The 72089-nt window shown below is 34.7% G+C and overlaps 2 protein-coding genes across 2 annotated transcripts in view; one reads left to right on the forward strand and one right to left on the reverse strand.

Annotated features, from left to right (window-relative positions):
* Positions 1-12247: 12247 nt before the first annotated feature.
* Positions 12248-57003, forward strand: LOC145694114 (uncharacterized). Its single transcript, XM_081770233.1, has 2 exons — positions 12248-12316; positions 50972-57003. Exons 1-2 carry the CDS (start codon positions 12305-12307, stop codon positions 52148-52150), a joined length of 1191 nt encoding a protein of 396 aa, XP_081626359.1. The 5' UTR covers positions 12248-12304; the 3' UTR covers positions 52151-57003.
* Positions 57004-71325: 14322 nt separating this feature from the next.
* Positions 71326-72089, reverse strand: part of LOC145661013 (uncharacterized) — a 3477-nt gene continuing 2713 nt past the window's right edge. The window contains exon 1 of the mRNA XM_081726449.1: positions 71326-72089. This exon is cut by the window's right edge and continues 2713 nt beyond it. Within this exon, the coding sequence (XP_081582575.1) occupies positions 71326-72089 (764 nt within the window).

Consider the following 72089-nt stretch of genomic DNA (forward strand, 5'->3'; position numbering starts at 1 on the left):
ATTGGCATAGGTTTTGTTTCGAAATTGCAAGGTGGGGACTGCCGTTTCCACAGCCCCCAAGTTTAAGTCTTATAACTTTGTATTGGAAGTGGTACAAAGGAATATTTTGCGGTACATTTTGGTACAAACGTAGTACAAACGATTGGCATAGGTTTTGTTTCGAAATTCTATGGTGAGGGGGCTGCCCCCTATCTCTTATATCTTTGTATCGTAAGTGGTAAAAACTAAAATTCTTGCTGCATATTCCGGTACAAACGTAGTACAAACGATTGCCATAGGTTTTCTTTCAACATTCCAAGCTGGGAGGCTTCCATTTCCACAGCCCTCAGTTTAAAACTCTTATATCTTTGTATCGGAAGTGGCATAAACGAAAATTTTGCTGTACATTTCGGTACGAACGTAGTACGAACGATTGGCATAGGTTTTGCTTCGAAATTACAAGTTAGGGGGGGGGGTGGCGAAATATATCTCTTTTGGTCGTTTATTCTTGTCCCGTATTTTACTTGTTCTCAACAAATAGTAATTGCATAATGTTAGGAGATTTTAATGAAGAATTAATTGACTTGGTACTAAGTTTTATAATCCTCTAAGAATGTCTATGGTATGAAAGAAGCAGAAAAGGTATTAGAATTAAACAACAGTCTTCAATTGAACGAAATGAACACGTCGTATGAAAATAGGAAACATGACAGATTAATGTATCTTTTGCTCACAAATTTTGAAAATAATACAATACACCATAATGTTGTTGCATTAACGAAAGTTGATTTGTTGATCCACTATTTGTGTATACCTGAAATATAATAATAATGAAAACAATAATGACTCTAAAGGTATGGTTATACCAAAGTTTTCCTGTCATCATTTTCTTTTCAATTTTCCTAACTCGAATTATCCTTCATCCTTGATAGAACAGTGTGTTTATGCTCTGTTTAATGATCAATTTTCCTCACTCAGAGACAAATAAGGTTGGCTACGAAAACGATATATTTAACATTTAAATAATAATAATAATAATAATAATAATAATAATAATAATAATAATAATAATAATAATAATAATAATAATAATAAATGTTACAAACTGCTTCTAAAATGAAATTCTAAGAGCTTAGCACCCACCCTAGAAAAAATCTTAAATACGCCACTATCTTTACATACTGAAAGTTCCTAATCTTCTATCTAAGCACTTTCCTGTTATATCTTCTCCTGCATATTGATAATAGGTCGCAAAATTAAAAAGTAATTTTTACCTCACTTTTGTGACTTTAGGTTAGGTTAGGTTGGTTAGTAGAGTAGGGTATGTTAGGTTAGTAATGTAGGTAAGTTTAAATTAGTAAAGTATGTTAGGTAATATTAGTAGGGTACGTAAGTTTAGGTAAGTAGATTAGGTTGGTTTAGTAGAGCAGGTTAGTTGTTAATAGTGAAGGTTAGGTTAGTATAATAAGATAGGTTAGGTTGAGTTAGTGGAGTATGTTAGATTAGTTCGGTACATAAGTTTAGGATATTATAGGTTACACTGTTAGTATTGTAGGTTAGGTAAGTAGGATAGGGTAGGTTATTTTGCGTTAATAGAGTACGAAGTATTAGGTTAGTAGTGTATATTATGTTAGGCTAATAAGGTACATTAGGTTAGGTTAGTAGGATAACTTATACTAATGGTGCAGGCTATACCGGGTTCGATTCCCGGCGGGGGAAAACTCGGTCGAAAAAGTATAAAAACTTTTTCAGAGCAGCAATTCTGAGTGAGGTTTTCGTGGATTTAACTCATTCACACTAGGTAAATGCCGTGATGGCAACTAACATATTCCTTCATTCCTTCATCAGTTTTTTGTTCTTCCCGTTTCCTCGTATAGTGTACTCGCCGAAGGAGGGCCTCCCTTAAACGTGACGGGCTAGTATGGACACAGTCGTCGAAAACCCAGAAATCTAATTCCTAATTCCTAAACTTATACTAAGTTAGTAGGGTAGGTGAGGTTAAGTCAGTAGAGTAGAGCATGTGTAAAAGCGGAAGTACATGTAAGTATAAACAGATTGTAGTGGGACATGCTAGGGTGAGTTAGTGTATGTTGTATTTATAACTATCTTACAAGTATTGTGATTTTCGCAGTGATAAGAGTTTCTCTAGCACTTATAGGAACGGTTTCGTATTTGGAACGCTACATTTGTAAATATTAAAGACAACTTCCTTATCACGTGCAGAAAAAATCAGTTCTGGCAGAAAATAATATGTAATACAGTTCTCTTTCATTTGCACTCACTCCTTTAGTCGTGTTATAGCAGTTGCTATAATTTGAGAGTAGTAACTCTATATTTGTCAATATAAAACACAGCTTTACTACGTTGTGCAGAAATACTCCACTGGCGGAAATTAATGTCTAATGCAGTCCTCTTTTGCATGAAGTTACGCATTTTAAAGATAAAATAACAATTTTTATGACGACCTGTTCTCACCTGCACCTATCTTTGTTTTCAATATGTTCACCTATGTTTGCACTTACCCGACATTAACAGTTCACTGTCTATTTTCTTCAATGTGCTCCTTAGTATCGCTCTGTTGTGGTGAGTTTTACGCTGCTTATTCCATATTATGAGATAATTTTGAACCATATATATATACATATATATATATATATATATATATATATATATATATATATATATATATATATATATATATATATATATATATATATATCCAGAGTTTGATTTAGTCATGTGGAACAGTATGTAAAATGTTCATAAACAAAATAGAAAAGTTTTGTTAGGCTACTTGGTTATAAAATGAAAAATAATTATTATTCTCATTATTATGAATATTGGCTAAACTATTGGGGACTACAAAGTCTGTTTGACAGAAGAAAATTCATCGATAAATCATTAAACAGACTGATACTAGCACTACTGCAAAGTACTGTAATCAATCAACAATGGTCTCGTTAAATTCGAAATCGAGATATAGAGAGTTCTTGTAATTTTTGTTTCTCTAAAGTTTTACAATAAGTTGTGATCTGTACAGAATTTTTACTAGTTACATAATCAAAACAAGTCAGCTGTACTGAACGTTTTTAAAGGGTGCGGGCGATGAACCTAGTAGCTGAAATAATTATCAGTTAATTACCTGATGCAGTAAGTGTGGCAATATTTGAGCATTATAAACTATTAGAGAAGAGATATAGAATAAAAGGTGTTAAATTCAAGTTCTTAATCTATATTAACTGTACGAACCCCCGATCTTCCTTAAATTGTAGATTCTCGCCTCTTTTTTGACCCCTGCTGTGGAAACGAATACCAAAAAAAAAAAAAAAAATAAAATAAAATAAATAAACAAGGGAACAGCTTAATTACACTCAAGCACAGAATGAAATGCAAACAAGAGAAATTTATTATAATACCGGACGTGACTAGAAGGTAATATTTTAACCATGTAGAAGAAAAAAGAAAATAAAAGTAACGAAGAAAGAAAAATACAAAAAAGGTAAACTGAGTTTGTACTTTTATTTACTATTGAAACAACTACTTAGTAATAACATTATGTTTATTACCGCTTTCATACTTCAGATGGTGGTTTCAATTGTTAAAGTCTCATAAACCATAATATATTTAACTTTCCCTCCTTTTCTCTCTTGTCCCTGTTGACATTCGCATATTACTTATATTATTAAAAACTCCGCTAATCAAATATAATTTGCGAAACGAATGTTGAGGATAATTATAACAAAATGTTAACAAATGAAATAATATTCAGATACGACTAATTAGACGAATATTTATAATGGAATTTTAACGTATAAAAATGCAATTGATCCATTTAAGTTTTGACAGTTTAAATTAAGAGCTAAAGTAAAGTAGCTTTTCCTTACTTTATTCTTGTACAGCTGCGAGCTAAATACAGAATATATATTGATATTAAAGGACTGAGTATCAGGCCGGTAGCCAGCCCAAAAATATAGGGAGGCCCGATCCAACCATATTTTAATTTATCACCATATTATAGTTCATTTGCAAGCCTACCGTGAAAATTTTAAGGGGGCAGCAAAAATTAAGGGGGGAGGCCCCAGACCCCCTGGATACGGGCCTGCTGAGGACCTGTAAAACATACTTATGTTACCGATTTTGGTTTCAGTTTACACATAATAAAGGATTTCCGTATATAATTACTGTTAACATATTTTATATATCGAAAAATTACAAGAGCAGATTTCATGATATTGTGATTTACAAAATTTGTAACCTGTTACAGTAAATTTAACACCCAGGCTAACACAGTAACAAAATACAAATTTTCATAGACGATGATGATAACAGGATGAATTAGACGATGAACTAACAGTTCTAATGGAATAAGTTAAAAGACAAGTTGGTTCATATTTATATTTCTAACATTGAGTATTCTAAATTTCATGGAATAATATTTTTCACACTATGAATAACGCTGTCAATTCATTCGCCACAACAACAGATGAAAAAAAGAGGCAGAAGGAAAAGGAGAATCCCTATTCCGGAAACGCAACACTAAATATCGGATACGATTGGCTACTGCTTATTTTGCTTCTCATCTGAAAAGAGCTGTAGATAAATCTCTCTCCGCATCTATATTTCGAATGGATCTTTGTCTTACCTGAAATAGCAGTTACTCTCCTCCTCGTTGATGGTAATGCACTTCTCGTATTCTTTCAGGACGACTGTACAAGTTCTGAAAACTCCTGGCATACTCGTCTTTAAGGATGGCCCTCAGCTGGGTCGTAACATTACGTTGAATGTCCTAAATGTCTGAATACTCTGGCCCATCAGGGCTGATTTCAATTTGAAAACATGAAAAAGTCCGGGGAGACAAGTCTGGGAAGTATGATGTGTGATTAAGTGACAACTCTGCTTTTGGGTGCACCAGAAAGCCAGTGTGTGGCCGGACATTATCGTGGAGCAGGATCCAGTCGCCTTGCTTGACGTGCTAGGGGGAAGGGGTATCCGCTTGATCCATTAGAGCAGGTGTTTCAGTATTTCCACGTACCTACTCGTATTTAAGGTGATGCCCTCAGCGAAGGTTTCTTTGTAGGTGAGACCCTCAGATTCGAAGAATACCATGAGCACTGTCCTGATGCGGAATCTTTCACTTTGCACCTTCTTGCTTTTCGGCGACCCTAGACCCTCACTTCATATTTTGACGCTTATCTTGGGGATCGTACCTAAGGTACTAGGTCTCGTCGCCAGTGACGTTGTTTTTCAGAAAATTTGGGTCTCGATCTGCCATGTTGATGAGATCTCCACAGGTGTAAAGCCGAAGTTGCATTTCCTCCGGCTTCGAAGTGTGGGGCACGTTTCGGGACCAAAGCTTGCGTTTACCCAAATCCTAGGTCAGTATCAGGTGGACCGTTCCATGACCAATTTCCACTTCCTTCGCTATCATTGGCACTGTCACACGACGATCCTGGACCAAAAGTTCCTTCAGTTTCCGGGCGTCGTCTGGAGTGTGCGCAGTTGCAGGCCGTTCAGTTCAGGGAATGTCTTCCACTTTATCCAGTCCATCTTGGAATCGTTTAAAGCACTCATAAACACCTCAGGCGATAGCACGTTCTACCTAAACTGTTGTCCGCATTTCATGAGTCTCTTTCGAAACAGAACAATAGATTCGCTTGCTGCTTCATTTTCATATCCACTTTTGGTTTCGACCGCGCACACTACACCTTCATTCTATAATGTGCTGTTGACACACCATAAGCACACTGACAGCGTCGCCACTCGGAACCTGTTCCGATATGTCTTGACCTGTCTGGCGCAATATGCAGCGGTTGCACATTCTTCTGACAGTGAACAGTATGACATAATTCATCAAATTTTATAAACAGAGGATATATATACATCTACATTTGTATTTTTCTATTGATTATTTTGATTTTCTATTTTATCGTTGTCGCACGGTAGAGCAGGACGTATTTCTTGTTCTTGCTTCTTTTTCTTAGTGCTTTCTCTCTAGAGGTTAAAATGTTTGGCAGAAACTTGTCCAAGCGTATTAGACTATCCCTATTTTTGTATTTAGCTCAATTTTATGCGTTTACCTCCTACTTTTCCCGCTTTTCTGAATTTAAAAAAATCTTGTCTGATTTTCTGTATTTCTGCACTAAAATAGGATGAGTTCTTCGTTGTGGAATGAAGAAAGTGGGAGGAAACGGGACAGCCGTGAGAAAACCTCCGCACAAGGCATTTGTGAACCTCAAAGCCTACTAGGCGCGAATTACGTAATTAAAAGGGGTTTTCATGATTGAAAAACACCAATATCTGATATTAAATTAAACTAAGAAGATGTAGTTAAATTAAGAATATCAAACTTTTCATATCATACGAGTATAGATGTTTAATCTTTCTGAAATGTTACTTGAAAATTTATCTTCAATTTACCTATAAAATTCATAAATTTTTATTCTTTCTGGAATTACGCGCAATTTCGAAGAGGTACTTAAGATACTACAATCAGAATATTTCGGGCTTCAATCAGAATTACCTACATGTAGAATAAGAATCTCAGTTCCCTCTGTCCCGAATCCTATCGATATATTTGCTAGTTTCCATATTGGGATCTATAATTATAAGTACCTTTTATGTCACATTGGTTGAAAATACTTTCACAGCGGAGATGTAGCAATTGTTGCTGCGTTCTACAAATTAAACTATTATCTCTCCAATCTTTCTCCGAACAATCACTTTAAACCTCAAAGTTCTAGCGTTCCCCTGACAGAATACAGAAAACAAAATCAAAATCAGGATCTAATTATTTAATACAAGGGCACTTTCAAAAGTTTTCAGCCTAACGCTAATGTCAAGCCCTTGGTATTAAGAAGCGTTCATGCTTACAGCTCCATCTATGGAAGAAATAATGTTGTTAGTTTCAAATGTCTAGCAGTCCCAGGTCGTTAAAGGTAGTAATTTTAATTAATCTCTATGCGTTTGGCTTACATACCAAATGCCAATTCTCCAGTCCACACAGCTATTGTTAGGAAGGCCGATATGTTAAATCTGGGCTTTAGGACGGGTGCTGAATCTCCTCGAAGTCACAGTCGTTGACTGTATCCTTGGCAACAACAGTTGTGTGGGCTGGAGCATTGCCATGCAGTATGCGAGCTCAATGCACATTAACTGATTCAAATGTATCTTTCCAACGAACTGAAACAGCGAGACAGTTGAAATTGATACACCATTTCTTCAATATATAACAATTTATGCTATGAACAGTTTATTAGCAGTGTCACTATATCTCAGTGTCAGGGCGAGAAAGTTTGGAAATACTCTCGTACTTAAACAGATTTGAAGTTAGATGTAAGTATATAAACTCTCCCAGAACATCATGGAAGTAGTGCAAGCGCCACTCTCTTAGAGTAAACAGAATAATGCATTAAAATAAATTAGTTCAATAATGATTAGTTCAATAATGTATTAAATACAAAAGCTTTCCATGAGTATAAAATCATATCGTGCTACTGAATTACATGTTAAAGATTACAATTTCCTTGATAAAATTCTTACTTTTTAGGAAACTGTTTACAGAATAAAATTAATAAAATAGTTTTGCTTAAATGTTAACCAGAAAATCCTAATCTTAATCAGATAGTTAAGAAAAAATGTAAACAATGAAATTTTATAATAAGCTTCCTTTTCTAACTACTCACCTAATAAATTCCAACAAATCTATTTCTTACATTAATACCGATAGGTGCAGAGAAGACCAATCTTATACGGCCTGTACCATTTCTGATGGAAATTATATTTTCTTTGTTTTAAAGCATTTAATTAACAATTTCATGTATTTCTTCTTATACTTTCATAAGAAGAAATAACTAACATTAAACTAACTTCTTTTTATAGTAAATAATACACACAATCGTACTATTATTTTCTGCTTTTCAGTGATTTTTGTAGTTACTTATTTTTCTTTTAAGCATGTTTAATATTTTCCCCGTTGTCCAAGATGCTTTTCGCAGTGGACAACCAGTCACCTAAAAAAGTGAGTGAACTTCTGGCAAAACAAGACCGGCATGGAAACAGTTATAGGATCGCCAATGACCTAAACGTCTGTCACTAAAGTTAAACTATTTGGAGAAAGCTAGCCACAAGATGTTCGCAGTTCCTTACCTATATGTAACCCACCTTACATTGGTCAATATTTGGTTGCGGCGTATTTTAGGATATGCTTTTTTCATCAGACTGCAAGAATTAATTGATTTCTTAAAAACTAAGTTATAATATTAATTACTAAATTTGTACCAAATATTTTATGTTAAGAGCTTAACTTGGAAATAACTTTATTCCATTAGTGATTATCGAATCCAAATAAAACCAGTGGTTCCTTATATATACACGAATATACAAGTAGATGTAGATCCAACTGAGAAACTCTTTAAAAATAACCGGTTTTAAAACGTGTTAAGCTTCTTTCATAAAACGAAAACTGTTTTACATAAATAATGGAAATCAAAATATGTCTTTTGACCGAAAATTTCAAGTTACTGAATGCAACATTTAAAAAATTCAGATATCCTATAAAAATGTCGGGTACATACACTATATTGTCTGTAAAACAACTAGTGATGTGCAAACCGAAGGAGACAAAACGAATATAGTTTCCTTAATTGAAGATCATACGTAAAAGGAGAAAAGAAGGTGAAGAAAAAAGAGGTATGTGGCATTGAGTTGGAAGAAGAGCGAATGCTAAGGACTTTTCAAGTTGCTGTCAAAAGCTTAAACGAATTGCGATTGTCTTATGGCAAAATGACTCTCACATGGTTAGCGTTGTTCTCAGGTTAAAGTGTTCTTTCTTGGACTAAAGTGTTTGTAAACATTCGAGTACTAAAGCAGCAATGTGTACAAAAAATCCTTCTTGACTATTGGGGAAAAAAGTAAGTTAATGTGTGTATAGTATTCCTTTTTCTGTTCGTTGTAAGTTTTGTGAATTAATTCGTAGGAGAAATAAATGTTGTAATTGAATAAGGTACGTATAACATTATATTTTATCGCAGTATTTCCATTAAATTCATGTATATGGTTTAAATATTTTTTCATAGGCCTATCTTTGTTAACCGGAAAACTACCTTTAACTGATTTTTTTTTTTTTTTTGCGAGCCCTGTTCGATTCCGCTAAAGACAGGTTTTTCTGTAATAATTTCTGGGAGATCATCGTCACGGGCTAGGAGCTTTCGTGCACTGTGGTTGTGTTAATGTCTTAGTTTTAAGTTAAATATTTTCATCTCTAATATCGTTTACTAATTATAGTAATCTTGTTCTTCCCCCTCTCTTATCTTCTACCATTTATTTTGTACTGTCCCATTCGCGTAGAAAAGACGGGGGGTCCAGTGGGTCCGGACCCCCCTTGCAAACCAGTAATGAAAAAATTAAGGAAGGATTAAACAAAAAGAAACGAGGAAAAGAAGAATCAGCGTTAAAAATAAAACGCAACAGCAAGCTTTTGGATACTCTTTCTTATAAGGAGATTTGTATTACTTCCTATGCATGCTGGCGAATGAGCGGGATATCCTGGAAAAGTCAGGGAATTTCAAATTTCTAGAAAAGTTACGGAATTCTCAGAATTCCTGCTACTAGTTAGGAAAGTTTCAAGCTTTCGGAAGCATAATGCTGTTCTGCAACAGTGTGGACATTTTTTATCATAATTTTTCGTCGTCGCTTGCCTGCAGTATCAAATGTTAATTTCAGAAACAGTTTTCTATTGCTCTTTTAACCTATCATTTGGAACAGACAGTAGTTGATGGAATAATGAAAACAAAAAAAAAAAATATGTAGAAAGAAAGTTCTGTTAACATTTGATTCAATACAGTGTTTCAAGTGGAAAAAAGTAGAGGTGGTATGTTTTATTACAATTTTGACTCGACATACCGGCTAACTAAATATTGAAATACAGTCAGGCTATGTTGCCTAAAATATTATATTTCTATTTACATAATGAGCTTCTCCATAGTTACGGGGAAAGGGAGCAAGGAGAGTCCTTGCTCTCCGTCCCTTCTGGGGAAAATAAAAAAATATGCCCTTATGTTATAGAAAATTATACACGAAAATACTCAAAAACCGAGTTTTTATATGAACATTCTTAAAATAGTTTCTCGTGGAAAAATTCCTGAACCCGAGTCGACTAAGGGGTATTCCAGCCCCTCGGAAGGAAATTCCCCCCATTGTGCTCTAGTAAGGCCTCCCATTGTGCTCTAGTAAGATAATCAGGAAATGCAGCTAAATTTATGTTATGAAGATTAACTTCCTGATAAATGAATTTATGGGGAAAGCATGTAAGGAAAGGAAAAAATGTCACCTTCTCTTGGAGAAACATTGAGCCTGAAGTACTATAATGTTAAACTAAATTATGTCTCTATTTCGTCCCATACAAAAATCGGAACTTTCCTTGTTCTTTCTCTCTTTTCGGTTGGTGACGAACCAAGCTAACCAATTTCTTATCTGCTTTTTTTTTTTTTTTTTAAGTGTTTTAACATATATTTATTTAAACAAACAACTGAAATTTTCAGAAACACTGAAACCATGGCCACATTCCATCTACGGACCGGGGGCAAGGTGGTTCAATGATAGAGCCAGGTCCGTAGCTAGCCCTAAAATTTAGGGGGGGCGGTCGAAATTTGGGGGGCCCGATCCAACCCATCATAGTTCATCAGCATATTATAGTTCACTTGTAAGCCTACAATGAAAAGTTTAGAAGGGGCCAGAAAAATTTAGGGGGAGCGGCCCTCCTAGACCCCCCTGGATACCTGCCTGGATAGAGCGTTTACCTATGATGCGTGGGGTTCCTGGTTTGATCCCCGTCCAAGTAAGTTTGTGGTGGACAACATCGTGCTCATGAGTTTTTTCGTTGTACTCGTTTCCTCCCACTTTCTTATTCCACCAATTCATCCGTTATCATTCACTTGCTTTAATCATCGTCTCCCTTAGCCGAAAGAACATAATCATGGGATATTAAACTGAAATATTTCATTTCATTTTTTGTTTTTTCTATTATGGACATTCATTCTGATGGATATTTTCAGTGGTTTTCATTTCACTAAGAAGATAATATAATTACGGATTTATCGCTTTTCAGTCTGCGAGATTGCCGTTTTCGGACATTGGGATCAAACTTTTTATGGTGGTAGACCCCATCTTGTTATACAAGATTGCGAGATATTATGGTACGGAGGTGTTCGGGTACTATGTAATACGTAGAGTGAAAATCAAATGAAGTTTGATTTTTTATACAGTTATACGCAATCTTTTTTTCCTTGAAAAAAATACAAATACACCCATATACAAATGACTACAATTTAATAACAAAACAATTTTCTTCTTAATTGCTACCGTTCTGTTAAACTCAAACAAAACTACTATATTTGAAACACGAAAGTTATTTTGAGTTCTCAGAAAAGAAGCGTTGCAGGCAAATGTGATATCAACCATTCCTTTCTGTAGTTTTCCTTTTTTTAAACTCATCCTTGTTAGAACTAAAGCAATGACGGTACAATTTTCCAGTACAGACAGAAACACAGTGCATCACGTACAGTACATGGAAAGTGGAAGAGGGAGGAAAAAGTCATGCAAAATGCAGCAAATGAAAGTGCAAGGAAAATGACACAAAATATGGTCAGGCATGCATTTTTTTTTCTCTTAGCAGTAAAGTAATGGTACCTCCTATATTAAAAAAAAAAAGAAAAAATAGAGAGCAATTTAATAAACACAAGATGGAACAGAGTTAAAAGCATAGAGGAAAGAGGGTTGACCATGAATTAAGTTATAATATGAATGGTCACGGTCGCCACAATCCTTTGAAGTATAATAGAAGAGCACGTCTTTCTGTTTTTATATGCCAAATTACGGAAGAGGACAGTCACTTGAAAAAAAAAAAAGTTTTATATGATACAATTTGATGTGGCCTTTCTCGTCAGTAAAGTGAAGAGACTGCTTTTTGGGCTAGAAGTGGGACAGGAGAAGGACAGCTATCCATTTGGCGTCATGGGTCATCTGCTTTTGCTCTCAAGACGAACTTCTTACTAGCTCTTAAAGGTGTTTATGACTGTCTTAACAATAAGAATATATGGGAAAGGGAGGGGGAGCACAGAAATATATTGTGCATTTCGTTAGATAGAAAGAAGGTGGCTAACAAAAGCAAAGCGAGAAGCGACAGATGGAAGATTGAAAACGAAAGTTCTATCCTAGATTTAAGGAATCTTATAAATGAAAGTTTTCGCCTTTAGTCATAATCATTTCATCAGGGACATTACCGTTGTGTTGTTGCTGGTAAAACCCGTTCTAGCGACTTCTGGAGAAGATGAGAATCATTGTAAGTAGATGTCTGTGCTGTCTTCAATCTACTGTGTTCCTTCGTTTAATTTTCTTTTAGTTATTTCAAATGTTAGGCAACCAGTGTCTATCACACCTTAGTTGGTAAACGTATTTTTCTAGTTTAAAAAACTGAGAAAAAGGTCTTTTAAGTCCTATGATGATATTTAAAGGAAGATCAAATTTAAGATTTTTGCAAAATTCTTTTTATTTAAAGTACAATTAGCAGAAACACATTTCTTTACTTATTTATTGTATCATTTGCTATCGAACAATAAATAGCAGATTTCCTGTTAAAGTGTATAGGTGAGATAAGGGGAAATTTATAATATTTTTCTGTTAAATCATATTCCGTTATTGATAAATGTAATTGGTTGTTGTTTCTTTAAAATTTACTCTCCCTCTTCAGCGCTGAGGCTATGTGAGACCTGGACCTACAGTTTAAAGTTAAATCCGAACTTCAGTAATGGATTCGATGCTCTCAACGGGAATTGAACCCGGAGTTCCGTTCACCAAAGACATGACCATTAGGCACTACACCAGCGGTAAGAGCTAAATGTATTGGTATAACATTGTAGTTATACAGTATGTGTACTATAGCTTTTAACAAGATGATATTAAAATATTAACTTAAAATAACCAATAATCAATGCAGTTATTTCATATACCAGGTGCGAAATCCTAAGAATATTGGGAATTTCCCCCAACTTAGTATTTATTTGGAATAGAATTCCCTCTCTTAACAACTTAATAGGGTAAATATAATGAAAATGCTCCAGAAGTTTGCGGTTACTCACATTAATCGATAGCATGTAAATTTGTATAGCATGAAAGTGACAGGTGAACTAGTGGTTAACGATATCCATAAAAATGTTAGATGTTCAAATATGTGAAATTTCTATGTTGAAGCATTTCAGTGCAAAGAGAGTTTTCACCTTTTTGTGTCGCCCCCCGACTTACCCATTTTGACTATGGGACATTTACTTATATCTAGAATGAACTATTTATCTCGATATGCCTTTATAACTTTTATATTAATAGTTAAGTAACGCTGAAATTTCGAACTATTCAAATATAGACAAGGGGGACATTGTTTGACATATTTATCAATATCCTACACAAGCAATGTTGCCAGCCTAATATAAAGTTATATTTATTCTAAAACCAATATTACATATTTCGAATTTACATGTTTTTGTTAAATACCATACCTATTATTCAATGTTGCAAACTAAGGGCTCTGCAGTATAACGAACATTCAAACATTAGAAGCCCCCTGCAGTAAAACTAATACAAGTAGAATGGATAGAACTATAGAACTATGAACAACCAAAGTACTATACTACAGGCCCGTATCCACGGGGGACAAGGGGGCCGCCCCCCTAAACTTTGGCTTGCCTCCATAAAATTTCACGGTAGGCTTACAAATGAACTATAATATGATGATGAAGTATAATATGATTGGGTCGAGCCCCCCCTGAATTTTTGGGCTGGCTACTATGATACTATGATAGTATCATTATCATACTATGATCATGGGTTAAAATTTACATGGGTTTGAAACTTTGACATTTTCAAAAGGTTTTATATCCAAAAGCGCCTAGATAAGTACTACATCCAATTTTAGAAATGGTTTTCAGTAGATGTAAAAATCATTACTTCGTTTATAGCAATTTGATATCTCAAATCATTCCGAAGATATGGTAAACATGGGAAAGTTTGGAAATCTGCTTAAAATTCTGTAATCCCAGAAACTTGTAATTATAACCACTAAAACTATTTTTGTAAGTGGAAGAATAGGAGATCAACAATTGTTGTAAATCTTCCCAAAAATAGGCAATTTAAGTAATATATTAATCTTTAGAAATGATTTTCATATCTCTGGAACAGTTTATGAAACCAAATTGCTGAAAACGTCATTAGAATCCTTATATCAATTGAAAACCATCTGTATGATTCGACGTGATACTTTACCAGACACTTTTTTCTAAATAAAGTTCTTTGAAAAAGCTATATTTTCCAGTTCTTTCATACTGTCAGGATGATCAGATGCCTCGTTTATAACGAGTGTCTCCCTTTTTTCCCCAGAAAGTTAGACGTTGTACTGAGAAAAATGCAAATGGGGTGCAAAATGTTCTGCTTTTGGGCTCGTAGTTATATAGCATATATAGTTTCTTGTATGGACTTCAACTATGTTATTTTCAGAGAGGAATTCATTCTATAAGAAATTCAGCTATCAAAATAATATGGATTCAAAATCTTAAAAGATAATATAAACATTATTGAAATAAGCTTAAATGAATATAAAAAAGCTGCTAATTTTGAAAAGATAGAGATTTCTTTCCCACTGCCATGAATAAAGACAATACAGTGACTATATCTAGGTGGACTGTTAAATTGTGCCAGTTTGCCGAGTGTCTTTTTTTTTCTAAATCTTAAACTGGGCTAAACTTATTCAAAATAACGTCATATCATGATCGTGACATTCGACGCAAGGTACTTTGGGTGTGCATTGTCTCGTTCGTATCACTTGTTGTAAAAAGCCTCCAAAGTTTGGTAGCTTCTCGATGCTTGTGATACTGTACAGTAGTTAGTTTGAAAAATGAAATGAAATGGAATCTTAGAGTTTTACGTCCTACGGTTACGCCGGTTAGGCTAAAGGAGACGGTAGTAGTTAGTTTGTAACACATTGAATAATATAAGTATGCTATTGTAAATTTTAGCATAGTCCATAAATTTTAATCAAAGTGACACAATAAAATTCCAGTTTGACATAGATGATAACTGCATTCAAAATTTTAATTTAAACTGTTCGGTCATTTTCCCAAGTTTCGATCACATATAAGATCAGTTTCATTTTTATATATTAGAGTATATAGTGTTATTTGCAATATTTCGTTTGGACAGATAACTACAAGTTACTTATAATATATACTATACTATAACATATAGTACTATATAGTACCTATAATACTATACTATACACTATCTATATGTATATAATAATGTATAGTATCTATAGTACTATACTATGCTTAGTACCATAATATCACTCTCAGTAATATATGCGTCGATGCTCGGAGTATTTCTAGATAAAAAACAATAGATACAATCTGCTAGTGCCTTTTACATATAGAGTAAATAAATAAATAATCTGTCCCGACTGTCAATTATAAACTATCAAATAAAAGGTTCAATTATTATTGGAAACAAACGACATACTATTTAGGGACATAAAAGTTGGTTTTCCTTCATTTTCTGGAAATCTACGGGTCATAATTTTACCCTCAAGTATGTCATTCTGTTCAGCTTGATCTGGTCTATCGATTGACATATAGTGTCTCATTTTTGAACAACAATGTAGTTAAATATAAGCTATAGTTTAAAAGGCAATCGTAATTTTGGGGAAAGCAGGCTGGCTGAGTGGTAGCGCACTTACCTCTGGTACCGTGGGGTCCCTGGTTCGATTTCCGGTCAAGTAAATTTGTGGTGGAGAACATCGTGTCTGTGGATTTTCTCGGGATATTCCAGTTTCCTCCCGCATTCTCATTCCATCAATTCTTCCATCATCATTCACTTGCCTTAATCATCCGTCTCCCTTAGCCAAGAGGGCATAAACGTGGGACGTTAAACTGAAAGATTTCATTTTCCTAATTTTGGACTGCAGTTTATCACATTAATCATATTTTGTATAGTTGTCTTGCTAGTATCATAATAATAAGATTCATGATTGTATATCTCAAGATTATAGTTTTTTCTTAACCTTTACAAGATTTTTTACCTCTTATACCTTAATTTGAACTTTGGGGGCCTCGCTGCCAGTCTAGCCTTCTTTACTTTCATTTTAAATGCAGGTAAATATTAAGCTATAAACAGAATTACTTCTATATACTGATGTAATTATTATAACTAAGCTTTAAAATATATTATAATATATCAGAGCCGTACCCAAAGATGGTTACCGTGTTTTAACCCCCTTTTTGTAGATAACATTAAAAGAAGATTAATATAATACCATATAAATAAAAGATGAATTAAAAAAGAAACGTGCCCTGGCTATATAGGGTTTATGTTCAAACTTACGAAACCATTAAGAACCGAGAATACGAAATCAACATATATTGTTTTAATTAATAATAAGTTTATTATTTTTATGTATAAATCCCGTTGTTGATTAAACTCTGTATACACCATTGATTGCAAACATTATTGAAGATATACACGTTTTTGATAATTTTGACAATTATTTGTTTGCCAAGAGTCGAATTTTGCAGGATAATAAAAATTAAAGTATAACATAACAACTGCACTTGTAAGCAATATAATTTTACTTTTTTAAAAACTTCCGTGCAGCAGAATCTCGATAACGAAATGAAATATGAATAATTATATTATAGAATGAGAAACAAGTCTTGTATGAAATAACTAAATTATAACAAGTGGTACGTTTTGTATAATATCACAATTTGCACTATACGGTAGTAGTTTGCTAGTGTCTCTTCCTCATCGCATTTGACTTTATAGGCTTGTTTATGCGAATTTGCATTTTACATCTTCCCAGATTTACCATTACAAGTTTCTTTTAATTAGCTCGTGCTTCTCTTTTCAGTATCGGTGGCTATAGCCTTTCATATTGCATCTCCTTGTTAAACTCCTTTCTCGCATTTCACACTTACACTTACACAAGAAAACAACAAAAGGAATTCATGGTAGCAATTACAAGACATTTTAAAAGAATGCTTGGGATAATTTCGTTGTACATTATCTTTCAAGGTTATTTCTTTACTACTTGAACTATCAAATTTATGACCCACTTGGTTTCATCATAATACCTAACAATTTTCGACATTTTAAAACTATTTTCATTAACTTGGGCAACCCAAATAAAGCCAATATTTATTTTCTGCCTATCTGTTTCTACTCTGTGTGCATTTAGGTTCCAGCTTCTCTATCATACAAAGCAAAATTCAACAGGATTTGTGTTAAAATTTCATAAGTAAGAAACAAATCCGAAACAGAAATGAATATGTAAATTTCCTATACGTGGCTCGGGAGCTATTCGTAGAATATTGTATGACTTAGTGTAGTAAATGTTTGATTCAGTGCATAATCTAATACAACGATCTTTAAAACCAAAGTTTTCGTTTTCACTCTTCGAAGTGTATTATCTTCTGCAGCGTTAGAATCTATAGGATCCTCACTGTCATCAGAATAGTTAAAATAGCAATATTATTACCCACACACGGAGCAGAGGAATCATTGTCAAAGAAATTGATTATTACATGTAGGTTCGCCCGTTTGCTAAAACTGTGAAGACTATTCATTCATACAAGATATGTGCTATCAAGAAGAGACATTCATTTGAAAATATAAATTGTTATAAAGAGTGCAAAAGTACATTAAAACCATTAAGAAGAGTAGGGCTCTGCGAGGCCCAGAAATGCAAATTCCGGAAATTTTCAATAATTTTGGTAACGAGTGAGTCGGAGATTTGTTAAACACAAATATAATGGCGAAAGAGGTAATGTTAAAAAATCTTGGAGCTAATTGAAAATATTTAGCATTTAGGAAATAAGAAATATCACATAGGGGACCCTCAAGTTCTTTTTGTTCTTTCGAGAGTTAATAGGGTTAATAATAATCCATATGGTTATCGCACAACATCAATTTTTACCCTTACAAGAAATTCGTTTTTCTTGAAAGCTGCTCACAACGATTTACACTCACCCATATCACTTTGACAAGAGACGCTTACTGCACCAAAGAGATCAGGTCAAGAATTGCCATAGCCAAAGAAGCATTGAACAAGAAAAGATTACTCTTAACTCACAGGCTCAATATTGGACTTAGGAAGAAGTTGGTCAAGTGCTATATCTGAAGCATTGGACTGTATGTGAGACTTGGACATTACGGAAGTTAGAGAAGAAATATTTTTAGAAAAAATCAAAATGTAGTATTGGAGAAAGATGGAGAAGACAAAATGGACAGAAAGAGCTACAAAGATGTTTTAAAACAGGTAAGAGAGAAGAGGTTACTTTTAGCCAGCATCCTTCGTAGGAAGGCCAATTAGATTTGACACATCTAAAGAAATTGTCTTCTTCATACCGCCATAGAAGGAAAGATGGAAGGAAAACGAGGAATAATAAGAAGAAGAACACAACTGATCGATGATTTGAGAAACAGAAGAAAATATTGGGAGTTAAAAGAGGAAGCTGAAGATCGGAAAACATGGAAGAAAACATTTCTAGGCCTAAATCTAAAATAATAATAATAATAATAATAATAATAATAATAATAATAATAATAATAATAATAATAATAATAATAATAATAATAATAATAATAATAATCAGTGGCGTATTTACGATTTTGTTTCGGGGGAGCTTTGCTAACTTTGGGAGGGGCTTTGCCTGAAAATGTCAAAATTCTGCAAGATATTTCATATACTTTACTATAGTAAGATTTCGGGGGGGGGGGGCTTAAGTCCGGAAGCCCCCCTAAATACGTCACTGATAATAGCTATTAATAATAATACTTTATTCAACTCAATCAGGTCTATCAATTGTTATATATTTATCAGCTTTTAGCTCACTACACCCATTCCATTTTATGCTACTAATATCGACGACTTCATGTTCTGGCTACACTCTTTAGACAGCCCACATGTTTTTGTAAGTCAGATTGAGTTAAAACTTATCTTTGGAACTACTTTCATTCATATGAAACCACTTCTCTTATGAATTTTCTTCTCTGTGACACTGCCACAAATCCCGGTGGATGAGGGGTACATGTCCTCCCCAATCTTGGAACTGGAGGAGACCGTTCCCCCAATAATCCGATTTGAAATGATTTTTTTGGGGGGAAGGGGGAGAAATGTGATGATTTGTGTCGGACTGCTACTTCCATAATATACAACAAGTTCACCTCAGAAATCAGATTCATCCATCGTAACATGAGTTTCATCTCCCCCCCCCCCCCCGAATAAGCCACAAGCCTCAAATCTGCTCGCCTTCTAATGTTGAAGACAACTCTGCTCCCCTGAACCTCCACAGCATTGTTTTTCAACTTCATAAATATTTGAACATCGGTTAAAAAAAGAAAAGAAAACCGGAATGGTCGTACCCGTACCCCCTCCCCCCATTGTTGAAGACAGATTTGCGCCGCTGGCCTGTGCAACAACATTTGAACTAATTTGCAAGACTGTAACTTGCAATTTCTCTTTATAGCATTGTTACGAGTAAGAAGTATACGTCTCATTCACTATTAAGCAAAGATCGTAAATATTTAATATTTAATCGAATAAAACTAAGATTTTTTCACTTAGTAACATCGAATTTCTTACGATATTAATAACACTTGTATATAAGCGATCGTAGATTCTCAAGCAAATGACACAAAATAAATCCCTTTCCTAATTAAATCATTCTTTTCGTAGAGGAAATTCTGTTAGCGTATTTGACAATAATTGGCGCTTACTTATAAGAAGATAAACGTCGTTATCATACGAAAAAGAAATGTCGCAAATAGAATGATTCAAAAACGTAGAAGAATCAGGTCATACTTTCCAATAACGTTTCACATATAAAGCAATGAAATAAAAATTAAAATGTTTAGAGTATTAAAATTCCTTATTGGTGGCGACAGCATATTTATCAAGACATCTAGAGAAGCGTCATCTAGTAAGTAAGAAATGAACTAATATTTGTTCCCTCTAAATAAACACGTTTGTAATGAGCATCGGGGAAGGCTTTCATTATTTTTCCAAGATCTCAAGAGGTAATAGTGTCGCATGTACAATACGATAAGGTGATTGATTTGTTTAACGTGATATTTCCAATTAACATTGAAACCGGAAGTTGTAGTAGATTTTTATAACTTCCGGTTTTAGTAGAGAGGCTAGAGTGTAAGCGAAATACATATATTATTGGCAGTGGCGTATTTACGATTTTGTTTCGGGAGGGGCTTTGGTAACTTTCGGTGGGGGTTTTGCCTGAAAATGTGAAAATTCTGCAAAATATTTAATATACTTTACTATAGTAAGTAAGATTTCGGGGGGGGCTTAAGCCCGGAACCCCCTTCCTAAATACGCCACTGATTATTGGTATGTTAATTTGGTCGCAGCAAACTGCTTATCACAATGTATTACCGTTTTTACTCTATAGCGATCAACTTTAAAATCAGAAGTTGTTGATTTCTGTCATCGCGAATTTTGTCGAGGAATTTGAAGCTTAAAATATATAAAACGATAATCATGCCTGTTGTTCTGCATGGTTGCGAAACATGGTCGCTTATTGTGAGGGAAGAACGTAGCTTAAAAGTATCTGAGAACAAGATCCTGAGACGAATATTCGGTTTCGGACTCAAGAGGAACGGGAATGGGGAACAGCGGAAACTTCATAACGAGAAACTACATAATTTATGCGGTTTACCAAACATTGTTAGGGTTATCAAGTCTAGGAGGCTCAGGTGGGCAGGTCAGGTAGCTAGGATGGAAGAAAGCAGGAACGCTTTCAAACTCTTAACTGGAAAACAAATCGGGAAACGACCATTAGGAAGACCTAGGTTCAGATGGGAAGACAATATTAAGATGAATCTCGCATAAATAGGAATACAAAATAGAAACTGGATCCAGTTGGCTAAGGATAGAAGTCAATGGAGAGCTTTTGTGAACGCGGCACTGAATCTCCGGAATCCATAGGCCATAGAGTTAGTTAAATTGTCGATTTCTGCTAATTCCAATTGAATAGAGAGTTAAGAGACTAGCCAGTGCTTATTCTTAGAACGCAAAATCGATTCCAGGAAACCTACTCTCGCTATCAGTTATCTCCCTGCTCTTTGTAGATCAATAATAAGACCAGATGTTCCAGTGGGTAAGTATTACTTCCAGTTTTAGTAGAGAGCTAAGGACAGAAATGAAATATATTCTTGAGACTTTTAACCGATTGCAGGAAAAAACTTTCCGCTATCTAACATTGTTTTTGACCCTATAAGTGTTCAACGTTAAAAACTGAAATGGTTTATTTTTATTATTTTCGGTTTGAGTATCACAAACCCATCAGCGAACTCGATTCTTAAGTTTTAACCCTCTACATCCTGGTCAAAATTGATAGTGATCCATCATATAGTTCCTGAATTTCTTTCGTTTCGCAGACAGACGAATGGACACACACACGGACAGACAGGGTAAATATTAGGGATGCCCAATTCCGGAATTTTTCCTTTTTGCAATCCGGAAAGTAAAATCGGATTTTGGAAAATCCGAAATTCGGAAAAATCCGGAATTTAGAAAATTTCGTAATTCAGAAAAATTCCAGATTTCGGAAAAAGTGCCGGAATATGGAAAAATTCCAGCATATTTCCGAATTCCGAATTTTTTCCCAGATCCGGAAAGTAAAATTTAGGATTTTGGATAATAAATATTCCGGAAATTTTTGGTCATCGTAAGTAAATATATGTATCAAGGAGTTTCTGTAAACCCAACTCAAAAAAAATCCTAATCCTTATTATAACTCAAACTCATTATCCTTTTAGATAAGAACATTTTTTATTGGTTTTGATTATGACTGGCTGAAAATACAGAAACAATTATTTTGAAGAAAATAATCAATTCTGTCCACTCTATCAGATTACAAACAAACAAACTAAGACTTCCAAACTATGCGAATTCAATATTCAAACTTCTTGTAATAAAGTGGTTGCTTGCTATCGCTTATTGTTTTTGTCCTATGATGATAAGGGTTGAAACCAAAAAAAAAAAAAAAAAAAAAACTTCCGCTTTGAATAGAGGACTGACGGAGAAGATAGAACGTATTCTCTGGACAGAAAACGTTCGGTTGAAAAAAGAGACACATCTTGATAACTTTTTTACCGTTTTTGTTGTGATACCTGTCGACAGATAGACGGACGGACAAAGACGTTCTGTAAGAATTCCAACACTTATGTATAGCATAGATTGTAAGTCGAAAATTTCTTGTCAAGTAACGGTTACTGAAAACCATTGTTCAACATTAGTTTCCATTTGGTTTCTCAGTTTCAAAGTTCCCTTTCTCCATATACTTCGTCAGTATGCTGTTTGTTAAAAACTTTTTTTTCTAATATGTTGTTTTTACAAAATATTATGTTGCCTTTCTTCTTTATTTGGAATGAAACGTCATTTCCTGCATGAAGGATGTATGAATCGTGGATAAACACTTCGATAATAAGTATAAACGTATGTATTTACACTGGGGATATATCCAAGGTTTCACGTACGAAAGCTAATAAACTAATAATTTAGCTCTGCCTTTTATTTTAGAGCACCAATATCAGAGAATGAAGTATGGTAATAGTGAAAAAGAAAATCGAATCGCTACAATAGGCTAATGATAATTTTCATAGCTCCTACTTGCAAAAAAAAAATGAATTTTGAATATCTGTTAGCTCTGGTATATGTGATACCAAATTTCTTCATGTTCTGCAGCAACATGAAACGTATGTTACCGTTACCCGTTAAGATTTCAACGGATTGTCTTCATTAACTATCTTGGATAAGATAACTACTCTGGCTGTCTATTGTTAAAAAAGAAAATCCAAAAATTCGTTTCCGATCAAGAATTGTCTCGTGCACTAAGGACAATCATGATTCACCGTTACTCGTTAAGATTGGACTGACTGAGATCATTAACGAACTCCGCCGAAATGATATTAAATGTAATATTTCAGTTTAACGTCCCACTCTTATGCCCATTAGGCTAAGGGAGACGATGATTAAGGCAAGTGAATAATGATGGAAGAATTGGTGGAATGAGAATAAGGGATGCAACGAGAGTACTTACTTGGCTGAGGGATCGAACCAGGCACCCCACACGTCAGAGGTCAGACCACTGTTCCCTCACGAACTCGGCCAGGATAATAACTATCTATTTACTGCGAAAAAGATTTCAATAATTCGATCCAATTCAAGAGTTATTTTGAGGAGCGACGAAAGTACAAACGGTCACACTTACATTACAATATTGTAAGACCTGCTTGCGTGACCCTAGTAATAAAGAAAAAATAGAACAAAAGGAATTGGTTAGAATTAAATATTAAGTCACTTTTGAAAATGATATCTGAGTAGCAATTACACTGGATCAGAATTCGTAAGAAATTTTGGTCGTGCTTAACTCTCACTAGTACGACGGTAGCAGGAAGTTCACTTCTCAGCAGAGGTGAATCTACTGAAGTGGCTAAGATTTGTATGAATCATTTTCTTTCGTCATTCTGAATCAATTTGTTTACATATTGAATATATAAGGTTACCAAAAATGCCCAGACTCCGGAATGGTTCTAAACTGGAAGTGTATTTCCGAAAGTGGTGAAGATTGGTGTAAATCTATTTCTTTTGTTATCCTCAATCGATTGATATGCATATTGTCTGTAGAGGATAATTACAAAGGCCCAGGCCACAGAAAGTATATTATTCCCGTGATGAATATTTTAGCGAAAGTTTTACAGCAATTTCTTAGAACCTCTCAATGACAGATAAAATGCAGCAAGTGCAGTTGGATGACGGCAAACGTGTTAAGCGGAACGGCAGAAGCACGTATGAACTTAGGAAAGAACCGAATTTGAAAGATACAAACCAAATGCCAAACTTGCGAATTGAGACCTAAGGTGGGACGTTCTTTGAGTGTCTGGATCGACATTAAGGAACTAGTAAGTGAAACTGAGATTGGCAATTCAATGAGAAGCAGCAAGGAAGATGTATATTTTTTCAAGACAGTGTCACTGTAAATACTTTTGTTTTTGAAAAATGAAATGAAATCATTAAGCTTTACGTCCCATGGTTATACCGGCTAGGCTAAAGGAGAGGGTGATGATGAGAGATGAGTGAAATGGTGGAATGAAGAAAGTGGGAGGAAACGGGAGAACCCTAAGAAAACCCACGAGCACGGTGTTTGTCCACCACAAAGTCCACACGGCGCGAGCTGGGATCGAAAAAGGGACCCTAAGCACCGAAGGTGAAAGCTCTATCACTGAGCCACCGCACTCCCACTTTTGTTTTCTAGGGGATAGGAAAATAGATATTAATTCGTTTGATTTAATCGGTACTACTGTCAAACACAGGCAAAATTTGCAAACTTTTTGAAGAAATGTGCTACTTGATCAAGGAATAGTAATACACCACTAGATTGATATGACTAAGAATGAATGATTTCGGAAAAATTAAATAATTCTGTGAAGTCCGTCCCATCGGTGGGCTAATTGAATAGCCGCAGTTTGCCACGTGCTCATGGAGTTTCATGTTATAGAAGGAAAGAATTAGGTCCTTCAGGAAAAGTAACAAATTAACTCTTTCTAATTCAATCTTCAGATTCTAAATATTTGGAGATGATTAACCATTATTTTATAAAGACATTCTTACAACGGTGTACTATAAAGTGCTCTCATAGTGGGCTGATATAAGAGTTTCAAGTATTTTATTAGTATTTTTTTTTTTTTGCTATACAATATAATAAAATTTATGTAATTATGAAACTCAGAAGGTGAAATTGCTTGCTGACCGCCCCTAATAAGTGAAAAGTATCGTCTTAGATTGTTAGAAAGCGAGCTAGTGAGCAATGTTCGATAACATATTAATTTTTACTGCCTCCCTGTGACTACTTCCTATTTCTTAAATTAGCCTTCAAACAACATAATTAGATATATCTCGATACACAACAAATGAATGGATTTTCGAACCCAAAGAGATGTTATAGAGGTCACAACAATCATGGATAGATAACACAATTTCTTTCATTGACAACAATGGAATGTACTTAGAATAAAATAGGTGAAATATTTCATTATTTTGTCTGAATTACACTTGAGTACATTTTGTGTTATTATTTTGTCGAACTGTGTGTAACCATACCAAAGACAGTGAAATGTTATCGGTAATTACACTTTCATGACATTACTAAAATGTAGAATGAAAAATGAGGGGGAAAAATTACTTTACGATTCCTTCTCAAATAAATGTTTTAAGTACACACTGTATTTACAATCTAACTAATCAACTATCTCATCAGTTACTTCCTTCTTCCTTCAAATAAACATTTAATACGTTTCTTTAAAAACAGCAATCTGAGAAACATTTAATCCAAATTTGATAGCTCATAATTCAAAAACGAAGAGCCAGCACACCATAATGTTTTATAAGCTTGTAAAGCAAGAGAATCCTATGTCTGATGGCTTGGTTAGACTCTTGTCAGTGATGCCCACCTGAATCCCATGTCGGGAGGCTGTAATTCTCATTTTGTTCTTGAATTTCCCACGCTATACTAATATCAAAATTTTCAAAACTTTGGATACAAGAACAATGAAATTAATATATATATGAGTCATTTTCTTCAATATATGAGTGAATTATCCAAACAAAATTCCGATTGTCTACGTTTATCAAACAGCTTATGAACATATAGCCATAATTGAAACAGACAATTGAAAATGATGATGAAAACAAGTTTGAGCCATGATCTTCCACTAAACGTAATAACACTAGGTAAACTTCATTCTTCAGTCTTTTGTATGGTACGTTCTGGAAGTTGGACGTTTCTCGTTTTACCTTCTTCCGTTAATTCTGTTTTTTTTTTCTTTTCTAAATACCAAACTACAATTAACATTACACTAACATGAATTTTATAGTGACAAAATTTGACAATTAAAATTATTTTCACGTTTGTTGAAGACCCATTTGTCTACTCGACCCTTGACAATTTTGTTGGCGTCAAAGGAAGAGTTATATGAAAAATGCCATAAATTCTGCCAAATTTAATAATAATAATAATAATAATAATAATAATAATAATAATAATAATAATAATAATAATAATAATAATAATAATAACACGTCAGTACACGCCCCCCAATTGTAACATGAGGACACGCCATGACGGCAATTTGCTCACGCAAGTTTTGATAGTTAATATCAGTATTCGTACATTTTTATTGAGAGTGAAAAATTTATTCTATGAAATTTTGGCTTCTTAGCTTATTATAGACACTTTCAGTACCTAAAAAGATTAACCTAAAGATTTTGAGAAAATTTTTGTTATGTTTTTACAGTTTTTGAATTTTCTATTACTACACGAGAACACGCCATGTTAGCATATTGCTGCACTCTTGGATTTACAGAGTAACGCCAGAACACGCGCTGTGAGCAAATTGCCGCATTAGCTATTTGGGCTATAGGAAATTTTCTCCGTCATATTGACACACGTTTTATTATTACAAATACAAAAAATGTACAAAAACATCATTAATGTACTAGAACAGTGATGTTATGAAACTAGTCCAATGAAATTTAGAACGTATATATACATGTCACCTTCTCCGTCCTTATCGTTTACATCTGGTTCTTGGCCACGCTGGGTGCAGTTTGTACATGATGGTCTTATGTTCCTTGCATTTCGAAGTGTTGTAGTTGATACATAAGACAATAGTTTTCCTGTTCTCTCTACGAGGGCAGATACCGCAAACTCTATTGTGACCTCGCTGATCAGGTGCTGCTTGAGGTTCTTGTCTAATTGGCTGAAGTTGGAATATTTCAACTAGCCGGTCCTTTATTGACCTTGCGATTAGATAGTTTGCAGCTATTCTTCTTTGCGCATGATCCATAATAAGCTGTCGACCAACTGATTTCAAGAAGTCTTTTCTTGCAGGCTTGTTGAATTCATTATCTCCCATGTTGTTGGCTTTCCAAATAACAAACGAATTTATTCCACCAACATTCAATTATTAAAAAAAAAAAAAAAAAAAACAAGGTTAGTGGCCAGCGATTTGATATACTCGATACGCTATGCTCTTTTTGCATGGCGTCACTGATATCTACATCACATTTGTTTTTGTTGTAGAAGGTAATTGATGGTTTGCATGCAGCACCTGTACTTTCATCAATCTCATCGTCCATGTGCCATGTGGAAAGTAATACAATATACTTGTTCTTTGCAGCTTTGTACGATACTGGTGCCATCTGTTGCTCTACTCTTCAAACAATGCGTTTAAAGAATGAGCAAACGGCCCTTAAAATACAACACTTTACACTAGAACACGCCCGTTAGCAGCCTGCTCACAACAATCTTTACGTGGTTACACGCGCCGTTAGCAATTTGCTCACGGTGACCAATACACACCCTTCGAGTATTTGCACACGTCCCCGGCAATGCCGGATCCGGCACCGACAATGCCGGAACCGGAACCGGGGCTGCTTTGCACACGCAGCCGGCAAAACCGGAGCCGGATCCGGCAATGTCGGTGCCGGCGCTGCTTTGCACACACATCCCGGTAATGCCGGTGCCGAAAGGTAGTTTGAGTTTGAACGTGAAGGAGAGAACATGAATCCGTTTTATACATTATATGAAAAGCTGCGTACATATTATTCGAAATTTTTTTATTAATTACTTTCGCATGTCTAAACAAACGTTCGATTTCTTAGTACAACGAATTAATAATCATATTCAGCGCTGTTCTGATTTTTTTTTTTTTTTTTTTTTTGCAAGATCCGTGTAATATTACAGACTGACTTGAATAAATGGAAGGGTCGTTCAATATAGGGAAATAGCTCAATGCAAAGAACAAGGTTAATTGTATTACGTCAATCAAGTGACGTAGGAGCATTAACGTCTAAGTCCCCAAATATCTTTTCTTTAGTACACAAAGGTATATTTGCTCTTTGTGTGTGTGGATGTGTGCGCACGAGGTATATGGCCTTCTTTTGGTTTCTTTCTCTTTTTTTCACTTTTGTTGCCATAATTTTAACATCTATTTAAATTTCTCAAAATTGAAACATGCTGAGATCAAGCTATTTGAAATTATAATAATAATAATAATAATAATAATAATAATAATAATAATAATAATAATAATAATAATAATAATAATAATAATAATAAGCTCTACAAAGGCAACATTGCGGCTGCCTATTCACTCAGTATACAATCGTTCTATGGAACAAATACCAGACAAGACAGAGTACATATTTTTATTACGATCTATAAGGTAAAACAGTATGCAACCACAAGAATAGAAATTTTCTTGTTCTATTTGTGCATTTTCAGTTCTTTCTGTAGCTGTGTTGTAGTTTTTATTTACTTTAATTTTATTTACAACCTTTGTTATGCTTGAAAATGCCTACTTCTACGATTATGATGGATATTTATACCGTACATACTGGGTTGCATAATTAACAGGATAAGCACTGGACAACTATCCTAGATTCATAATTTCTTCGTATCTCCATTTTGTTCATTTCCGCCAAGTTGATTTTTAAAAAATTATGACTTCATATATGCTAAGACATATTCTCTATCAAAACGAATCCAATGACCCCTTTGTTTAAATCGTTTAAGTAAGTTTCAGCTGTAGAAGATAACAAATTAATATACATACATACATGTGTGAAACTCACTTTCCGCGTTGCCGTAGTTGGATAATTCAAACAAGATCCGAATTTCCCTTGCTGAGAATTTATGTAAATAGCAAGCCACTATATCTGTGGTACCTCACAGCCATTTTTATAATTTCATTCTTCATTATATATTCATATGATGTGAAAAAAAGAAAATAACAAAAAACCTGAAGTAAACAAAAAATCCAAATACAGGAAAAGAAACAAGAATACACAACGCCTTGCCACTCACTCACTGTAGCTAGATTGAAGAAACCTATCAACAAGGCGGCTCCGTCTTTGCCGGCTGCGTGTGCATCTACGCATAATAAAACATTGCCGCCGACAAAACCGGAGCCGGAGCCGGCACCGACATGTCGGCGGCTAGTCCGGCTGCATTTGCCGGAGCCGGGAGTTCCACCGGCTCTTTGGCGGGTCGGAAAGCGTGTGCCAGCTACCATTTGATTACATTGCCTCCGACTCCATCGCCGGCATTGTCGGAACCGGATCCGGCATTGCCGGGGACGTGTGCAAACGCTGTTCCACTCCAGAACCATGCGCGTGACCGGCAAAACCGGTCAGGGTCAGGTAGAGGTGGGGTGGGTAGGGGATAACTCGGCCCCTCCGCCCCTATTGTCTTAGAATAAGGAAAGTGCAGGTGTTTTTTTCAAAACTGCGGCAATTTGCCGCGGGTGCGTGTAACGACGAGTTAATAAAGGAAAGTTGCTTGAAATAGATGGTTTTGAATCTAAAATGATATTTGCCGTTTGGGCTCCACACTTGTAAAGGGCCCTATTTTAAATGAAAAAGCAAGGTTGCCAGTTCAGCAAGTTGGTCTTTTGGGCCCTCACCATAGCAACAAACAATATTGTTGTGAATCGGATTTTAGATAGGCCTATTTAAGGTTTCCCCCCTCACATAACAAAGTGCATGTTTCTCTGTCAGTTTTACTTGGCTTTGTGTTCCGTTTGAACAGCCTGCTCAACTAAAAACGTCACTTTTTTCATTTAACATAGATCACCATATCAGAATGAAGCCCAAACGACTGAATGATTGGAAAAATTCTATTATTTGTAGATTGAGAACCACCTATTTCAAAAACCTTTACTCTCACTTCATTTTTTTTCGTATCTTTACTTTTGGCCTTCATAAAGATTTCCCATCATGCCTTTTGACCTTAATTATTTTCTAGTCGTAGCTGTTCTCAGAAGTCATGAGTCAAAGTGTAAAGGTAACGAGAAACTCTATGGCTCGATTTTAGTCAAAAAAGAAACAACAAATGTAAACAAGGTTTAAAATAATAATAATAATAATAATAATAATAATAATAATAATAATAATAATAATAATAATAATAATAATAATAATAATAATAATAATAATAATAATAATAATAAGCCCGTTAAAGATTTTTTTTAAAAAGGATTTTTCTCTCAGCTGAAGCAAAGCAATACTCCATAACAGCAAAAAATAGACTATACCTAGATATTTGATATTTTACATGAGAAGCTATATGTTTTAGACAGCCACGTGCAACAACCGACCTTCGGGCAGACCCCTGGCTCACTGCGCAATTTCATCCAGCCAGCCTGATTCTTTATTGAAAATGAATTTCTTACGAAATCTCTTAAACTAAGCAGAAAGTTTCTCGTGCTAATAGATGTGCGCCTTGAAAATATTCTCCGCGTTGTAACATTCAGTGTAGAGTGTACCATCGAACATTGGCGGACTGGTCAAGTGTTCCACTAAAATGGTAAACAAATAGATTTTTCTGCTTCCGTTTAGTAAGTAAATATTTTGGTTATTGTTACAACAATTTTTGTGTTCCCGTGATATTAGTGTACGACGAACGATTTTATAAATTGAATATGACTGTTCAATTCTTGTGATAAACGTTGTACATTGTTTCGTACGGTTCTCGACGCCCACAAGTTCTCTGTAGTTGGCTTAGTCCCTGTTCCAACTTTCACAAGCTTGTTTTAGATATTATATTTGAGATGAGAAGAAAATAATTTTTTACTCCTCTTGTTGTTTAGACTTAGTTTGTTTCCTGTTGTTTCTATGGCATCCTTACTTGCTTTGTTAATTTCTTTCAAAGATGAATATAATCTGTGGTTAGATTCCAAGTATCTGAATATTGTCAAATGGTTCTGTTGATTGTTATGTTATAGGAAGTATACTTAGAGTTTGTGTGGAGTATAAACCGAAATACTGTATACTTCTCTCTAGTTTCTGTTCATGTTATTTTATTCATGGGCGATAATGCTGCTCACGAGATGTATAACGACTTATCAAAAGATAGTCGTAAACCTGGTTCGTTTGCTGGGATAAAAATCCGAAGTGGTAGTAATTCTTTGGCATAAAAATATTAGCTTCGATATTTAAATACCATTAATCTCACCTTTTTAATAAAACTGACAACGTCTATAAACGATGTTAAACTGGTTTATTATTTGATATAACTTATAATATCCTTTTCTTAAAACTGTTAAGTACACAAACTCACTGACTAGGTAACCATAAAACATGTCCATATCATCAACTATCCCATAATAATCACTTACATATATTAAAAACATTCTTCTTTTGTTAATATGAAATGAACATTCTACTAAGCATAGTGCATATGTATGAGTACTTTCTGCCCAAGGTACAGGTAAATATTACACAAACCAAAGTATTTTGTTGTATAAAAATGTCGCTCGACAAAGGGACTGAATATAAAAGTCATGAGTAGGCTTGGCTTTTATCTTCAAGAACCACTGGTCCGTTTACATTAGTGTTCTTATATTACATATGCCCATCATATTTTAATCGCACCTTGTATATCTATTCATTATATTTCACATATGTATATAAATACATTCGTAACAATTCTTTCATTTCATCAATATTTATCTTTAATTACATTAATTATATTTATTTTATTATTATCCACTATGTTATTAATATATTTCCTTATTAAAATATCGTCGCTTATTTAATTAATCGTCGACGGGTGCGATTTCGAAAAATGTAAAGGACAAACGTGGGTTACAAATAATATTAATCTTTACGGGCGCATTAAATAACAAATAAGTCGGATGTTGCACTTAAAGGTATACATAGTAGCACTAAAATGTTATAATAAAGAAGAATTTCTTTCAAGGTAGTCGTTGGATAATTGATTTTATAGAATAGAGCTTCTTTTTAACATAATCTTTGACAATTAAGTTTTCAACACAAATCAATCTAATATAAATAATCTTTGCTTTTAATTAATTATAAATCGAATTATAATTCCTCATATTAACAAGAAAGAATAAAAATCATTTGAAAATTAATTTTCCAGTCTACCTAAAACTCTATTTAAGCATTTCAAGTATTTCTAAGAATCGTTTTCATTATTGATATTAACACATAAACTTAAAATGAAAATTTACAAGAATCTACAACTAACATGAATTTAACCTAATTTCAGTAACGGTAATCAGGTTACATTCGAACTTGCATACGGTTCTAATAAAGTACACTGTACTGCGCTATCATGATTAGGTTCTACATTGTGTTGTACATGTCTTTCATCGTGATTCTGACTTTGGTATGAAGTCCCATCTCTTGATCTCCAATTACGTCTATCCACGTAGTTCGCTGCATTTCTGGAATTTCGCTCAGTACTTCGATTATTTTTATATCTACTGCTGTTGAGTGATCTGACATCATAATTACCATGATTAGTTAGGTTAAGCGGATTCTCTACATAACCTTGCCTATTGTGCGCATTTTGATTGCTAGAGTATTCTCGGCTTAGGTTAGGTTCTGTATTATTCATACTTCGTATATTTAAATTCCGAACAGGCACCAAATGATCTGAATTATTCTTATTTTTACCCATTCCTGATTGTGGGTTCATGGCATGGTATTGAGTTTCGTAGCATTGGACAAGCATCAATAAATGGCTGAAACTCATACACTGTGTGGAAAATAAGATCTGTTGCAGTTTAAATGGAAGCAAATTTCGAATCGATGCTATTATTCTCGATTCCGATTGCAAAGGATTAACGACCTTTAATTCGTTGTAGACATTTACAACAAACTCTACAAGAGATTTGTGCAATCGAGGATTGAAGTGTTGATTTCTAAGGGTGGCATCTCTATTTGCCAGCAAAAAGTCATTTTCATAATTTGCGATCAATGCCGCTTTGAATTCCTCATAGGTACTAATGTGATCACGTATTGCCTTAAACCATAAGGAACAAGGTGGGAGTAATACATGGGGTATTAATTTCATATATTGTGATCGATCGATAGACATTATATTGCATTCGTCTTGGAATTTCTCTAAGAAAGAAGTAGCATTCTCATTACACTTACCACTGAATTTGCTCATAGCTCTAATTTCACTTATCTTAACACTTAATTTTACCTTCTTTTTCTCATTCCTTGTTCTTGTTGAGTGATAGTTCCTATCCGTGACGTGCTGTGTCATGTCACCATCTATGTTTCGCTCATCAGTGCTCTTCGGATAACTTTCTTCTAGTATAATATCCTCATCAGATCCGGGCGAAGGCGAGTTCATCTCTGATGAGTGGGGCAACTCAAAAAGATCACTACCCAAGTTATTACGGTAAATGTTGTCTTTAGCCTGTAACGTTCTAATCTCTTCCTGAATAGTAGCTAACAACTGTGTATTTACACGTATGTTATTAGAGTTGTTGCTAACCTGGATCTTTTGCTGTTTAATGGAAGATTCTATTACTTCTAAATCTTTTTTTACAGCACTAATTTCTTGGTTTTGTTGATTGTGCTTTTCTTGACAATCATCGGATATCCTTTTTAACTTTTCCTCGAACTGTGAGGAAATGTCATTCACTACCTGGACAATTGTCTGTTTCGTTTCATCTGATTTCTGTTCTATCCGTCTACTTAATTCTTCATATTGCTTGTTAGCTTCGTCAAACTTCTGTTCTATCTTATGTTCCATGGTCTTGTTAGATTCGTTAAATTTCTGTTCCATGGTCTGCTTTAATTCTTCATTTTGTTTGTTAGCTTCGTTGAACTTCTGTTCCATGGTCTGCTTTAATTCTTCATTTTGTTTGTTAGCTTCGTTAGACTTCTGCTCTATGGTCTGCTTTATCTCGGTAGACATCTGCATTATTTGTCGCTGTAAAGCTAACAAGATATCTTCCGATGCCAATCCTGGTGTTACACTAGTCTCATCGCTGTCACTAGTATTTGATTCCTGCTGCATTGTTTTGTTGTCCATTTTTCTTATGATTACTTTACCACTTCGCAATATAGTTAAGTTCGTATTCATTAACTGTAATATGAAAGTAAATTCAGCCTTACTCTTCTTCGGGAATTGAATTTACAAAGTCCCGGGTGAGGTAAACCAAATTTTTACAACGACTTATCAAAAGATAGTCGTAAACCTGGTTCGTTTGCTGGGATAAAAATCCGAAGTGGTAGTAATTCTTTGGCATAAAAATATTAGCTTCGATATTTAAATACCATTAATCTCACCTTTTTAATAAAACTGACAACGTCTATAAACGATGTTAAACTGGTTTATTATTTGATATAACTTATAATATCCTTTTCTTAAAACTGTTAAGTACACAAACTCACTGACTAGGTAACCATAAAACATGTCCATATCATCAACTATCCCATAATAATCACTTACATATATTAAAAACATTCTTCTTTTGTTAATATGAAATGAACATTCTACTAAGCATAGTGCATATGTATGAGTACTTTCTGCCCAAGGTACAGGTAAATATTACACAAACCAAAGTATTTTGTTGTAGATGAGACGAAATTTCTCGTTCTTTTTCTCGATTCTCGTCTCGAAAACGGATGAAATTCAATAGAACAAATAAGATTCCAAATTCGAGAAGTTTCAGATCTCAAAGATCGTTCTAGTGTTACATGATTCATAGTATAAAACTATTAATTGATAAAGAAATTATATGAACGTAATGGAGAGCATTTATCAACGTTTCAAGATATACAACTCATTACACAATATAATATAATTCAATAATAAATATGGTTTGAATCAGTGGCGGCTCGTGCTTTGAATTTTAGGTGGTGCACAATACAGGGTGGCCCAAAAGTAGGTATATACCCCTGCATCGATCAAGTATAACATTCTAGTTTATGGGTTTATTTGCTTCGGCTCTTCTGAGCTTAAGATATAAGTAAAATACATTAAGAACAAATAATAAAGAAACTAAGTCTATCTGATGGATAACAATAAGAAATGATATTAAATGCAATGAGCTGATCAGTACGGTACTGTATACCTACTTTTGGACCACTCATGACCTCGTATTTTTCATTATTATTAATATTATTATAAATAGATAGTAATAGACCACAGGCTATAGGTTAGTGGCGATTCATGACCCAAAGATTTAGTAATGAGAAAAGTACTAAGTATTTCTCAATTAATAAATAGAAAATTTAGTGTAAAGAAAATAAAAATATTTACCCTACTTGTAGAGAAAATCCATTCTTCTTTCTTTGCTTCTGGCAAACTTTTCAATAACTTTGTTATTAAAGTCCTTGATTCCCATAATAAAGTCTCTTTCAATTGATAGCATTGCAAGAGCAGATAACCGTTCCTGAGACATCGAATTTCTCAGAAATGTTTTCACACGTTTCAATGTGCTAAAGCAACGTTCTGCTTCTGATGTTGTCATTGGAATTGTAACGATAATTTTTAGAAGTTTTTCACATTCACTAAACGTTGATGACAAATTATTTTCGCAAATGAAATCTAATAAACAGAGAGCACCAGACATTGCTCTGAACTCTTGCATACCGTAAATTACACCAAGTTCCGTTCGAAGTTTTTTCAGATCTAAGCAAGGATACGCGTCACATGTCGCTTGCAACTGTTCGTCAGGGAAATGTGTGTTGTACTTCAAAAAGTTGTTGGGGGTAACCAGAGAGGCTGCAGTAAGGTGTCCACTGAAGCTAAATCTGTTTTTGGCCTGGCAAACAATAACATCACACACCTCTTTCGCTTCTCTTTTCCACGCGGAAATGTATTTTCTCCTTTTCTCAGGTGGTTCACATTCAACGTCACCAATATCTCTCGGACTTCCAATATCTTTCGCTCAAAAGACTGGAGAATCTCTCTGACGTAAACAGCATCAATGTCTCGTTTCTGCAATTGATTGTATAAGATGTCGACGTGAGGCATTATAGAATGAAAAAATGACAGCCAAAAGTTGAAACTTTCCCTTTGTAAAGTTTCAATATGACGGGATGCTTGGTCGATGGTACTATTATTCAAGTCTGTATTTTGGATTGTTTCGAAGCACCTAATCAGCTCTTCTCTATATTCATAAACAGTGTTCACACTCCGCAAATTAAAATTCCATCTCGTTGGAACAGATCGTGGCAACCGCTTTCTTACTATGTCGTCCAATATAGATGTCCGCTGTGGAGAATTTGAAAAGAAAGTACAAATACCCTGTAGATTTGCAAAGAAAATCTTGACATTTCTATTAGTCGACGCTGCATTTAACATAATCAAATTGAGTTGATGAGCCTGACAGTGAACGTAAGCAGCACTTGGATAATCTTTTTTCACAATAGCCTGTACACCACCAGAAGAACCACTCATTACTGCACACGCACACGCATACACGCACACACACATACACAAACACACAACACTACGAACAGATTCGACAATTCGATCTCACTAGCAGCTTCGTGAACATACTCCCGTCCGACTCTAAATAAAAGATTTTTTCCAGTGTGATTTATTTTGCGTTAAAAGAAACCATCGAAATACTCCCCCTCAAAGACCTTTTAGTAAGAGGGGTGTTAGCCCTTATTTAAGCAGCCAAAGGCGTGGGTGCTAGTAGGCGGAAGGGGGAAGTAAAAAAGGACAAGGGTTTCGTTCCGTATGTTCTACATTGTTTCTGCGAGGACATTGGTTAGTTGAGGGCTTGCAGTCCGCTTTAAAATCTCATCCCCTCCTCCAATTAACGCTCTTTTTTTGCTCTCCAAAAAATATATATATTCTGTCTATGCTGCCAAATTTCTACTCATTCAGATACAAGTGTATTAAATATTGACACCCTCAATCTATCTTCACTCTTCACGGGGTCACCTTTACTGTCTTCATAGCTGCCTTTATCTTACTTGGTTGACAGAACCAATAGTTATGATCACTTGGCAATCTCGCATTTAGGCAAGGCACAAGTTGTTTCTTTTTTTTTTTTTTTTCTCTATGCGACTTGGATGAGCGGACTATTCCCCTTCAGGCGAGAACCGTGTCAACCAATATTGCAGGGGGAGGGATGGTGGAGAATTTCCCGTTCCAAAGCGTTTCATTTTGGAAAACTTGTGTTTCTTGGTAGAATTGTTTGTAAACGATCTGCAAACATAGTAGATTCTTATGAGGCACTATAAGAATCCTTGCACCTCGCAACCCCCGCAGTAGCCAAGCTGGGGAGCTTGTCAAACTAGCAAGCTGAAGGAAAGATTATGTTGACAATAAAACGAAAAGTGATTTAGCACAAATAAAAATTGAAAATATTGGAAGGAGGTTTGTACAAACATGCAAACATTAAGAGAAACCGCCGCTGGTTTGAATATTGAAATATTACACTCTTGATGAACATCTTGTGTCGCGGAATGATTTTGATAATTTCTATATGGAATTAAGGTGGATCACCACCCGGAAGTAAGTACATATTTTAGATCATTCCCTTAACTACTGCGCAATCAAACGTTACATGTTATAAATATTGTACTATAAGATAGAGTTGTGTTTCAGCTACAACACAAGATACTGGTTCATTTGGTTTTGTCATCTGATATCGAAAAAGGTAACAAATAAAAGAAAATATTTGATTCGTTTTACAATGAGCACACAGGATGGCACTTACTGTTAGATTTTACTAGAAATGCTGTTTTATAAAATGTTTATTTGAATGTGTAAAGCACTTTAAACTAACAATCTTATTACGATATAAATATATTGTTTGACCGTTCTTAGTGTTACGTTTCACATTTTATTTAAATATTAATTTACATTTAAGGAAATATATTTTGAGAAGAAACTTGAGCAGAACGGCATAATGCGTTGTTGCCAAATTTGCACATTTACTGTAGTAGTCACAATAAGAAAATTTCTGGATTCTAGCCAGCGTTGCATTTCGAGAAGCAGAACTTAGCTGAGAGTTGCGATAGGGGTCGAAAATTAATTTCTCCAGTAAGTTTCCAAGCAGAATTCCATGATTACATCCTTTATTATCTGGCATCACTAAACACTCGATCTATCTGCAACGACGCACTATTCAACCAGCGTTTAGCATAGCACCAAGAACACCTTGTGATCCACCTTAAGAAAAATCAAACACCTGGAATCGCCACAACGTGGAATAGTTACGGAACAGATTAAAAAAAAATATTTACCAAAAATAAATATTCCAACAATGATAGAGTAGGGTGATTGTGAAAACATAAATACATAGAATTCGAGATTTCAACAAGTTTACGCGTTCCATGAATCCTACATACCAAAAAAAAAAAAAAAAAAAAAAAAAACAGATTTTTAAATATTTGTTAGTTTCGTCCTGATGTATAGATATTCGCCTTGAGGCAACATCGTTCAACACATGCGTACCAAACTTTTAAATTTATTTAAAAGATACTTACTTCATGGCGGTTTCAAATTTTCTTTCTATCCCCGAAAATAAGAGCAATTTAATGAAAAGTGAAAAAGTGCGATTTTCTCAAAAACGGCTCTAACAATATTGCTTATTTTTCATATATATCAATATTTCATTAACAATCCTATACTGTGCTGTAAGTTTTTTTTTCCGAGAAAATTCTACGAGATTTTCTCGAACGATTTTCTCAAAAACCTCTCTCTCGATTTTTGTTTATATTTCATAAGTAAATATTACATTCACAAACTGATAATATGGCATAAAATCTTGCACGTGATTTTTTTTCACGGACAATTTTATTTTGAAAACAACCCACGTGATTTAGTTCATATTTCATAAATAAATATTTCAATAATAATAACCAAATAAAATGTCATAGCTTAGTGTTTTTCAATCTGTGGCCCGCGGACTCCCAGAGGCCCCCCTATAGATTTTAAGGAGGTCCGCGGAACATTTTATTTTCATTAATATTTATCGTGGTGTTCATACTAGGACATTTGTAATCTACACTGCCAATTACCAATTCCTACAGTGCCTTGGTTTCAGCCAATTGAAAAGGATAGAATTAAAAAAAAAAAACAATTTTAAAAAATATCAACCAACAATGAAAGATGTGTAAAACACATCTCAATATCAAGAGCTTAAGCTTAACACTCAAGTAGTACCTGGTCCAACATATTCATCTGGATTATTAGACTAATTCCAGGCCGTATGTCCTTGAAGATGAAACCATTCTTGGCGAGGTAGTAAAAATTGTAAATTTTATTAGCGCTCGTCCTCTTAACAACCTTTTATTTTCTCCTCGTTGTAATGAAAGGGTAAGTAATCAGGAACAACCATTATTACACTCAGAAATAAACTGGCTATCTAGGGATAAGTTTCTGACGCGGATGTTTGAGCTTCGTGACGAAGTAAGATTGTTTCTCAATTCTAATTTTAGTTAACACGCAATTTAAACAATTTCACATAGCTCTCGTGTCTTGCTTATTTAGTTAGCTATTTTTATAGTGCGCCCAGTAAGAGAACGTCTCTGACAGCTCGCAGTGACATTGCCACTACTCGCGTGTCAAGGTTCTTTTCGGTGCAACTGTAGTGGTAATTTAATTAATGGTATAAGACAGAGTGATCGTGGTTGGTAATACTGGTATGAAAATAGGGGCTGCAATGTCCCACCCATGTGGTAAGAAACGTCAGAGACCATCTTTTGTTGGCCGTGCATACTTTTTGTTGTATTTTGCATACTTTTTAACCCGGATCTCCAAAGGTACATCTGTCACAGTGTTTTCTGTGCATGGCAAATAGACAATAATGAAGCAGTTAAATTTGTGATACAACAGTTGGGGAAAGGTAAATACTAGTTCTTTTATATACTGAGTGATTTACTTAATTTCAATAAATGACTCCTTTCTGCTGATATTGCTGAAAGTATGATTGAACATTTGAAGTTATTGGCGTCCCAACCAGTCGTTCTTTTAGAAAAAGTGTTCCGGGGGGCACACTTAGCATTCCGGGAGGGGGCACTGTTGGTACTATTCTATTTATTATTGTATTATAGACGTATTATTTTGGTCTCCTCCGGGAGGCACTCTCAGAGCTCCGGGGGGGGGAGTACCCCCCAAAAAAACATGTCTGGAAGAAACACTGGTCTCAATTACGGCTGTATTTTCTGAGTTGTTTTGAATATAAAACCGCATGAAAACTACTTTTCTAGCCTCGAAATATTCACTCACTTTTGCTGAAGAAAACTTACCGAGCTACCTTGTGATTCTAGGTTCAAAATGCAGTTTTCTTTATATTTCTTACAGGAGTTTTCATTCCAGTTTAAGGTTGTTTATCTTGAAATTCGCAAAAAGATTGTAAAACATGATTTATTTTAAGGAATTAGAGGTAGAAAGTTTAGTATGATGGCCCGCAACTTTTATTTTCTTTCTCTTGCAAATAACGCTCTATTTGGAATACTTTTTCTATTCCTTTTTACTGTGCCTCATCTTGCAGCAGAAGTACACAAAAGCATCCCCAAAATAAGAGAGAATGGAATGATGGACTTTAAGTGCTATCGACCTTTACTATCGAAGATACATTAACTAAAGTCAATAGTAAAAGAAAATAACGTTAGAAATGTGTACCAAAAAAATAAATAAAATAAAATAAAATAAATAAACATAACTAAATAAAAATACATATATAAAGTTTTGTAAATGGATTAGAAAGGAACTTCCAGTGAGCCAAACACATAAGAATAACAATGCATTTGCAGAGCAACATGAACCGACCCAAATTCTTTCTTCTTTTAAAGCCAATTTTACTTTGATGAAGGAAATGACTTGGCACTTATAAGAAATACATAGAACATTGACCACCTACAAATGGTACATTGATGGATAGTTAAAAGAACTTCTCCAATCCCCTAAAAAAAAAAGAAAAAAATGAAGTTGCCGCTGAAAAAAAAACGGAACAATTAGTATCCCATTATATTTCCTTCCGTTATTTGTGTTCCTCTCATTTTTCTTTTTTTTTTTTGGGGGGGGGAGGAGTGTCCTAGAAAAGGAGTGTCCAAAGCTGATGGACCATGTAAGTTCGTACAAAGTTTAATGAAAAGGATGAGGATGATAAGAATGATGATGTACCTTGAGAGTGAAAGGAACCTCTTAAACAGACGCCCATTTCCTGCCAATACAATTTGTTGCTACAAGAAAATAAGACCAACTACTACGAAAAAAAGAAAAAGAAAGAAAGAAAAAGAAAAAAGTAAAACAAAAGAAATGGAAAAGAGATGGGTTACGGAAGGATTGAAGATTAAACCTATTTATTCCATTCTTTTTCATCCGCAACCGAACGAAAGAGAAAGCTCATTCTGTTGTGGACGTGCCGGACTCTTAGTGTGGTGCCAAAGTTGATGGTAAAAGGGGAGCAACAACAGATGTTATAGCAGAAGAGTGGACATTAAAAGATTCTCTTTGTCTTCTTTTATTTATTTTTTTCTATCTGATGAATCAGAGTAGTATTACCTTAGTAGACGATGATGACTTCAGAAACACTTTCTCTACTAAAGTACATGACTGGTCATTTCTACTATATTGTTGTAGATAAATGGATATGTAAGAAGCCGCCGACGAAGAAAGTGTAATTTGAAAACCCTCATATTTCAATGTCATCGAAGTGTTGGAAGGTCGCAGAGCCTTATGACGTCTCAGTTTGTTGGATGCTTATTTTCATCATGAATCTAAATTACAAATATATCAAAAAAGTTTTTTTTTTTTTTTAAATGATTTTGGAGGTTGAAGGTTGGTATTTCAAATCTTTGTTTTACAAGACATAGTTCGTGAATTATCAGCCACAATTTAAATAGAAACCATAGTGGTACTCCAAAGAGTCTAGGTTGCGGATTCTTAATAAGGCTTCCACTTTTAAAATCGGATTTTAAGTTAATCGGATTGATAGCAAAATAGCTTATTTTGTTTGTTGAAATTAGCATATAAATTAATTATTCTTAATATATATTAGTATTGTAAGTGAATTGTGACTGTTATTTAAATAGGTTTAATCTTCATTGTGTAGCTTATTATATGAGGAGGTTGTTTCCAAACACCACCTAAGTCACTTTTTTTTTTTCAATTTTCGGTTTTTGCGCTTTATTTGTGTATTAGGAGTAGATACACATGCCTGACTATATAACCTCACAAAACTCACGTAAGTCGTCTTGAAATTAAATGTAATATATATATATATATATATATATATATATATATATATATATATATATATATATATATATATATATATATATATATATTAAATGCATCTAAGTTGTTAAAAATATTAATTCCAAACTCCATTTAAGTCATGTCGGTATTATTTATCTGCTTTGAAACTTTGATATTCATTGTTACCATTTCTCTGATTGGTGTTTATTTTTAGATTTGGAGCGAAAATTAATCTTAGAATTTGCTTAAAAACAATTAGTTATTGTAAGAGTTAACAACAAGTAAGAAAGTATTTAAAGAAAGGTATATATCGTGTATACAACAGACTACTACGTTGTTATTAGGACTGGCTGAAAACAATACACCTGTACTGCAAAATGGAAATTGGATTACTAGAGCCTGTGAAGGAAGAGAAGGGAAGGAAACGTTCAAGATATTCCGGAAACTGGGTAAAGAAATAATAAAATATAATCAATATAAAAGTACACTTTAAAAAATGAAAGTTTAAAATGTAAATCTTACAACTAAAATAAATAAAAAATCATTAAAAACACACAAATCATGTTAATCTTACATGTTAGTGTAAATAAGCACTGACATGGAAGATAATTCTTAATCAATCAAAGATATAATCAAAGATAAATTCTTCTTCTTCTTCTTCTTCTTCTTCTTCTTCTTATTATTATTATTATTATTATTATTATTTTATATGTTTTATAAGATATAATGATAGTAGAGTGTAATCATTGAGCAGTAGGTGACTTTTTCTGGAGAAAACATATGACTTAAGTGGTTTTTGGACGGAAATGAAATTTTCCCGCCATTTAGGCCTAAACCTAAAATCAGACATTTGTTAAAATTTAGTATGTTGTTATGTACCACTAGACATAAAAGATATCGTTCAAATATTTTTCATTAAATGTAGAACCAGAGCGACACACGTTTTTCGCTTCTCCTGTAAAATTACGCCTTATTTAATCATTAGAGCAACCCAAAAGCATAATGAGCATAAAAAAGCATAATAGCAATTTAGACATATGGTTGGTACCTTGAACATGGTTGTGGTTGTCTAAGGGTCCGAAGGAAACTAATTTTAAAAGCATAATAAAGCATAATTTTAGAAAATAAAACATAAAGCATATATTTTAGAAATTTAAAATATATTGCATAATTCTTGGAAAACTTGATTAACTGCATTAATACTATATTAATATTTTTTAAACCAATATTTACAATGCAAAATCATTAACAACATAACAATGCAACAATGCGTACCCGTTTGGTCTCCATTACAGAATCAGATTATTTTTCTTTCAATACGACCTTATTGTTTATCTTTATCATTATCAAAACTTTATTAGTTATTGTTAGTATTGCATTTATGCTATTATTTTTGTTATTTCGTTGTATAAGTTAATGTTGGATTATAATTAATTTGCGCCACCGGTGTACTGGCGTTAATGATCGAGAAATTATAGACAGTTATCTTCGTTTTCTTCTGGTAAATTGATATTTTCTGCTGTTTTTCAATAAGTGATTGAAATAAAAATAACATATAGTAGTGTTGATCAAGAGAAGAAAACATGAATTTGTAGTGGTTTAAATTGTCTGGAATCCGTGAGGATTCTCTTCTGTTTACAAATAACATCAGGGATTTTTGGTTCATCACAAATAACAAATCGGATGCCTGTACATTTGTTTAATATATTACTGTGCTTACCATGTTGAATGAATCAATTTGCGTCCTGTACTAAATGATTATTCTTCTGCTGTTACGCGACGAAGTTAGCATAAATATAATATAAATGTGTATTGGTGTATGTATATGATGAAACACGATGATTTAAAGGATTAATTGATGACATATACTGAATAAATGTTAATTATATGTATTCGTGCATGACTCATATCGAGAACAGGAATGCTGTTATGTAACTTACATGTTAATGTGGATACATTTGGAGACCTGTATAAATGTTTACATCATTATGATCGTACTGACATAACCATGTTAACTGTAGCCGATGTGATGAGACCATAGTTTGCTATATACAGTGACGGTAATAAAAGCAGCCCAATAATCCGTGGTTGTATTTGATTTCCATCGTTATCTTATGGAACGCACTGTGTATTTATTCCTGATGTGTTTTACTGAATCCCTATGTCCTGTTTCCTTCCTTGTTAGCCTGTCCTACGTTGGCAACGTACCAGCTCTCGGAAGTCCGATGTTCTAATGTTAACCGACCGATATTTCTAGCTGATTGTACAATAAACACATATTGTGAGATTGCCTGCACCAAACTAGAACGGCGGAAGAAAGAGTACTACAAATGAAAAGCTTATTTTTATTTCTGTAAATTGTTGTGTAATCCTTTGATGTGAAGAAAAGGAAAAATGAATAGTACACAAGAGTTGAGTTGATTTTGAGTTTAACGTCCCGTTCAGCAGCGAGGATATATGAGACGTGGACCTACTGATTAACGTGGAATCCGAACCACATGAGCTCCCACCGGGAATAAAACCTAGGTCTCCCACGCCATAGGCAATAGTACACAAGAACTCCACACTATATTGTTATGTGTACCTCTTACAACGACTCACCAAAGGTAGTCGTCAACCCTGGTTCGGCTAATAACATAAGTAAATCTTTAGTGGCAGTAATTGTTCACACCTTAAAATATCTTCCGTAATTATATCCGTTATTATTCTCACCTTTTATACTGAAATCACAAGTAGATGATGAGTAGTAAATAATTTATTCGTTGATTATCTTTTAACGTATATTCACATAAACTGTTTTAGAATCAAACATGTACACTGAGTATCTATAAACACCTACATAGCAACCAATTATACCATTAATGTATATTTTCTTACATATATTAAAAACATTCTTCTTTTGTTATCTTTAAATTAACATTATATCCGATATAGTGCTTGTATAGAAGCACTTTCTGCCCAAAATACAAAGTATCTCGTTGTATAAAATGTCGCCCGACGACGGGACTGAATATAAAAGTTACAAGCGAGCTTGGCTTTTATATTTAAGAACCACTGGTCCGTTTTATAATAATGATATTCTATTAATTACGTCCTTTACATTTCGATCGACCCTCGTATATAACTTTATTAAGCTTCCTTTATAGAAATACATTTATAATAAATCTTTTATTTCATTAATATTTATTTTTTATTATAGAAACGTCGTCGCTTATTAAACTAATCACTGAAGGGTGCGAAGTCAAAAATTGTAAAAGACAATTACATTTTAAAACATAAATCACAATAATCAATAGTTTCAATCATTATTAAAAACGATCATATTAAGAAAAAGATGTTTGATCATTCCAGGGCGCATTATATAGTAATTAAGTTAGATGATATTTTAAATTATACATTATATCAATAAGATGTCATGATAGAAAAGGATCTTATTCGAATAACATATAAGATAGCTCATAAAGACAGTCGTCGAATAATTAGCTTAATAGAATGAATTTTATACTTAACATAATCTTTGACAATTAAGTTTCAACACAGATCGATATAATATAAATAACCTTTGCTTTTAATCAATTATAAATCGAACTATAATTCTTCACATTAACAAGAAAGAATTAAAATCATTTGAAAATTATCATTTGTTGAAACAAACGTGATAAAGTATCTAAAAGTCATAAGGGTTGTTTTCATTATTGACATTAACACATAAATTTGAAGATAAATATTCATGAGAATCTATAGCTGATATGGGTTTAACCCTTACTTCATCAACTGCAGTCAGTTTAAATTCGTACTTGCATATGATTCCAATAAAGTACATTGTACTGCACAATCGTGATTATGTTCCGCATTATTTTGTACATGAATTGCGTCATGACTTTGATTTTGATACAAAGTGCCATCTCTTGAACTACGGTTATGTCTATACATAGGATTTATAGCATTTCTAGAATTTCGCCATGCATTTCGACTGTTTTTGAGTCTACTTCGATTAAGTGATCTGACGTAATTATTGTCTCGATTGGTTAGGTTAGGTTGATTCCCAACATATCTTTGCCTATTTTGATTGTTCTGATTGTTTAAATTTGCTCGACTTAGGTTATATTCCGTATTGTCTGCATTACGGATATTTAGATTCCGAACAGGTACAAGGTGATCTGAATTGTTTTTAATTTTGCCTAATCCTGCTTGATGATTCTGAGCGTGGTATTGAGTTTCATAACATTGGACAAGCATTAATAAGTGATTAAAACTCATGCACTGGATAGAAAACAAGATCTGTTGTAGTTTAAACGGTAGCAAATTTCGAATTGATGCAATTACTCTGGATTCCGATTGCAACGGATTTACGACTTTTAATTCGTTATATGTATTTACGACAAAATCGACAACAGATTTGTGCAAACGAGGATTAAAAGGTTGGTTTCTAATCGTGGCATCTCTGTTTGCAAGCAAAAAGTCGTTTTCGTAATTTGCAATCAGCGCTGCTTTGAATTCTTCATATGTATTAATGTGATCTCGTACTGCTTTAAACCATAAAGAACATGGTGGGAGTAATAAATGAGGAATTAGTTTCATATATTGCGATTTATCTATACACATTATATTGCACTCATCTTGAAATTTTTCTAAGAAAGAGGTAGCATTTTCATTACATTTACCACTAAACTTACTCATAGCACGTATTTCACTCATCTTTACACTTAACTTTACCTTCCTTTCACCATTTCGTGTTCGTGTTGAGTGACAATTTTTACCGACTGCATTATCTGTGGTTCCACCATCTCTTTTCCGCTCAACAGTATTCCTTGGATGTATTCTTTCCAAAATAATGTCCTCATCAGACGGATTACTTGAAGATGAGATAATGTGATGTCCACGTTGATCTGTTACGGGTGAATGCGAGGTCATCTCTTGAGAACAAGGGAATTCCGAACGATCATTAGTCATGTTGTTGTGATATGCGTTGTCCTTAATCTGCAACGTCCTAATTTCCTCTTGTAATGTAGATATCCACTGAGTATTTGCACGTATTTGGTTAGAATTATCCGTGACCTGAATCTTTTGATGACGAACAGAAGATTCTATTACTTCCAAATCCTTTTTTACACAATTGACTTCTTGGATTACATGGTTGTAATTATCCTGGCAATCTTCTGATACTCTTTTTAACTTTTCATCAAATTGTAATGTAAGGTCTTTCACCGCCTGGATCACAGATTGTTTCGTATCTTCTGAATTTTGGTCTATTTGCTCCAACCGTCTACTTAATTCCTCGTACTGTTTACTGGATTCCTCGGATTTCTGCTGAATCGTATGCTTTAATTCTTCCGACATCTGGGCTAACTTTTGTTCTTGTCGCTGTAAAGCCATTAAGATTTTGTCTTCAAATGTCAACACTTCAGGTACAACAGGAGCTGTATTTTGTTCGTCGTTACCACTGTCACCAGTTTCTTTCTCCATTGCCTCACTGATCATAATTTTTCTTGTGATTATTTTACCACTTCTAAGTATAGTTAAATTCGTAGTCATGAACCTTATTATTGAAGTAAATTCACCCCTTACTTTGTACTTCAGGATATGAATTTACAAAGTTCCCGGGTGAGGTAAACCAAAATTTTACAACGACTCACCAAAGGTAGTCGTCAACCCTGGTTCGGCTAATAACAGAAGTAAATCTTTAGTGGCAGTAATTGTTCACACCTTAAAATATATTCCGTAATTATATCCGTTATTATTCTCACCTTTTATACTGAAATCACAAGTAGATGATGAGTAGTAAATAATTTATTCGTTGATTATCTTTTAACGTATATTCACATAAACTGTTTTAGAATCAAACATGTACACTGAGTATCTATAAACACCTACATAGCAACCAATTATACCATTAATGTATATTTTCTTACATATATTAAAAACATTCTTCTTTTGTTATCTTTAAATTAACATTATATCCGATATAGTGCTTGTATAGAAGCACTTTCTGCCCAAAATACAAAGTATCTCGTTGTATTCTTGAACTTGAGCATTTTCTGTACTTTTTGGTGACATCTTTTACTTTCCCTTTCTGTATATATGCATCTCTAAGGCGCACACAAGTGATAAAAAACTGACTCGAGTAAAGCATATCTCTTTACAGTGCATTAAGTAGAAAGTTCATTAAATATGAAAGAAATCGCTTGCAGAAAATATTAATAAATAGTTCAAGATATTTAGATTATTTAATGTATATGCTAGTAAATAATATACATTATACATGATTAATGTAAAAGAATGATTGAAATTAATGATTGATGATGAAATTAACAATAAAACATAATAAAGCATAATTTGGAAAAAATTAACCATAATTAAACAAAAGATAAAGCATAATGTGGGTTGCTGTATTAATCATTAATCACAACTCATATTTACTTTATATTAAATCACGTATTAAATACTCAGTACTTACTGTATATTCCACATTTATTATTAATCAAATGAAATTCATATTCTGTACTTATTTCTTCTATTCTTCATTAATATCTCACATTAATATCATGCAAATTTTACAACACATACTTAAATATTGGACCCTAATTAAAATCTGTGACTGTTTTAATATTCCATTGTCCACATCTCTAGTCCTGAATTAAATCAAAACGATGTTTCTAATCACTCTGGTTTGTACTGTAGTGCAAGCCATATAAACATCATACATTGTATCAGATCAATTACCAGATTAATGTTATTCTTAAAACCAGAGAACTCAGTTCATAGTCTTTATTTCATTAACCCCACCACACATGAATTTTCATATTGACATATCCACCAAAGATTTCACATTAATTATCTTATTATATTTTACTTATTTATACATATTTCTGGACATTGCCGTGAGCTACGGCCTTAAGCCCATCACGTATGAGGAACTACATCTCTTGGTGAGCACACAATCCGGGGAAGGGGGAAGGAAGGACCGGGACCTGTATAAGTATGTTAGGTATTATCGCAGCATGTGCCTGTGAGAATGACAAAAACCCAGGAAACCCTCACTCAGGATGGCTGGCCCGAAAAAGCTGTAACGATTTTTCAACCAAGTGTCTCCACCGGAAATCGGACCTGGGACAGCTCGCACCAAAGGCGAGAGCGTTAGCCACTACGTTACACAGGAATTTCACACTATGATCTCCATTACTAAACAACTGGCCATCCAGTTATTACCATCCATACAAAGGTAACAGATATAAATAAATTTGGATTACCAACAACCTCTAATATTCAATCGCAATCTCGACGAACAATTCTTACATTTTGTTATCCAAGCAACCGCATCTTACAAGACGCACGATGAAAGCCATTAAACATGCCTATAGTAAAATTTATATAAATTATTATGTATTATTCAACAGTTTCTATTATAAATAATTTCACTTCTAATGTCACTACAGCAACGCTAAAATTAAGTAAATGGAACAAGTCATTTTGACTAACGTTATTAAAATATTATAATGTGTGCATGCCCTTCAATTGCTCTACTTACGGGAAAACTTTGCCACGCCAAGCATATCTTAGTAAGTTGTCCGAAACCCATAGGCGGCCTTAGCTCTTATGGGGTTTAAGGCGAGGGATCCTCGTGAGCCCCTTTTCCAGTTACATAGTACAATGTGAAAAATAAAAGTAAAGATAACGCCGTCAACCCTGTCAAACTACCGTCAAGATGTAGAACTATTCTCGATTTCAGTCTTACTTTACAAATAGCAGTATTACAGAGAACTGTAGCAATATCTCGTGTACAATTAAAAATACTAGAGTACGTACTTCTTAAAAACTTTTTCACATGTTTGTTTTTGCTTACCATAAATTTTGCAAATTCATTTTGAATATTTCTTTCGAGATGGCTGCATGAATTCTAAACTGTATGAATCTATGATGTATGAACGATGTACAATATATAACTTGTATGTATGAACAATGACTCATAAATAACCTCTCCAAAGCTGTCATTTAACTCGAATACTTATGCGAGGTGTTCTGCTTTCAGTATTTTTCGAGATCAAATCAACACTCTTTTTTGAGACTTGTTTACTAGTGTGTGCATCATTAGTCCTGATTTCGATTTGGGATCACGGTGGCTCAGTGATAGAGCGTTCACCTCTGATGCGTGCGGTCGCTGGTTCGATCTCAGCTCGCGCCAAGTAAGCTTTGTGGTGGACAAACATCATGTTCGTGGGTTTTCCCAGAGTTCTTCCATTTCCTCCCATTTTATTCATTTCATCATTGCATTAATTTCTCATCACCGTCCTTTAGCCTAGCCGGCATAAGCGTGGGATGTAAAACTGAAAGATATTTTTTTTTGTTTCACGAAAATATCAGCAACAAACTTAAGAATTCTTACTGATTTTTAGAATATCTTGAAACTATGTTCCTGCAACTCTAAAAGGAATCTTACATGAAGTCAAGTACATGTTCACAATGTATCATCTAGGTACTTTTAGTCAATTTCAGGATTGATACCTCCTTATTTTTTAAATAATACTTTGTTCTGAGAGGACTAAATCCTGGGACCCCATTGCGTACGCCACTGGTTAATACAATAAGAAATATAAAAAACGGTGACATAATTGGTTAACTGATGAAACAGAAGAAAATAAACTATGAATCTCGTAAACTTCCCTGCCTAGTTCTAGAGACCAAAAACACAGAAGTGACCATAGCTCCAGTTAATTATTTCAAATTTATATTAACCGTCCAAGAGGCTATCCACTCCTTCCAAATGATCTTTATGTATCCGCTAATGAATAAGTATTAAATATAAATATGTATTGCAATCAGAACTACCTTGTTATTTAATCAACATATTGACTGACTTTTCTTCATCTCTTTTCCTTTTACAGGTGTTGTTAAGTATCTTGTCCATAGCACTGTGCGATACATCATCATCAACAACAACAACACCAGCTACAACACCAAAAAAAGAACAAGAAAAGAAGAAGAGAACAACAACAACTAGTACCGTGTACGTACCGGCACCTGCGAGTTATCAACATGCAAGTGTTCCAGTTGTGGCCATAGTAGCAGCACAGCCAGTAGCAGCCGCCGCAACGCACCATCAACAATACTACCATCCGCCGCCCCAGTACGTCCGAGGAGTTCTTCACCACCCTATCAACGATCATCAACGCATTGGGGCTGCACCACCCACTCATGCTCAGGTTCCAGTGCATTACAGTGTTCCTATACAAGCAATACAACCACAAGTGCAATATATTAGACAGCCTCCTCCCCAACAAGAATATATCCAGTTTATTCCTGTAGTTGTAAATAATCAGCCTCCAATTTCTCAACAAACTTACCACCATCAAAGTCACAAACCAGCAGAGAGCTATGCTCCTGCACCAATAATAATCAATGCTGCACCATCACCGCCGGAAGTTTATAACACGCTGGCTAATGTTCCGGTTAATCCAATGTTAATATATGCAAATTATCCGCCGGTCGGAAATTCTGGTAAAAACTTGAATGTCCAAAATGTGCCCAACATTTTTGTAGAAAATGTTGCACCAACGGTGCAACCACCAGTGGCTTATGACGTCAGCATGAAACAGATAATACCCACTGTTCCTCAAAATCATGTTATTGCTCCATACAGTTTATTTGTTCGGCTTAAAAACACAGGCTTCAAATACGCAGGTGTGCCCTTCTCACTGTCAGATTCTGCCAAAATAACCAGCTCTTCACCTACTTTTATTAATACAAATATCCCAGCTGTTGCATACCCTGCACCATTCCAAGTACCAACAGCTGGTAAGGAACATGAAATTCAATCAGGAAGTCATTATCAGAAACCACCATCACAATATACTACGGCAACAGTATATGTTAAAACTACTCCGCTTCCCAAGACTTACCCACGTGATTCAGCATCTCCGAATTCCTATAGGAAAGGAAACGGTTTCAAATCCCCAGGACCAAGTCACATACCACCAGCTTCTCCACCGCCACTGAAGAATATTGTCATTGATCAGCAAGGAAATTCTGTTGATGGAAAAAGAAATTATGGTTTTGAGCGATAATTGGCTTAATAAATCGTGACGTATGTCTGCATATATCAAAGATGAACTAAGCATGTAATGCTAAGTTCCTTTCTTTCTATTAGTTTAATATATATTTTGTTAAATCTTTGGAGATATTCTGTCAAAGGAGCCAAGAAATTTAAAGACATTTTAATGGAGAGAATCCAAGATTACTTTGAAAGTCTTATATGTAAAATATCAGACTTTGCAACGCATTTTGATTTACGGGAGAAGGGAGCCAATCAGACAGTTGTGCTATCTTTTAGATAGAAGAACGTGTTATTCTTCACGCCCCTATTTCTTTTTAAAAAAGAAATATCATAAATAGTGAAATTGAAGAAATAAAATTAGGTTTGAAAGTAGGCAACTATCTACAGTCAATGGAAGAGAAATAATTAATTCCCATATTTCTTTCTATAGAACAGGAATCAGGAAAATGGGGGAAACAAATGAAGTTGCGAGATTTCTGCAGTAGAAGAAAACCGTTGAAAATGTCTGTTACATTTCAGAGAACTGTTGTAATTAGGAATTAACCCAAACATTTACATTGAAGATGATATTTACATTAAAGATGATTGATGATATTGATCAGAGAAGATATAGGAAAAAAGCCGTAATTAAACAAATGAAATCAACAATATTTTCCTTGATTTATGAATTGAATTTAAGTCTGAGTTATTAATTATGTATTCTAAACAAGTGCTTTTGTGATGTCAGTACAAAATACAATTCGACTTACCTGATTTACAAAGCATACGGTTTTAGAGTATATTTTGAGCCTGAATAATGAATATACAGAGTGTAATTCATTAATAAATCAAATTTCAATAGGGGATTATAAGAGGGTATATGGCACATATGTACACTCATATCCAAAATGATTGTCGCATATCTATAACTGTCTTCTTGTATGAATATAATTTGATAATGATTTTGCAGAAAACTTTTAATACTGATACTATGTGTATAATCGGGAAATGTAGGCCTATATTTGTGGTAAATTTCATAGGAAAAGAATTATAAATACGAAAATTAGAATGAGTAAAGCAAAATGTTGCTAAATGGATAAGAAAGTTTTATTTTTGTTTTTATTGTTCTTATTTACTGCTCTTTTGACATAAAATTTGCCACATACATGTCTTTGCCGACTATACACATAGTAACATTATAAGAAATACGGGGCGAATTCGTTATCAAATTATATTCCTACAACAACAGATTTATAGACATGCGACAATAATTTTGAACATTAGTGTACATATCTACCTTTTTTGTCTTTTTAATGTCCAGAGTATTTTTACCTTACATTCAAAAATTATCCACGTTTACGCTAAGAATTTAACATAAACTCGTCCCTCTCAGTGCTTAGAATTAATATATTCAATATTCTGTAGTTATTTAATTTCATTTACGTTTCTTTCTGCTCTTTTTTTTAAATTCTTTTCATCAAATATCACCATGCTTTTAGTTCTGCTGAAACCAAACTCTGGGCACTTCAGAATTGCTTATTCTAAAGAAACGATATATATATATGTTTTTATACGATCGTGTAGCATAATACTACACTATTTGCATTTGATAACAATGAGTCAAGTTCTCCAGACTATTCAACCATTATATTATTAATTTACCTAAATGTATCTTCACTAAGCTCGTCTCTATTTTAACTTGGTTTTTGTTAATAGGTTGAGAAAAAGAAATAATATTATAAAAGAAACAAGAAGTAAGACTTCTGGTAGCAATGAAATGCAATTAAGTAAACTAGTAGCAACATAATGCTCAGGGGTCTATTTCTCAAAGCAATAAGTCTTGTAGTATGTAAAAAAAAAGTAGTAAAATATAGGCAAGAAAGTTAAAAGAAATTCTAGAACAATAGTAAACGTTCCTTCTAAATGCTGATATCTCTAATTTGTCATTATTTCATAGTATATATAGGTAGAATTATAAAATATTTTATTAAAAAAAAAAATACACTAGTAGCATTATAAGGCTAGTCGTAATTTGGAGAAATAGGTGCTATGTTTTTCTTTATAGGTCAGATATTTGAGTGCGGATTTGTGACACCATAATTATCGTGTAATAAAATTTTCGCACTTCACGAAATATCTTAAAAGCAACATTTCATTCATTTAATGGCATTTTGTACTTCTTAAATAATCCAGTTTCAAATATTGTTTTATTATTTGCAGTTGTTGAGTTATTTGCGACAACACCAATAGCATAATAATAATAATAATAATAATAATAATAATAATAATAATAATAATAATAATAATAATAATAATAATACGAAAAAATGAATGTTGACTGAGAGCAGACATTTTTTATTATTCAGTCCAAGCTCTTGCCTTCTGTAGAAGAATTTGAAGTTTAAAACATATAAAACGATAATTATGCCTGTTTATGTTGTATGGTTGCATAACATGAGCGACAGGCTGGAAATGTTTGAAAATAGTCCTAAAGCGAATATTTGGATTCAAGAGGAACGAGAATGGGAAATGGTAGAAACTCAAAGAGGAACTACATAATTTATACATGTATGGTTTACCTAACATTGTTAGTAAGGGCCCTGAATCCAAGAGTCATTAAATCATTTGGATAGGTCAAGTAGTCAGGAATGGAAGAAAGTATAAACGCGTTCAAAATTTTAACTGGATGCTCAATCAGAAAAAAATACTATTAGGTAGACATTTGCGCAAATGAGAGGACTGTACTAAGATGTATCTCGAAGAAATTGAAGTACAAAGTAAAAACTGGATTCTACTGGCTAAAAACAGAGGTCAATGGAAAGTTTTCGTGATTACTGCATTCAATTTCTGGGTTTCATAGGCCATAGATTCACTTAGTTAAACAATAACAATAATTATTATAAAAATAATAGGAAGAAGAAGTTTAAAATGGTGACGAGCATAGTGAAGTCCCTTAACATACTTCCAAAAATATTTCTAAATCAAAAGAAAATGTAAACTGTACGTACTCAAATGTGTAGAATAGGTCTATAATTCTATCTATAATATATTAGTGTTGGTTTGTATTTACTTAATCGTAATTTTTTTATTATTTACGTTTAAAGTAAATTTGATATCTAGTTCACTTAATTAACTCTTTATTGGACGAATTAATTTTGGTCGTGTTGAAATTTTTTCTTTATGAATTACGTAGATAAATGTAAATAATATCCAATAATGTGATTTTTTATGATTTTTCTTCTTTGGTATCATGTTACAGGATAGATGTTATGGTTGTATTACACTAGTGCAAAGAGAGTTTAGTGTCAATATCAGGAAAAACCATGTGGTATGGAAGATTGTGAAACATTTTTTTTTAAAATGTTAAGAGAACCAAAAAAGGTTTTGTGAAAAAAAATTACAAATAACAAATGTGCACGTTTCGTGTTTTCTATATGCTTTCTGACGCTCTCTGACACACTGTCCGACCTATGCCACTAGACGAAACCTGTGTGATAGAAAGCTTAACTTCATTGGTGCCACATGGCATAGGCGTGCCCTATTGGCTAATGTACACATCTCAAAAATATCATTATTATTGTTATTGTTTCACTATGATGCCAATTGGCAACAAAATGCATTTTAGGGTTAAGAATGTACTATTTTTATTGAGTTATTTTTTGATAGTTCATAGCTCGTTCATGAAATGTACAAAGCTTCTTACTTTAAGAAACAAGATTTTGGAAAATTTAGAAAAAAGATTTATAAATGATCTTTTATTGTTAATATAATTTTATCGTTTTAACACTGTGATATAAATCTTTGTTTAACGTTATTGTTGTTATTTTTTGTATTGTTAATGTTATTGTTGTTTGGTAATAAAGTTCTAAGAAACAGTTAATGGCTTTTATGTACTTATTATTTGTGAACATCAAAGGAAGTTTAAGTTACATTACTGTCCTTTGATCAGATAGTATTAAATGTGCCCGCAACATTGCCCACTATTGACCTTTGTTAATGTTGTAACTAAAGGAGGCTTTTTCAACTTTCCACACAGAATCATTCATACAATACACTTCTATTAGATGTTTGAATTATACATTGTAGATAAAGAACATATATCAAAATTACGTTTAAGTTTCATAATGACGTACAGATGTAAACATATCCTACTCTTAGATGTAGGCAGACGTATAGTAAATAGCAACTAGATATTTCCTATATGTGTTTTATACATTTATGATAGAAATCCATACTGTATCGGACGTTTATTATTTGTATAATAATTAACGTATCCTCCATCCTGTTGATGTGCTTTCTTTGGAAAATATTGTAGAGAATTGCGTATATTAACATATTTAAGTGGTAAGTACATTTGTTGTTGTTAATTGTTACTTTATGACTGTAAAACAATACAATATTCTTAATGTATAAAAGTTCGAACATTTAGTAGACAGCTGTCAATGTGCAAGGTTGAAACATTAAGTAGAAGTCTGTATGTTACAGGGGTGAATGTACTTACAACAACAAATAACAACAAATATACTTACAAGTAAAAATATGTTGATAAGAGCAACTCACTCCACAATATTTCACCTAGATAGAAATGCAACGACATTAGTAGAAATCTATTCACCAGTTCCACTTGCAGTTCTTTTTCTAAAAGGTATGAATAACATTTATAATATATTATATACTTTCATAGGTGTGTTCTTCTACACGACGCCTGCAGTAACAAAAATATGACTACCTTCATTGTCTATCAAATATCTATTAGATATCGCAATTAGATATAGACATAATCTAGCAAAATATAAGTATTTTAGATATCTCTTTAATGTATTATGTTGTATGGATTATTTCATATCACGATTCTCATTTTATCATAATCTGTACCCAATGACATTAAAGAGTAATTTATGTTTTGCAGTAAACATGTTTTATTATTGCTTCTTACCGCTTTTACTTGTGTGTAATGTAAGCTTTATGTAGAATAGGAAAAAAAACAGTTTGACAATTAGTATGGTAATGAAAATATGTTTATGAAAGTAAGAAATTCAAAATGATCTCTACAAATGTATATAGTTTCCTAGCAGATCAGAATTACATTTACTTTTTTTTTTTACCTCCCTTCGCTAGCCTATGTATTCCCCTTGCGTAAAAGTCGCAAAGCCCAGGCTGAGAAATTCTGGTTTAAAGAAATAGTGAAAGAAATGAGGTAATGGTCACTGCCGAACGTACTACCAACAGCTAAAGTTTTCAGTGACTCGATTTGGCCGCATGGCTAATCTATTTCTATCACACACTAATTGCTAGATCAAATCTATAAATGTAACCAAGAAAGTTCTGTCGCTTTTTGTAGAGGTTTGTGTTCAATTGGCCCTCCCACAGTGAGTTGAATGCGAGTGGAGATAAGGCGAAGATCAGTTGTTGATGTGGGTATATTCAACATACTACCTGGTTGTGGCAGTTCAGTTACAGCATGAACTTCCGTCAGGACCGAGTGAACATGGGACCTCCACGCATCATCATAAGGGCGTGTATGCTGTACGAGTTCAAACTGGGGTCTAACGCCGCTGCAGCGGGATGTAAGATATACTAGGCCTTTGGTGGGGGTGTCATGACTACACAGACAGTGCAGCGGTGGTTTAACAAGTTTAAAGGCGGTGACGAAACACTCGAAGATGCACCACGTGCCGGAGAACCAACTCATGCACAAAATGAAGATCTTCAAGCAACAATTGAGGCGAACAATAGCCAGACATGTCAGAAACTGGGACTATAATTCAGTGTGAGTGGAGGAACAATTCGGCTGCACCTTCATCAGTTTGGGAAGCACTACAAGTTGGGTAGCTGGGCCCCACATGATTTGACTCTGGGCCAGAAGGCAAACGCGAGGAGACACCTGTGTTTCTTTGCTGTGTCTTTGCTGTGCGAGGAGACGAGGTTTGCCAGAGGAAGGAGCCATTTCTGAACAGGGTGTTGACATGCGATGGGAAGTGTGTCTTTTACGAAGCTCCACGGTGTTTAGCATCCCATGAACCGGTTCCGAAACAGCCGAAACCAGAACTGCACCAGAAGAAGGTACTCGTATATGTTTGGTGGGCTGCTCGCGGCATCGTGCATAGGGAACTGCTATCAGCTGGTCAGAGCATCAAAGCAACTGTATGCTGCCAGCAGTTGAGCCGTGGTCAAGTAAAACTCAAAACTCTGGAGTCAGCACTCTGAATCGCAAAAGGTAACTCCTGTTACAGTACAGCTAGGATGACTCGGGACACCATTCTGCTCCTTGGATGGGAAACATTATTGCATCCGCCATTCTCCATGGACATTGCACTGTCCGATTATCACCTGTTTCATTCCTTAGACAATCACTTTAGAGGACGCCAGTTCAAATCCCTAGTAGAGGTGCAAAATGCACTTAATACCTTTTTCGCTTCACAGTCCACCAAGTTCTATCACGATGGAATACATGACCTTCCAGAACGTTGGCAGAAGGTCGTCGATGCTGATGGGGACTATTTTTGACTTTCCAGATACGTCTTAGGTGACATATCGATGTTTGAAGGTGGTTGGTGAAAAAGCGACTGAACTTTGTTGGTTATCTTTATAATTTCAACGATCGTAGCAACCTAGTGCGTCAGATATAAAAGTTCAATAATATGGAACCATCATAACTGGTAGAACAGTGAATCTTTAACTCCTGGCACTTGTTACCGGAGTGGTAATAATTCCCTAGGGAAATAATACCTCTTCGAATTCCTGTTTATTTGAAATGTTTCAATTAGGCTAATAATCCCAATAATAAAAATACACCAATAGATAACTGTTACAAGGAACGTATGCGAACCGTGAGAGCTAGATATTTATGAAAATTGGTACGCTGAATAATTGTGGATCAATGTGGTGGTAAGTCACTCGGTGCGGAAATGCCTTGTTTAACAGCTACGTATAATATATATACCAAGCAGTGACCGGGTTAGGCTCTGTCAAGTTATACCCAAAAACGCCGGAAAAAGCATAAAATGAAAAATGTGTGCAGGTAACCTGATAACTACGGGAGGGGGACACGTGACCAAGAACACGGCACTAGTGTTACACAAGCAGTGCTGCCATCTCAACACAACTTGTAGTTTTTCAAATAAAACATATACCATTTTATGACATTAGAAGGTTACGTTCTCTCTTTGACACAGGATTACCGGCACTTCAGTTTAAATCATTGCTGGATAGTTTGTAATGTTACAAATTATTCAGTTATAAAGTGCAGCTTATAAATGAAAAGTGTTGAAAACATACAAACAAACAAAAAATATTATGTGACAAAAGAAATATACATTCTACTACAAAGAAAGCAAAGCAGATTTAAATGCTGCAGATATAAATAATTTTTTTTTCTAATTTGGTTAAGGTAAGTTTTGTCCATAAGCAGTGTGTTGTGCTTGCATGAAATTAACATGATGATGTAAAATGAAGTGCCCTCCACAATCACAAACATACTAGATAGCACGGCATTTTTTAAGCTACCTTTTTGTATCCAAATGGATACGCAGACCCAGCAAATGGATACTTAGGCCCAGCAGTTTGGATACCCAGTGCACTCTATAAGTCTTTAAATTACTGGAAGAGTACTTGAACAATAAATTACTTAAGTTACTGTAAATTTAAAATTACTTCAATATGCTTTGGTTTTGTGAATATATACATTCATTTTGTGAATGTGTATTATTTTCTATTCTATAGATAGGTATAAAATTGGAGACCTTCATTCTTGAAATTTCAGCTATTCCTCTTTCCTTCGTTTCGCGTACTCATTTGTCTACCTCAAGATGTTAGCACTTTCATTCAACTAATACCGAGAATGTTAATAGACCGACTAAAGAGGTAGAAAGCTTGAAGCCGACTCTCACACGTAACGGTTCAAATGACGTTTTGTTTGTATATCTTTTGAATAATCTCTGAGAGAAAATAACAGAAGAAAACAACTTGCTATTTGGATATTTATTTTTTATGAAATGGAATTTTTACTTACCTTTAGCACTGTTTTCGTTTGTTAGAACTAAGACTCATTATTTCTGATAAAGTATTGTGAATAGAATTTCTACTATGTTTTCTGGAACACTTTGCATTACAACGATAGCCAGTTGAGTTTCTGACCTGGCAACCTTAGATCGAAAACGGCGAGATGTAAAGCAATGAGGAGTTGCTGATTCAAAATATCGACGCCGATGGCTTTTTAGTGATTTGAAGGAATAGTGCAGTCTTGCTTAAACTTCCTTGGTGTTCGACTGAACGTAGAAAATGACGGCATTATCGGCTCCATTCAGACTACGTTGTCCGCATCTGCAGCACAGTCGATGATAAATGCTGCTTGTCCATTAGTAGAAGCAATATTTGGAAAAGAAGTACAGACGTTTGCCTCAAATGTATGCGACGCCTGGCCAGGAATTGAGGAAATACCATTACTAGTTTATCGTGCTGATGCAGGAATAAATATTCTGTGAGACTGAGGAGACTATTACCAATCTCCTCTGGGATGCTACAGAAACTTCTTGCAATATCGCCTCACAGCATGTCAGTTGTACAAGCTGTTTCACACTATAACCAGCTTCAAAGTATTCATCGTTTGTCGATGAGTGAAAACATGAGTACTGATCGACTTATGATATCGCTAAATGGAACGGGTACTGCAAACTATAATCCAAGGCCAGCTGTAGCGGAGTTCTTGAAGCAAAAGGACAGACGAGAGAGCAAACCTTATATCGGTATCTATAAAAGTAGAGAGTTTGTGAAGAAGTTTTTCAGAGTTGAATAATCTGTTATATTCGAAATCAACATATTTATATCACATTGACCTCTGTTGAGATGTGGCCCCCGCCAGGTGAACTTTGTGGTGGACAAACACCGTGTGCGTGGGTTTTCCCGGGGTTCTCCCTTTTCCTCCCACTTTCTTCATTCCACCATTTCATTCATTACTCATCATCACCGTCTCCTTTAGCCTAACCGGAATAACTGTGGGACGTAAAACTCAAAGATTTCATTTCATTTCATTTCTGTTGAGATGTGTTATCATTCAGTGCCCTTTAATCGGTGGTAATAGATCATTTATAAATTGCTGTGACAGTAATACAAGCGTTAAGACTGCTAGTGATATTAACGGCTTTGTCAAACCTATGGTAAGTAGACGAGAAACTTACTCAATTATATTCTAAACATGTAAGAAACCAAACAATACAGGACACATTCAGATATAGAGCGTAAAAATAATAGCAGGAGTGTAATAACAACTGGGAAAACACGCTTTAAAGCACGTGAGAAACGAAACATTGTGAAATAGGTTCAGCTTTAAAGTGTGAAAATAATAGCAGGAGTGTAATAACAACTGGGATAACACGCTTTAAAGCACGTAAGAAACGAAACAGTGTGAAACAGGTTCAGCTTTAAAGTGGGAAAATAATAGCAAGAGTATAACCATAAATAACCTAAAATGCTTTAATATTAGATAAGAAACCAAATAATATGGGACAGGTTAAAATTTGAAGTGTAAAAATAATACTAGAAATTAACCAGTTGCAAGTGGAATAACAGGCTTTAAAACAGGAGAGAAACCAAACAATGTGAAGGAGATTGAGATTTAAAGTGTAAAAATTATAGCAGAAATGGAACCACTAACAAGAAAAGACTTACATGCTATTATTTAAACCATTAATAAGATTTAAACCATAAAGATAAATTTTTGATTACATTATTTCTTAAAAAATAGTCTAAAGTATTGGTTGTAATAGGGCCTATTTAGTTTTGAATTCACACGTATAGGCCTACACATAAAATGATTTCGTTAGGGAAATGTTTACTCAAGTTCACGTATTGTTATTTAATTGTTGAGCAGTTTGTGTCTTGTATTGTGTTCTGTATCCTCTCCATCTGTACCAGTTGCATTTCTATCCTTGTCCTGTATATGTCCAACTTAAAAATATGGATATAAAAATAAATAAATAAATAAATAAATGAAGGAAAGTATCCAATTACGATAGCACAGTACGCTTTTATCTTTCAGTACCGGCCTGAAGGCGGATGTGAGCCAAAATGTAAAAAAAGAAGATATCCGCTCTTGTATTGATGGCAATGTGTTTCATCGGAAATGAAACGGTTAGCAGAAATCTAACAAATACGTCATTTTGTATGTCATTATTTCAAAAGTTTACATTATACAAAAATGCACTTTAAAAGATCTCTGTGCGTTTGAATTTTGCTATGTGTGTCAAGGGGCCTTTTGTGCCTAGATACCCAGTAACCATTTCTTAAAGAAGGCACAGCTAGATAGACGAATGCAGGCTAGTTTTCCTGTCTCGGGGCGACTAGAGACTGATGGCAACAAGGGGAAAACCCAAAATTAATATTAAAATCCTGCATTTGTGCTAATATGAGGCTGTTGAGTTTTGAGTTTAATGTCCCTTTCAGCAGCGAGGCTATATGAGATAGGACCTACTGATTAACGTGGAATCCGAACCACATGAGCTCCCGCCGGGAATCGAACCCAGGTCTCCCACGCCAAAGGCGTACGCTAACCGCTTAGCCACGGAGGAGCTCAAATAATATGAGGGTGTATTATATAAATATTCTAGAAGATGCCGTGTTCTCGGCTGTAGGATGTGCGGCTTTTAGATATTACGTGAGAAGAATGTTTAAGAATGTATGCAACTACATATACGGGATTTCAGTTGCAGCATCAGTTAGTAGAATATCGAAAAGCAGTGGATAGCAGACTACTAGGTAAGAAAATATGAATTTCAATCGAAGTTCGGCGAGATGTTGAGTGAGATGAGGAAAGTCCATGTGTTCATGTCAAAAAGTTTGGATATGGTAACTTTATGTGATATGAAGGGTAAGGGGAAAAAACAAGGAATGTCCATGTATGAGGTTTTTCGGGTGCTTTGTCTTATCTGTTGGTGACTCTTGGTACTATTTGACTGTATATGCCACGCATGCGTAGATGTAAAAATGGGCAAAAGGTGTAACTAACTCTATTATTTTTACGTGGTTTTCAATATTAAAACGCCGTTTTCTCGTAAATGCAGTTTTGTGACATTCCTTCTTTTCCCCCCTTACCCTTCATATGGTAGTCAAATAACATAGCATTTCAGAAGCTGTGAGAGGTTATAGAACGTATTTTGAACGCTGCATCAACACCAATGTGGCCAATTATAATGGAACTCCGGGTAAAATGTAAACATACAGTATTGTGAATTATCGATGGCTACCCATAAGGTTTATTATGAACAACAACTTACAATAAAGAATAACAACAGCTCTAATAAATGCTGAAGTCTCTTTCATTGGCAGCATTTGTCACAATAAGTAAGTTTTAAGATGTAGTAATGAATTAATTAAGAAAAACATGATAGGCGTAGGTGTGTTTTATTTAACAGCAAAATGTACTTAATTTTGTTGAGAGTGTACATACATTCAGCTCTGTCATCTATTAGTCTTTAACGAAGTAGATTTTACAAATACTATATGGTGCATTCTACATATGATAATACATAATTATATTGGAGAAGAAGGCTTTCATAATTAATTCCACGCAGGAGTGGACTGGCCATAATCAGGTACCGGCCCGATGGCCGCTGCGCCCTCCTCACATCAGTGCCTTTGCGTCCTCCTCGGGAGGGGCTAAGACCCGTCTTAGCCTCGGGAAGGCGCACAGTTTCCTTTCTGAACACATTAAAAAAAAACAAAAACTAAGCTACATAATTATTTTATAAATTCGCTAGCCTTTGGCCAGCTAGGGCTCCACCCCAGACCCCGGTATTTGCTCGGCCTGCGGCCTCGCTCTTTCTGTTTTCGGCGTGGGAATGCTTTTAATGATATTAGATTTACCCTTAAATATATAGATTTGACTCTAATATCGGTCATTTTGGATGATTTTTATATATCAACCCTCCCACCCCCACTGCTCCGCCCACAGATCACGTCTTTACTCGGCCTACGGCCTTGCCCCTTCTGTTTTAGGCTTTGATGGTACCATTAATAATCTCAGCGACTTCGAAATATATTGATTTGACTCTAATCTCGGTCATTTTGGATCATTTTTACATGTCTCTCCCTCCCACTCCCGCCGTTAGAGGCGCTAGTGGCGTTAAATAAAAACAAGACTCCGTTCAAGACTTACAGATGAACATCTGGAATCATTGTTCTTGATGAACTCAGAAAGAAACATTCTGACCAAAATAAACAACAGTCTTATTATTGACAAAATGTGTGAGAAAAGCAAGGAGATGCGAAGGCTCCTTCAAGCATAAAGCAGTGACTTTACTTTCATTTTCCAGTTTTGTTTTTGAATTTCTTTTTTCGCTAGGTAGGTATATTATTCTAAATTTACTTTTGTTAATTTGTAGTAAATGTTTCATGTATACTTTTTTGTTAACGGTTTTAAAAATAGATAAAAAATAAGTTAATGTTATGATGAACATAGCTTTAAAAGGACAGAAGTATGAAAAATAGCATTAGCCCCAAACTTAACTCAAATCTTCAGTTATAATTAGGCTGTTAACAAATGTAGCCGAAGAATTTAAACAACTGGTGTGATTTTTGTAGTCTCAGTTAAAGTGTGCAGATTTATATAGGCCTAATATACGAGGCGTGTTTTCTAAGTAAGGCCGTTTGAACATAAGTACACAACGGAAGGTTATTTAAAAAAAGTAAATGTATTTTCAGAAAGTACATACTTTACTCTATTTTTCGACATAGTTGCCAAGTTTGTTCAAACACTTATCATACCTCTCAACCAATTTCAAAATACCCTCTTCATAAAAACTTGCCGCCTGCTCCGATAACCAAGAGTTCACTGCCGTTTTCACATCGTCGTCATCATTGTAACGGTTGCCACTGAGGTGTTGTTTTAGGTGGAGGAAAAGATGGTAATCTCTTGGCGCAAGATCAGGACTGTAGGGTGGGTGGTCTAAACGTTCCTAGCCAAAACTGTCCAACAAATCGCGGGTCTGACCTGCACTGTGAGGTCTTGCATTGTCATGGTGAAGAACAATGCCCTTTGTCAGCATGCCGCGTCGTTTGTTTTGAATCGCTCTGCGTAGCTTTCACAGGGTTTGGCAGTATGCTCCTGCATTGATAGCGGTTCCTCGTTGCATGAAGTCGACCAACAAAACACCATGCCTATCCCAAAATACCGACGCCATGAGTTTGAGCTGGGACAGTCTGTTTGGCCTTCACCTTTACAGGCGAGTGTGTGTATGTCCATTCCATGCTCTGTTGCTTCGATTCGGGCGTGATATGCGAAACCCATGTTTTGTCTCCAGTTACGATCTGACTCAAGAAGCCGTCACCTTCTTCGTGATAACGAGTCAAGAACTTTCTCTCTCACACTCAAATCTTTGGTTTTTGTGGTCCTCTTTAGGAGTTTCGGGACCCAACGGGAGCACAGTTTCCTAAACTTTAGGTGTTCAGAAACAATTTTGTAAAGCACTGATATCGACACGTCAGCAAAATTCGTTTGAGAGACCTGTTATTGTGAAGCGCCTGTTCTCACGAACCCTCGCTTCAACTGAAGCCACCAAATCGTCTGTAATCGAAGAAGGGCGACCGGAGCTGTCCTCATCATGGACGTTGTCACGGCCATTTTTGAATTCTCGTACCCACTTACGCACTTTGCTTGCACTCATAACAGTACCACCATATACTTCGCAAATCTGTCGATGAATTTCTGCAGCAGACAGGTTACTTGCTGACAAAAACCGTATCACTGAGCGAACCTCACACGCGGCAGGCGACTTGATTGTCTTAAACATTGTGGAAGCACAGAACACAACCGTACAAGTCAGCTACAGAGTTGAAACTGAGCACAGTTGTTCCCGAGGTATGCCGGTACACGACGCACACGCTAGTTGCGGTATGCGCGCGAACTACTAGTGTGTACAACAAAACGGACTTTACTTAAAAAACACGCCTCGTATTTAGTACTCAAAGTCTCTTTGTTTGTTTATGAAAATATTGAATTTGTATAATTCTATCGTGCTTAACTGCAATAGCTATTTAATCTTTTGTTGTTTCTTGTGTATTAATTTTCCGGGGGAAGCCCCCGGCACTTTCTTTTATTAGGAGGGGGTATTCCATACAAGCGAAAGCCTCAGATGAACGGTGCCCTCCCAGAGTATGTGACCGCGCCCTTTTTACATAGCCAATTCACCTCTGATTCCACGTCCCTTATTCTGAATAATGCTTCATTTTTCTTTACAATTTTTGTGTACATTATACGTACTAATAATGAATCTTGATATCATTATATAATGACTACAAAGGATTTTTTTGTATTTAAAACAATCTGCCTTAAAGAGTAACTACCTAAAGATGCATGTTCTCCCTCAGTGAAAATTATAGAAGCCCACTTTCTAGTGCCTTCTAGCAAGTCCTTTTCTGTGTTCTTCTATTTGATCAAAATATTCCTTCCTGGTCAAATACGAACTCAGCTAAACGAATGAATAATCAAACTGGTTGTTGTTGACAAGCAGATGTTTATGCAATTTTGTATAGCCAATTTTATTTGTCACATCCGAGGATCGCTAGACGGGCGAGCTCCGTAAATGCTGTACGATAATGCTGCTTTAAAAGAGCATTATCGTACAGGCAAATGCCAGTGTCATACGTAAAGCTATTTGTCACTTGTGCATAGCAATTAAAACTGCATTTACTTTAGACTAACACAAATGTACTTCTCATAGAATGCCTGTCAAAAAAAATTCAAGGAAGGCACATGCACAGACCGACACTTGAACTGTCTGTTATAAGATCTGATGACATTCTACAATTATTATTATTATTATTATTATTATTATTATTATTATTATTATTATTATTATTATTATTATTATTATTATTATTATTATTATTATGGAAGAAAATGCGCCGTGGATGTGACGCCACCGCACAAACTGAAAGAGCAAACATCTGCATTTTCCCTTTCGAAGCTGATTCGCAAAATTTGTTCTCTCAGTATGCGACCAGCCTTAATAATAATAATAATAATAATAATAATAATAATAATAATAATAATAATAATAATAATAATAATAATAATAATAATAATAAAATGGATCCTGTTAATAATTAAATTTTCAGTACTGCGAACAATTGACATAGGACTTGGTGACAAACATCCACACCAATTGACTGAATTCTCGGAACGCAACCGTTATATTCAATGTTTCTTTCCGGTTCAAGCACATATTATATAAATAATGACAAGTGGCAGTCAAGTGGTTTGACTTCTACTTAGGTCATAAATATTATGTATTGTCCATTTACAATTCATTTCATTATCCTCATTTCCTTCTCATCATCTTCTTTGGAATGAAGGACGCAAGTGTGAGACGTAGGATCAATAAATAAATAAATAAATAAATAAGAAGTAGCAATGCGCACCACGTAAAGGAATTTGGTTTAATACAGTGTACACAACGTACATTATGAAATTTATAATTTTATCATTTCCCCTTAGTCTCCAGTTCTCCACTCGGAAACTTTAAAAAGATGAATGAATATTTGAAAAAAGCAAACTGTTTAAGCTCTGAGATATCTAGAGCAGTAGAGTAGTTTCGTTTTAGCATTGTATTCAACGGAGAGATTAGTATTTTGTATCCTGAGTACTATACTAACCCGCTAGTCTCAACAGCATGCATGCAGTCTATCACACAAGCATGATATTCTTAATTACATCTATGGGAAAACCGACTGTTGATTGTCCTGTTTTGGCATCACGTCCAACAACGAACACGATTCTTAAATTTTGATCCTCTACATCTTGGCAGGGGCGGATCCAGGACGGACTTCTGGGGGGGGGAAGTGAGTTGTAATACTGCTACTTAGAGCTACTTTTAAAAGCTCCAAACTCTGGGATAGGTTATATATATATATATATATATATATATATATATATATATATATATATATATATATATATATATATATATATATATATAAGAAAGTTTCCTTTACTGGGGCGGAGACGATCGTTCTGATCGCCCCTACTAGATCCACCCCTGCATCCTGATCAAAATAAAGTACTCGTAGTTCTTGTGATTTTTGTGTCTCCCGGACGGACACAGGCAGACAAAGTAAACAGAGCGAAGGCAATATGATGGATCCGATTTCAAAAAGTTTATTCTGTGAAATATAATAAATATATGTTATTGTGAGACGTGTGCTAGGAAAGGTAAGGATTCAAAGTTTACTTCAAACCTATCACAAGTGCTCTATGTGAACACGTCGTTTAACATAGCACACACCAAGCCCATAGTGTTTTGCTTACGTTCTTAAATGTTCACCATTTACTTAACTGGTAATGGACTTTCTAACAATGGAAACTTCCAATACTTGTTTTTAGTTTTTATTGTACCTTACTAATCGCTGGTTTTTAACTAACACTTAAAATAAACCACAAAGTACATATAATAACTGCACTGTGTTCATTGCACTTAAATAACAAACTTAACTTCAAAATTATGGAAGAAATGTTCGTGCCTCGTGCCTTATGCACCGTCTCTCTCCAACCCTTTCCATCTTGAATAACAAATGAAATCTAAATTTCGTAGAAACAGTGTTTCCAGTTCTTAAAAAATATTACTACATAACATAAGACTTAACATGCCGCCCGCCAAAAAAAGGGCTAGTGACCTTTTTTTAAAAAAGAAAAGAAAACAAACTTCACATAACAACAAATAAAATAGACTAAAACAGGAAATAAATATACTTTAACATGAATGACATTACGATTCATCATTATTTGGTAAAACACAAAGTCCTCTAATTGAGCGTTTATATAAACCATTGGAAGTTTTAACAGTAGCCACTCGAACCAAACCGTCAGGTCCAGAATGCACTTCAGTGATGACTCCCAATTTCCACGATAGAGGAGGTAGCTTATCTTCTTTGAGAACCACCAATTGACCTGGTTGTATGTTGGCACAGCTTCTCTTCCACTTATTTCTTCCTTGTAATTGTGACAAATATTCCATATACCATCTTCTCCAAAACTGTTGAAATTGTTGTTGGATCCTTTGCCATCTTTGAATTGAACTAATCTTCTCCTTATGTAAGTCACGTTCTGGTAGTGCTGTCAATGGTTGACCAATGTGGTAAAAAATCACAGTCGAAAAAAAAAGTGATATATTTTAAATATTATTCATACAGGTGGAAAAACTAGAGATTAATTTATTTCTCTATGCTCATTGAATTAGAAGAGACCAGAAGTCTCCACCTAACAGTAAAAATTCTAAAAATTGTCCTATGCTACGTGACTTCTGTAGGTGAGTAGGTCACAACAGAAATAGGTTAAGAGGAATTTAACCACAGTTACACGATTCATATAAAAGACTGCCGTAAATTTGCTTCGGGGTTCAGTTGGTACAGTGGAGAAGCAAGGTAGTTGTTTTAAAGAAGTCTTCATCGTACAGAACATTGAGATGGATCTCTCCTGCCCGTCAAAGGTTGGAACTTCTGGTATCTTCTGCCGAATTATACTGTAAGTGACGATCCTTCTACTTATCCCATAGTTTGGAGAAATGTTGAATTGTAATGTTCAATAGGAAATGTTAAGAACTCTTACCATGTAATAGGAAATGTCTCCCATCTAATTCATAAATATTCAATTAACTAGCTTTCACTTTTTTATTAGTTATTAATTTTGTAACTACATTTAATTTGTCATTATATTTCAATAAATCATTTAAATGTACTAGCAACCCTTTTAACATCATTTAAATTTGTTTCCATTATAATTAAAGGTGTATCTTATTTAGCTGTGACAGGCATTTTGGTTAGCCAATGCTCTTAACAAGATATTTCAATTACATAGACAGAAAAGTACACCACACCAATAAGAAAATGACCAGGAGTTAATGCTACTGGATCATTAGAATCATTGGATAATGCTACAAGAGGTCTCGAATTTAAGCAAGCTTCTATTTGTGTGATTAATGTTGTTAATTCTTCAAACGTGAGATATGACATTCCCATGACTCTTCTTAAGTGGTATTTAAAGGACTTAACTGCAGCCTCCCAAAGACCACCGAATTTGGGCGAATATGGCGGAATAAAATGCCATTGGATTCCTTCAGTAGTTGCAAAATTCTTAATCCTTTCTTGATGGTCAGCTGTATGCCACAACTTTGCGACTTCTTGAAGTTCCTTGTTGGCACCAATGAACGTAGTTCCATTGTCGCTATAGATATGCTTGCATTTACCTCGACGAGATATGAATCTTCTCAAAGCAGCTAAAAATGCCTGACTAGTAAGATCACTCACAACTTCGAGATGGATAGCCTTTGTTGCTAAACACACAAACACTGCAATGTAGCACTTCACCTTTGTTTTTGACTTTCTGGTACCAGTTTTGATATAAATAGGACCGGCAAAGTCAATTCCAGAATTTGTGAAAGGTCTTGTTAGTTCTACTCTATGTTTTGGTAGTTGTCCCATTAATTGTTCTGGTCCAGACGCCTTTAATCTTTGACATGTAATACACCTTCTAATAACTTTCTTGATGGCATTTTTACCATTAGGTATCCAATACCTTTGCCTTAGTGATGCTAGCATTAACTGACATCCAGAATGTAGCAATCGCCTGTGTTCATGTTCTATAAGTAGTCTTGTTAGGTGATGATCTGGTGGTAGAATAATTTGATGTTTAACATCAAATTCAAGTTCAGACATCTTTAATCTTCCACCAACTCTTAGTAATTGTTGATCACATATGAAAGGATTGAGAGACAAGAGTTTGCTCTTATTGCTAACTCTTCCACTTTCTTTAAGATCAGCCATTTCCTTAGCATAAACTGAATTTTGAACTTCTCGTATTAGTCTGATTAAAACTTCTTCAATTTCTTCCAAAGTAAGAGCGTCTACATTTCTTCTTGATGCTTCTACTTTAGCATTCTTGGAAAACCGCATGCAATAAGCCAAGACTCCCTGAAGTTTGTTCAAAGTAGAGAATCTTTCGATTATACTATTATCTTGAGTTGTCACTAAGTAACTTGATTTTAATTTTTTCTGTTCAGGAATCTCTCTGAGTGGGGCAGGCTCCGTCTTAGGCCAATCAAGTGAAGAACACTGTAACCATTGAGGACCGTTCCACCACAAACTATTATGTATTAACTTGTCAGGACTTGTTCCTCTTGATATAATATCCGCAGGATTGTCACTTGAAGCGACGTGTCTTCATTCTCCTCCCACTTCTTGTACCTCAGCAACTCGATTGCCAACAAATGTTTTCCATCTATTTGGACTTGCCCTTAACCATGCTAAGACCACCATAGAATCTGTCCACATGTATACCTGGGATATTCGTTGTTTTAATGCCTTAGTTACCTTCTTGACAAGTTTTGATGACAACACTGCTGCACATAACTCTAAGCAAGGCAGGGAAATCTTCTTTATGGGCGCCACTTTGGACTTAGCACATAATAGCTTCGAAGTAACTTGACCATCCTTGTTGACGGATCTTAAATACACACATGTCCCATAAGCCTTTTCTGAAGCGTCTGAGAAAGCGTGAACTTGAATGTCTATCAAGGTACCTGACTGAAGAACCATTCTGTCTACACTGATATCTGATAATGAAGGAATGAATTCAAGTACTGTCTTGCATCTTTGCTGTAGTTCTTTAGGAAGTGTTTCATCCCACTCCAATCCTGCTTGCCACAGATCTTGAAGAATTATCTTACATACGATTGTTATTGGACTAACAATTCCCAACGGATCAAAGATTGAAGCAATAATACCCAACATCTTGCGTTTTGTTAAATTATTATTCGACCTTTGATTTAGAGTGAATCCATTCATCACTTGAAGTTGATCAGTTGCTGGATGCCAAAGTAATCCTAATGTTTTGACTTGACCCTTATCGTCTAAGCGTAATGGAAGTTGTGTTTCTCTCAATTCTTCAGAGATGGATTCCAATAATTCAGTACTGTTGGAACACC

The sequence above is a fragment of the Thermobia domestica genome, chromosome 9 (genome assembly GCF_964235325.1).
Source record: "Thermobia domestica chromosome 9, izTheDome1.hap1.1, whole genome shotgun sequence".
Taxonomy (NCBI): Eukaryota; Metazoa; Arthropoda; class Insecta; order Zygentoma; family Lepismatidae; genus Thermobia; species Thermobia domestica.